This window comes from Hyla sarda, chromosome 3 (genome assembly GCF_029499605.1).
Source record: "Hyla sarda isolate aHylSar1 chromosome 3, aHylSar1.hap1, whole genome shotgun sequence".
Taxonomy (NCBI): domain Eukaryota; kingdom Metazoa; phylum Chordata; class Amphibia; order Anura; family Hylidae; genus Hyla; species Hyla sarda.
In genome coordinates this window covers 82,126,042-82,198,130 of record NC_079191.1, presented here as the reverse complement: position 1 = coordinate 82,198,130, position 72,089 = coordinate 82,126,042, and the positions used below count along the sequence as shown (strand labels likewise).

At 45.4% G+C, this 72,089-nt stretch overlaps 1 protein-coding gene across 1 annotated transcript; it reads left to right on the top strand.

The window, feature by feature from the left end:
• The first annotated feature begins 40,577 nt into the window (after positions 1–40,577).
• LOC130360579 (equistatin-like) lies at positions 40,578–60,488 on the top strand. Its single transcript, XM_056563103.1, has 6 exons — positions 40,578–40,615; positions 41,238–41,295; positions 43,369–43,513; positions 44,924–44,971; positions 53,631–53,834; positions 60,138–60,488. Exons 3-6 carry the CDS (start codon positions 43,471–43,473, stop codon positions 60,140–60,142), a joined length of 300 nt encoding a protein of 99 aa, XP_056419078.1. The 5' UTR covers positions 40,578–40,615; positions 41,238–41,295; positions 43,369–43,470; the 3' UTR covers positions 60,143–60,488.
• The last annotated feature ends 11,601 nt before the right edge of the window (positions 60,489–72,089 follow it).

Here is a 72,089-nt window from a genome sequence, read left to right as displayed (position 1 = left end):
CCTAATGTGGGGAGCTGTACTGCACCTAATGTGGGGAGCTATACTGCACCTAATGTGGGGGAGCTATTCTTCACCTAATGTGGGGGAACTATACTGCACCTGATGTGGGGGAACTATACTGCACCTAATGTGGGGAACTATACTGCACCTAATGTGGGGGAACAATACTGCACCTAATGTGTGGGAACCATACTGCACCTAATGTGGGGAGCTACTACGTTAGCATAGGCGGTATAACGTACCACCATCAGTGTCTGGATCACTATATAAGGATAGGAGTGATACATTTCATAAAAAGGCCAAGAAAAATTCTCAGCACCAGGCCCATGATGCTCTTAATTCGGTCCTTCTGTGAACAAGGGTGTCTCATAGGTTTGTGGATCTTCTATATGCAATAGATGGATGCTTTTGAATATATAGTTTTAAAGTGGGGTCCAATAATAGGAGATCCCAACATTTTGCTAGAACATCTCTAACTTCATTGGCTTGTGAGTGAAATGAGGTGATGAATCTCACCTGATCATCATTTCTTCTTTTTGGTCGTGGTTGAAGTAAAGAATTCTGCGTAGTGGCCTTGGCTCTGTTGTATGCTCTCTGAATCGTCTAGTCGTCATATCCAGGCTCCCTAAACCCCTGGCTTAGTTCTCCAGCCCTCAAATGAGTCATCTGTAGAACAAATACGACGTATACGTAAGTATTGGCCAATAGGTACACTTCGAATGAGTTTTTTTAGGATGAGAGGACCTTATTTTGTCATTATACCAGTACTACTTGCTATCTATCCAGCTATGTGCATTGTGCCTTTTCCATTTTGTTTTTTATGGTTTTATCATATGGATTTGTTAATAAAGTTTGTTTACTTTTGCATTACTTTTGTGTTGCTGTTACAATTTTTTGGTGGGATCTTATATTAAGTGTCAGCATCAACTCTTTCTTACCTTGTTTGGTATTTTGTGTTAACAAGTTATCCTGTGTTTACAGAGGTACTTTCATCCTTTTTATGGATTTCACAACAAGAGAAGCAACCTGGCGGTCCCAGGTTAATGATCTATTTGGCACAAGTGGCACTGCGCTGGCGGGAACGTACCAAGGTAACATACGTACGCACAAAGCAACATTACGAAACCGTTTTCATAGACGAGTTAAAATATGTTGGAACAGATTATCACTAGAACGATATGCGAGTGGAATTTTTTTTTTCCAAGGGGCCTTCAGATTCAAACCTTCCCCTCATACGACCGTAATGATGAGCAATTCAGCAAACAATGGGAGGAGGTATGCAACAAGTGCTCTATGATGGTTTTACAACTGATCATTGAATTAAATACACGAACTCTGGATCAGATCACAACTGACATTGATACAGCTACAAAACAGCTATATGATCTTTTAAAACATTCTGAAATTGATGCATTTCAAGGAGAGATGGATGATGCCCATAAAATATGGGAAAAACAAATACAAACACAAAAAACTCTTATCTGATAAGATCTTGACGCCAGCACAACTTGATGTTCTTAATTTAGGCTCAACATTTTCTCCTTCATCTAGCATTAATTCATTCGACATGATTAAGGACTTACATTTATTTGCACGAAAATTGGTTTTCAAGAAAATGTTCCATAATCAAACCTCAGCCTAATTCTGCACATCGAGAGATGAATACATTGCCCTTCAAGAATTGGAAGATCTAACTGATGAACAATCTGATACACTGCCGGAGTGGTTTCCGAAAACACTTACTCCCAAATCCTGTAAGTGCCCTCCGTTATCACTAGTATCCAATGTGGATTTATTTGTCCAATTAGTATATAAAGTCATAGAAAATATTAAGGGTGAACACCCTCACCACAATTGCAGTGCACTTGATTATATGCACTTGATGATACTTACCATGCTTGTGTTGCACTTTATGTAGCTTGCACTTTATACATGAATGATTTTCTATTGTACCTATGCACTTTTTCTAACCATTGCAGAGCCATTGTCCGTGCACTTTCTGCACTTTTTTATGAATCAATGTTCAGGCCTTGCTTCTTATGGGGATCACTATTGTGGTGAACCCTATTCTTATTCATATTCATTATTTATCCATTTTAACACAATAAAATTGTACACTTTAGTAATTCACATTTATTTGTTTTGTTCCACTACCTACACCTTGGTACACCTTCACATATTTCATATTCTCTAATTCTTCACCTTTCACACCTCACATTATATATATGTTTGTCACAATTCCTCACCATATCAGATACCATTCTTATCACATTTATTTCACTCACACGTGTTTATTCGACAACATACTCACATCACTTTCTTGTTATTTTATTTCATTATCTTTCATGTCATTTCCTCATATACTCACACCACCTGTACTACTATCAGTTTGTCATGTCATCATCTTGCCATGTCATTATCCTGCTGTCATTCATTCACCACTTTTCTATATACATATATTTTTCTTAATGTTCATTCATCTATTTAATGTTCATTTTTTCTTGATATATTTATGCACTATTAATTATCTACATATATATACATATACATTGAGTATGTGGTTAATAATACATGTTTACTTATTAATTAATACATATGTTCTGGATATACTGTGTTGTTTGCTATAATAAATCTCTTTCAGATCCTGTAGAACACTGAACGTGTGGGTTTGTATTTACTTCACATATTCATCACTTACTCACATCCTTGCACCATGCACTGGTTTGTCTCACGCTTTGAGCACTTGTGTTGTTGTTTTTTTATTACTTTCACGCATGCGCAAGTCCCCTCTGTCTATTTGTGTTGCTTGGTTACCATATGTTATCCCCGTCAGTATTATGCTACGTTGCCATGGTTATTCTCCCACTCTGCTGCCTTTGCGCACTGTGTCCCCACTCACATGACCCTGAGTGATCAGGTGTCCGGAGTCACTGCCGCAACATCCGTGAGTGTCCCAGACAACCACTTACCCAGCCAGTCCAGTCATGTGATCTAGTCCGATCACATGGCTGTGACTACTTTGGTCCTCGCACGCCAGATTATATGAGAGATTATCATCCCCAGTGCCTCCGATCATGTGACACATTGGCGTCACGTGACCGGCGTCACTTCCCCCTCCAAAGCGGACATGCTGGCGTCTTAAGTTCACATGGTACTTGCACCATATGTGGCACAGGTAGGATTAATTAGATCAGATGGCGCAATAAATGTCAGAATTTACCATTGGTCTAAGGAGGTGTCAATCCTCTCATAAAGCTTCATGATTGGTGGTCCTAAATATATAAATAGAGCACACCTATTGGGAATAGCCACGACCCCAGAGGAAGCGCACTAGCGTAAAACGTACGTTGGGGTAAGTGCAAGTGGTACATGGCTCTGCATTGGTAACAATTCCTTCTATTTTTTGTATCATCCACTATCTGGCATTAGCCTTTACACACCTGCATTCAGGTCTATTGTGATATTTTTACATGTGGATATTCTTTAACTTTATTTGTCATTATACCAGTACTACTTGCTATCTATCCAGCTATGTGCATTGTGCTGTTTCCATATTGTTTTTAATTAATGGTTTTATCATATGCGTTTGTTAATAAAGTTTGTTTACATTTGCACTACTTTTGTGTTGCTGTAACAATTTTTTGGTGGGACCTGTCAATCTGTCAAGGGCCTAGATACTGTGAAAGTCCAGGCAAAATAATCACTGGCTGTTGTTTTACCCCAGTGTTTTTTTAGGCATACTGTAGAGCATTTTTCTGTCCTCATAAGTGCATACCACATACCTACATCTAAGTAGTGTACTTTTCTGTAGCTGTTAATCTGTGAAGGGCCTTGATACTGTGAAAGGACAGCCAACAGAACACACCTGCTGCTGTTCTAGACAAATACTGTTTAAGTGTAGTGAAGCATATTGTACTCCCCTCATATACGCACTAAGTATGTCAGGCTGAGAAGTGCCAGGACGTGCACAGAGGGGTGGCAGAGGCCTAAATTCATCAAGCAGAGGTCGCAGCAGACTAGGGGCGAGTGGCAGCAGGAGTCGCAGCGAGACGCCTGAGCTCACGGTATCAGCTAGCGGTCGTGTCTCGACCAATAACCCATCTGCCGTCATCAATTGGTTAACACGGTCATCCACTTCATCACAAGTGACATCTGATACCCCCAGTCAACAGTCGGTGGGTTCCTCAGACACAACCCTCAGTTGGCATGGCCCGGGAGCAGTCCCTGTCCTCCCATTGCCTCTGTCCTATGCTGTTCCCTCCCCTAAAGAAGTATCTTATTCTGTGGGTTCAGCTCCACTATTCAGTGAGGACGATATAATAGAGAACAGTCAGCAGCTACTGCCCAATCAAGAAGTGGAGGAGACATCTGCTGCTTCCCCCACTAGGCGGCCAAATAGTGATGTGGGAGGCAGTGTTGGCAGCATTCAGGGTCCTGAAGCAGACACTGTTGAGGAACCTGAGGAGGACATCAGTGACATACAGATACTTGTTGATGATGATGAAATCGATCCCAATTTAGAGCCGGATGCAGAAGGGGCTTCATCATCATCAGGAGAAGAGAGTTGCAGGTTGCCTGTAAGGCAACAGCTGAGCCAGCAAGATGGTAGCATGGTTGGCACTCAGCATGGTGGCAGAAGTGGAAATTCTGGAGCCAAGCGCACTCAGGAGAGACCACCTGCACGGCAGCCTACCTTCCCGGGAGGTAGTGGAACAGGGGTTCCTGGGGACGGCGGCAGTAGCAGTCAATTAGCGCGGACTGTTGGTGGGAAAATCAGCTACTCGGCGGTGTGTCAGTTTTTCATCAAGCATCCGGAGGAGGTTAACATAGCCACATGCAAGATATGTCGGCAGAAGGTGAAGCGTGGCAGGGGTCCCAATGTTGGTACCACGGCCCTGCATCAACATATGCTGCGCCACCATAAAGCGGCCTGGGAGAACCGTGGCTCCGATGTAGTGGTCCAGCCTGCTGCATCACCCAGTGGCATGCCGCTCCCTCCTTCAGCCAGCCAAGGCTCCACCACCTCCTTCTGTCCCTCCAGATGCTCCTGCTCCTCCTACTTTTAGCCAGTCATTCCGCCAACAATCCATCCGCAAAGCCATGTTCAAGATACAACAGCATGCGCCAACTCATCCAACCTCGCAGAAGCTGAATATGCTCCTGTCTAAGTTGCTTATGCTGCAGTCCCTTCCTTTTCAAGTGGTGGACTCTGCACCTTTCAGAGAACTGATAGCTTGTGCCAATCCGAGGTGGAGAGTGCCAAGCCGTCATTTCTTTGCAAAGAAGGCAGTACCAGCCCTGCACAATTTTGTGGAAGAGAAGGTGGGCCAGTCCTTGAGCCTGTCGGTGTGTACCAAAGTGCACGGCAGCGCCGACATCTGGGGCTGTAACTATGATCAGGGACAATACAGGTCCTTTACGGCTCACTGGGTGAATGTGGTTCCTGCACAGCCACAACCCCAACTTGGACAGGTCCCGTCGCTTCCTCCTCCATGCTGTCAGCCGTTGGTCCTGTAATAGAGTGCGACTCTGCCTCCTCATCCTCCAATGTGTCCTTAGCCTCCACTGCCTGGACAAGTTCTACGGTCAGGGACAATACATGTAGTTTACAGCTCACTGGGTGAATGTGGTTCCTGCACAGCCACAACCCCAACTTGGAGAGGTCCCGCCGCTTCCTCCTCCACGCTGTCAGCCCGTTGGTCCTGTGACAGTGTGCGACTCTGCCATCACCGATTTCTTGATGATCCAAGTGGATAGGGGTGATCTCGTGTGTAACTTCAATGTGAACCAGTGGCAGCTCATACATGACACCTGCCATCTGCTCAGGCCCTTTGATGAAGCCACATTATACGTAAGTCGCCAGGATTACGGGATGAACAACGTCATTCCACTGTTTCATTTCCTACAACAAGTGTTGGAAACAATGGCTGGTCAGAGCAATGGAGACGTTGTGCCTACATCTCACATGATCACTGTGGGGGCTTAACTGGAGGAGGAGGAGGATGAGGGACACAGTGGACAACAGTTTAGGTTTGATGATATGGGCGGTGTTTCTAATCATCTTACAGGAGAAGAGGAGCATGATGAACGAGAGGAGCTAGAGGGTTATGAGGACAGCAAGACAGAGGACCCAGACACACCGTGGCAGTATGCCAAGGAGATGGAGGCAGGGAGTCCCTCCAAGTCACTTGCACAAATGGCACGATGCATGCTCAATTGCTTGCGTAGTGAAAGCCGAATTGTCACCATTTGGCAACGGGATGACTTCTGACTCTCCACCTTATTGGACCCTCGCTACCGCTACAAAATAGGTGCCCACTGAGAGAGAGGACAAACTGACCTACTACAGAGAGATCCTACGTAGTCAGTTGGCTGATGCCTATCGGCGCCATTGTCCATCCACTAGCAGGTCTTACTCAGGGGGCCCTCTGCACTCACCTTCCACTGCCATGGCTGCTGGGGAGGGGAGGGGTGGCAGCCATGGATGGACAATGGCGCCTATAGGCATCAGCCAACTGACTACGTAGGATCTCTCTGTAGTAGGTCAGTTTGTCCTCTCTCTCAGTGGGCACCTATTTTGTAGCGGTAGCGAGGGTCCAATAAGGTGGAGAACTAGAAGTCATCCCGTTGCCAAATGGTGACAATTCGGCTCCATCAGCAGCAGCCTGAATCTACAGTCGCTGATGAGTACCTTTCTTCACCCGCATAGTGAAGCAACTCATCAGCAGCAGGTAGACATGGAGCAGGACCTGAACCAGCATTTGGTGGCATGCCTTGACATGCCCATGCCAACACACCTTGAAGGTCTGCTGGACTTCTGGATAGCCAAACTTGATTTGTGGCCGCAACTTGCAGAGTTTGCCCTGATAAAGCTGTCCTGCCCAGCCAGTAGTGGGGCATCAGAGCAGGTGTTTAGTGCGGAGCGGGCCATAGTCACCCCAAGGAGAACTCGTCTGTCCGCAAAAAATGTGGAGAGACTGATCTTTGTGAAGATGAATCAGGCATGGATCAGCCAGGATTTCCACTGCACCACTCTGTCACCGGGTCACTTTCAGCACTCCTGATGCTGCTGCCACCTCCAGGCTGTTTCATTCAGCCACTATTTTGTCTCCTTATACTTCTGCCAATTCCAGGCTGTGTCATTCAGGCAATAAATTGTTATGATTCGGCTAGCTGGATGTGGATCCTCTGTGTCAGCGAGGGATTGGCGTGGACCGTGTCGGTGGACCGGTTCTAGGTTGCTACTGGTTTTCACCAGAGCCCGCCGCAAAGCGGGATGGTCTTGCTGCGGCGGTAGCAACCAGGTCGTATCCACCGGCAACGGCTCAACCTCGCTGACTGTTGAGAAGGCGTGGGACAGAAGGACTAGGCAGAGGCAAGGTCAGACGTAGCAGAACGTTGGGGCAGGCAGCAAGGTTCGTAGTCAATGACGATAGCAGGAGATCTGGAACACAGGCTATGGACAACACTAAACGCTTTCTCTGGCACAAGGCAACAGGATCCGGCAAGGAAGGAAAGGGAAAGTGAGGTTATATGGACAGTGAGCAGGTGGAAGTTAATTAGACTGATTGGGCCAGGCACCAATCACTGGTGCACTGGCCCTTTAAATCTTAGAGAGCTGGCACGCGCACGCCCTAGAGAGCGGAGCCGCGCGCGCCAGAACATGACAGCCGGGGACCGGGACGGGTAAGTGGCTTGGGATGCGATTCGCGAGCGGGCGCGTCTCGCTATGCGAATCGCATCCCCATCGTGAATGTCAGTGCAGCGCTGACTGACGGGGGCGCTGCAGAGAGGAGAACGCCGCGAGCGCTCCGGGGAGGAGCAAGGACCCAGAGCGCTCGCCTTAACATATATACTTTCCCAGCATTATTGCCATGTTGATACCAGACCAGTAATAATAAGGAATATTGCCAAGGACTAGCAGAAAAAGGTCACTGAGGATACTGACCATCGGCTGTTGGAATTCACTGACTATCACAGGTGATAGATTTATAATTTTGAAGTTCCTCAGTTCCAGAAGGCTTTAAGTCCTTCATTCTTTGTTGTGGTTCTTCAGTTGCAGAATTAAGTTGTATCATGTTTTCCTATTCCTCTGATGAGCTAATGTCCCTGGAACACACAATACTCATTGTCATCTAATGAAGGATCCTTTTCTTCAGAGAACTTATCTATCATTTTCCTATTTTGAATGTCAGGTGGTATTCTGACAATTTTTGTGAAGCCCTGGGTTCTCCTCATGCTTCAGCCAACTCCAGGCTGTGCCATTCAGACACTATATGGTCTCCTCCTACTGATGCCACCTCCAGGCTCTGTCATTGTGCTGACATGTGACATGGGACTCCTTGTTAGATTAGGTCCTTTGTACCCACACGCCGGGGCCCGGGCCACTAAAACTTGGGAGTTTAAAAGTTCCTTTTCAAAATCCTCAATTTCAATTTCAAAATCTTAGATTTCTATTTAAAATTCTTGTATTTCAATGGTCTCCTCATGCTTCAGCCACCTTCAGTCTGTACCATTCAGACATTGCATGGGCTCCTTATGCTTTCCCCACCTCCAGGCTGTGTCATTCAGCCAATATATCATTTTCTGATGCTACTGGGACTGGGATATTAACTCCAAATATGTTCTGGTAGCACTAGGTAACATAAATGTTTAATTGAGATTTCAAGATTGATCTTTCAATGTAAGGGGTTATGAACCCCTCTGGTGTACTGCTAATGCCTGCTCCTGACTGTGTGTTTCAGGAACTACTTGGCTTATTAATGCTTCTGGGCTTGGGCCTTACATTTTTGGATGTTTAGCACGAGCTAAATACATGCTTCATAGAAATTTCAACTTTTATCTTTCAATGTAAGGGGTGTAACGCCGAGCGCTCCGGGTCCCCGCTCCTCCCCGGAGCGCTCACAGCGTTCTCCTGTTCGCAGCGCCCCGGTCAGACCTGCTGACCGGGTGCGCTGCGATAATGTCCCCAGCCGGGATGCGATTTCGCTATGCGGGACGCACCCGCTCGCGATGCGCATCCCGACCTGCTTACCAGACTCGTTCCCCGTCTGTGCTGTCCCGGTGCGCGCGGCCCCGTTCCCTAGGGCACACGCGCGCCGGGTCTTTGCGATTTAAAGGGCTGGTGCGCCACTGATTGGCGCATGGGTTTTAATCAGTACCTTCACCTGTGCACTTCCCTATTAATACCTCACTTCCCCTGCACTTCCTTGCCGGATCTTGTTGCCATTGTGCCAGTGAAAGCGTTTCCTTGTGTGTTCCTAGCCTGTGTTCCAGACCTCCTGTCGTTGCCCCTGACTACGATCCTAGCTGCCTGCCCTGACCTTCTGCTACGTCCGACCCTGCTCTTGTCTACTCCCTTGTACCGCGCCTATCTCAGCAGTCAGAGAGGTTGAGCCGTTGCCGGTGGATACGACCTGGTTGCTACCGCCGCTGCAAGACCATCCCGTTTTGCAGCGGGCTCTGGTGAAAACCAGTAGCAACTTAGAACCGGTCCACCGACACGGTCCACGCCAATCCCTCTCTGGCACAGAGGATCCACCTCCAGCCTGCCGAATCGTGACAGTAGATCCGACCATGGATCCCGCTGAGGTCCCGCTGCCAGTTGTCACTGACCTCACCACGGTGGTCGCCCAGCAGTTGCAACAAATAGCGCAACAAGGCCACCAGCTGTCTCAACTGACCGTGATGCTTCAGCAGCTTCTACCACAGCTTCAGCAACCATCTCCTCCGCCAGCTCCTGCACCTCCTCCGCAGCGAGTGGCCGCATCCAGCCTCCGTTTATCTTTGCCGGACAAATTTGATGGGGACTCTAAATTTCACCGTGGTTTTCTCTCACAATGTTCCCTGCATATGGAGATGACGTCGGACCAATTTCCAACTGAAAGGTCAAAGGTGGCTTTCGTGGTCAGCCTTCTGTCTGGGAAAGCCCTGTCATGGGCCACACCGCTCTGGGACCGCAATGATCCTGTCAATGCCTCTGTACACTCTTTCTTCACGGAGATTCGAAGTGTCTTCGAGGAACCAGCCCGAGCCTCTTCTGCCGAGACTGCCCTGCTGAACCTGGTCCAGGGTAATTCTTCTGTTGGCGAGTACGCCATCCAATTCCGTACTCTCGCCTCCGAATTGTCCTGGAATAACGAGGCCCTCTGCACGACCTTCAAAAAAGGCCTATCCAGTAACATCAAAGATGTGCTGGCCGCACGAGAAATCCCTGCTAACCTGCATGAACTTATTCATCTGGCCACCCGCATTGACATGCGTTTTTCCGAAAGGCGTCAGGAGCTCCATCAGGATATGGACTTTGTTCGCACGAGGCGGTTTCTCTCCCTGGCACCTCTCTCCTCTGGTCCACTGCAATCCGTTCCTGTACCTTCCGCCGTGGAGGCTATGCAAGTTGACCGGTCTCGCTTGACACCTCAAGAGAGGACACGCCGCCGCATTGAGAACCTTTGCCTGTACTGTACCAGTACCGAACACTTCTTGAAGGATTGTCCTATCCGACCTCCACGTCAGGAAAGACGCACTTCGACTCCGCACAAAGGTGAGACAGCCCTGGGTGTGAACTCTGCTTCTCCACGTCTTACTGTGCCTGTGCGGATTTCTTCTTCTACCTTCTCCTTCTCAGCTGTGGCCTTCTTGGATTCCGGATCTGCAGGAAATTTTATTTTGGCCTCTTTTGTCAACAGGTTCAACATCCTGGTGACCAGTCTCGCCAGACCCCTCTACATTGCCTCTGTTAATAATGAAAGATTGGACTGTACTGTGTGTTACCGCACGGAACCCCTCTTAATGTGCATTGGACCCCATCACGAAAAGATTGAATTTCTGGTCCTCTCTAACTGCACTTCGGAAATTCTTCTTGGACTACCTTGGCTTCAACGCCATTCCCCAACCCTCGATTGGAACACCAGGGAGATCAAGAACTGGGGCACTACTTGCCACAAGAACTGTCTTATGTCTGCTCCCAGTACTGTCAGTCAAAACCCTATGGCTCCTCCGATATCAGGTCTCCCCAAGGCCTATCTGGACTATGCTGATGTTTTTTGCAAAAAACAAGCAGAGACTTTGCCTCCTCACAGGCCTTATGACTGCCCCATTGACCTCCTCCCTGGTACTACTCCACCCCGGGGCAGAATCTATCCTCTGTCCGCTCCGGAAACACAAGCCATGTCGGAGTACATCCAAGAGAATTTAAAAAGGGGGTTTATCCGCAAGTCTTCCTCCCCAGCCGGAGCTGGATTTTTCTTTGTCTCCAAAAAAGACGGCTCCTTACGACCTTGCATTGATTACCGCGGTCTTAATAAAATCACTATAAAAAAACGCTATCCCCTACCTCTTATCTCGGAACTCTTTGACCGCCTACGTGGCGCCAACATCTTTACCAAATTGGACTTAAGAGGTGCATATAATCTCATCCGCATCAGGGAAGGGGACGAGTGGAAGATCGCGTTTAACACCAGAGATGGACACTTTGAATATCTGGTTATGCCTTTTGGGCTTTGCAACGCCCCTGCCGTCTTCCAAGACTTTGTAAATGAAATTTTTCGTGATCTTCTATATACACCTGTGTTGTGGTCTACCTGGACGATATTTTGATTTTTTCTTCTAACCTAGAAGAACACCGCCGGCATGTCCGCATGGTTCTTCAGAGACTTCAGGACAATCAATTATATGCCAAAATGGAAAAATGTCTCTTTGAATGTCAATCTCTTCCCTTCCTAGGATACTTAGTCTCTTGCCAGGGACTCCAAATGGACCCGGACAAACTATCAGCCGTATTGGATTGGCCACGCCCCTCCGGACTCCGTGCTATCCAACGTTTCTTGGGGTTTGCCAATTATTACAGACAATTTATTCCACATTTTTCCACTATTGTGGCCCCAATCGTGGCCCTAACCAAAAAAAACGCCAACTCTAAGTCCTGGCCTCCTCAAGCGGAAGAGGCGTTCAAACATCTCAAAACTGCCTTTTCTTCTGCTCCCGTACTCTCCAGACCTGATCCATCTAAACCCTTCTCACTGGAGGTAGACGCCTCCTCGGTGGGAGCTGGAGCGGTACTCCTACAGAAAAATTCTTCCGGACGTGCTGTTACTTGTGGTTTCTTTTCTAAAACCTTCTCTCCGGCGGAGAAAAACTACTCCATTGGTGATCGAGAACTACTGGCCATAAAATTGGCGCTTGAGGAATGGAGGCATCTGCTGGAGGGATCCAAATACCCAGTAATTATATACACTGATCACAAGAATCTCTCTTATCTTCAGTCTGCTCAACGGCTGAACCCTCGCCAGGCTAGGTGGTTGTTGTTCTTTGTCCGGTTTAACTTTGAAATCCATTTTCGCCCCGCTGACAAGAACGTTAGGGCTGACGCTCTCTTTCGTTCATCGGATGCCTCTGAAATGGAAGCTTCCCCGCAACACATTATTCCTCCGGACTGTCTGATCTCCACTTCTCCAGCTTCCATCAGACAAACTCCTCCAGGGAAGACCTTCGTCTCTCCACGCCAGCGCCTCAGGATTCTCAGGTGGGGACACTCCTCACACCTCGCCGGCCATGCTGGCATCAAAAAATCCGTCCAGCTCATCTCTCGTTTTTATTGGTGGCCTACCCTGGAAGCTGATGTTGCTGATTTTGTTCGGGCTTGTACAGTCTGTGCCCAGGACAAGACCCCTCGCCAGAAGCCTGCTGGTCTCCTCCATCCTCTGCCTGTTCCTGAGCAACCATGGTCTCAGATTGGTATGGATTTTATTACTAACTTAACTTTATCCCATGGCAACACAGTTATTTGGGTGGTCGTTGATCGGTTCTCCAAGATGGCACATTTTATCCCTCTTCCAGGTCTTCCTTCTGCGCCTCAGTTGGCGAAACAATTTTTTGTGCACATTTTTCGCCTTCACGGGCTTCCCACGCATATCGTCTCAGATAGAGGCGTTCAATTTGTGTCGAAATTCAGGAGGGCCCTCTGTAATCAACTTAAAATCAAATTAAACTTCTCGTCTTCTTATCATCCCCAATCCAATAGGCAAGTGGAAAGAATTAATCAGGTTCTTGGTGACTATTTGCGACATTTTGTTTCCTCCCGCCAGGATGACTGGGCCGATCTTCTACCATGGGCCGAATTCTCGTACAATTTCAGAGTCTCTGAGTCTTCCGCTAAATCCCCATTCTTTGTGGTGTACGGCCGTCACCCTCTTCCCCCCCTTCCCACTCCCATGCCTTCTGGTTTGCCCACTGTCGATGAGGTGACTCGGGACTTCTCCATCATCTGGAAAGAGACTCAAAAATCTCTCCTACAAGACTCATGCCGACAAAAAAAGAAGAACTCCCCCTGTTTTTTCTCCCGGAGACAAAGTATGGCTCTCTGCCAAGTATGTCCGCTTTCGTGTCCCCAGTTATAAACTGGGACCACGTTATCTTGGTCCTTTTAAAGTCAAATGCCAAATCAACCCTGTCTCCTACAAACTCCTTCTTCCTCCTTCTCTCCGTATTCCCAATGCTTTTCATGTCTCTCTCCTTAAACCACTCATTCTTAACCGCTTCTCTCCCAAGGTTGTTGCTTCTACTCCTGTTTCCGGGTTCTCTGACATCTTCTCGGTTAAAGAAATTCTGGCATCCAAGATAGTCAGAGGTAAAAAAAAAATTCTTGTAGATTGGGAGAATTGCGGCCCAGAGGAGAGGTCATGGGAACATGAGGACAACGTCCTTGACAAGAACCTTATCCACAAATTTTCAGGTTCTAAAAAGAGGGGGAGACCCAAGGGGGGGGGTACTGTAACGCCGAGCGCTCCGGGTCCCCGCTCCTCCCCGGAGCGCTCACAACGTTCTCCTGTTCGCAGCGCCCCGGTCAGACCTGCTGACCGGGTGCGCTGCGATAATGTCCCCAGCCGGGATGCGATTCGCGATGCGGGACGCGCCCGCTCGCGATGCGCATCCCGACCCGCTTACCAGACTCGTTCCCCATCTGTGCTGTCCCGGCGCGCGCGGCCCCGCTCCCTAGGGTCTTTGCGATTTAAAGGGCCGGTGCGCCACTGATTGGCGCATGGGTTTTAATCAGTACCTTCATCTGTGCACTTCCCTATTAATACCTCACTTCCCCTGCACTTCCTTGCCGGATCTTGTTGCCATTGTGCCAGTGAAAGCGTTTCCTTGTGTGTTCCTAGCCTGTGTTCCAGACCTCCTGCCGTTGCCCCTGACTACGATCCTTGCTGCCTGCCCTGACCTTCTGCTACGTCCGACCCTGCTCTTGTCTACTCCCTTGTACCGCGCCTATCTCAGCAGTCAGAGAGGTTGAGCCGTTGCCGGTGGATACGACCTGGTTGCTACCGCCGCTGCAAGACCATCCTGCTTTGCGGTGGGCTCTGGTGAAAACCAGTAGCAACTTAGAACCGGTCCACCGACACGGTCCACGCCAATCCCTCTCTGGCACAGAGGATCCACCTCCAGCCTGCCGAATCGTGACAAGGGGTTATGAAACCCTCTGGTGTACTGCTGATGCCTGCTCCTGACTGTGTGTTTCAGGAACTACTTGGCTTACTGATGCTTCTGAGATTGGGCCTCACATTTTTGGATGTTTAGCATGAGCTACATACATGCTTAATAGAAATTTCAGCATTGATCTTTCAATGTAAGGGGTTATGAAACCCTCGTGGGTACTGCTGATGCCTGCTCCTGACTGCTCCTGTGTCTTTCAGGAACTACTTGGCTTACTGATGCTTCAGGGCTTGGGCTTTAAATTTTGGGATGTTTTGCACTAGCTTACATGCATGCTTAATTGAGATTTCAACATTGATCTTTCATTCGTACTTTCATAGTCAAGGGGGTGCTGAGAGGCAGGGGCTGGAACAGGTGGTATCTCGCATGACGGAGGACCGCCAGCTCGATGCTCAACAGAATGGGTACTCAAATTAAATAAAATAAAAATGACATGAAAAAATCTCTTTATCCTCTTCAATTTTGACACCATATGGTCTCCCTGCTGCCACCACGACGCTCTGCAGCAGTGCAGCAGTGATTCTAATAGCAATGCCTGTAATCTGCATGTCATACTGAATAACAGTATTCTTTCACTACCCCAGCACACTCCGTATGCATGTTAGAACAAAGCAAACTGTTCTACACCCCTATTGAGACTCTCTGTAGGTCAGAAATAGCTATTTTTAGTACAGATTCACTGCAAATAAATTTGAACCGAAACAAATTTTTTCGGAAAATTTGGTGAATTGGCCAAATTGAATTTTTCAAAAGTCTGCTCATCTCTATTGGAAATGTGTATCATCTCAAAAAGTAATTATGTAATGAATTAATTAGTTCAGGATCTGGTGGTGTTCAGCCAGTCTGCATGTGTGGAATGAGTAGAGTAAGTAGTTGAAGGTTTATTCAAAAAATTACAGGGTATTCCTTTACTTTTGGGCATCAATATTGTTACGGCAAGCGCCGTGCCGGAGCTCTGCGATTTAAAGGGCCAGTGTGCCCTTAATTAGTGTTTGCCCCTGTCCCTTCTCTTTAAGTATGTGCACCTTCCTCTACCTCTAGCCAGATCTTTGTGTGCCCTAGTGAAAGTCTTTGTTGTGTCTTGCCTTACCCTGTTCCTGTCCTACCTGCTCCGTGACCTGACCTTGCTCCTGTGCCGCCTGCCTACGTCCTTTTGCTACGTCCCTGTTCTCACTACCGTGCTGGCTGCCCTGACCTTCTGCTATCCTGACTACGAGTTGCCATATCCCTTCTGTACCACGTTTTCTCCTCAGCAGCATGAGTGGACGAGTCCTCTCAGGGGTAGCAACCTGGGTGCCGCCTGTCGCAGGAAGTCCTTCCCGCTTTGCGGCGGGCTCTGGAGAAAACCAGCAGCACCTTAGACTCCGCTCTCTGACACGGCCCAAGCCATCATTCACTGAGGCTCAGTGGATCTACTACCTCCTTGCCGTCTACCTCCTTACAGTAAGATCCTGCCATGGATCCCGCATGGGTGCCTCTTCCTGATGTTACAGATCTCTCCACCATCGTGGCTTAATAGTCGCAGCAGTTAGCCCGTCAGGTGCAACATCTCAATCAACTATCTGCCATTGATGCAACAGCTTCTAGCTGCCCAGCAGCAGCAACAGCAGCTGCAACCTCCTCCTGTGCCTGCAGCTCCTTCTGGATCCAAGCTTTGTTTACCCTTGCCTTCAAAGTATGAAGGAGAGCCTAAGTTGTGTAGAGGCTTCGTGACTCAATGCTCTATGCATTTGGAGCTCATGGCTGATCAGTTTCCGACGGAGCGAGCTAAAGTGGAGTTTGTGGTCAGTCTATTGTCCAGTAAAGCCCTGACCTGGGCTAATCCTCTCTGGGATTGTAATGATCCCGTGTCTTCTAACCTGCAGGTTTTTCTCTTTGAATTTCTCAATGTCTTTGATAACCTGCACGGGCCTCCTTGGCTGAGATGGCACGTCTGAATCTCAGTCAAGGGAACTCCTCAGTAGGCCTAGGTGGGGGTAACCGTCCTAAAAAGGACAGACCCGTTCTCAAACCTACTACTTGATCTAATTTAAACTACACTAGGCGGTTGAACTAACTGTAAACCTACTAAGGTCTCCACTTACTGCCTGCAAGCCACCGTAATGGGGAGTCACATCTAGGACAGCATCTAGACATGGGGGTGATGATGGAAGGAGAGACAACCTTCTAAAGGAAGTATGGAGGGGGGCGCATGCGCACGGCTCACTGAGGAAGATGCGTCTGCTGTGAGCTCCGTGCTGCCCATGTCCTTTTAGCCCTCTCTAGCGCCGTTATAGGCTCCATCAGCGCTACAGACCTACCTGGAGGTATCCTAATATGTCCTGGTCGCAGAGACGTGGCTCCAACCAGGCTTCGCAGGCTCTTTCCCAGTCTTTCCCGGAGTTGTTCTGGACGGGGACCAGATCCAAGATGGGAACGCCCCGCTCAACCTCGCCTGCAGGCCCCTCGGAAGATGACGAGGCACCAGAAGACGTGGACCTCTCTCCACCGGCCATGTTCCGTAACATAAAGGCCCTTTTCCACCCCGCCTGGCTAAGGCGGTCTCGGACTTTACATCCCAGATACAGGAGCTTGCTCAGCGTGTTGCAGACACCGAAGCTAAGATAGATGAACTTGCTGACGCGGCTGAGGAGGACAGACGGGACCTCGACGACCACGCCGCGCAGTTAACATCTTTGGAACTGAAGCTGGAGGATCTGGAGAACCGGTCCCGAAGAGCGAACTTGCGGGTTCGGGGCCCACCGGAGACAGTGACAGACCTCACTAAAGCGGTCACTGACCTTTTTTACGAACTGGTTCCACAGCTGAAACCGGATCTGCTGCGGTTCGACCGCATCCATCGGGCCCTGGTTGCACCCCGGAACCCAGACCTACCGCGGGACGTTATCTTGAAGTTGCAATACCCGGAGGTACGTGACACTTGTTGGCTGCCAGAAATCTCCCTTCCTTGCCTGGGGTGCTCCCCTCGGTCCACCTGCACTCAGACCTGGCCCCTACTACTTTGGCCCGTAGAAGGGACTTGCGACCGGTTACCCTAGCCCTCCAGACAGCCCAAGTCAAATATAGATGGGGATTTCCATTTTCCCTCTCATTCCGGATTAATGGTCGCTCCCACACTGTTCGCAACTTGCGAGATGTCAAGAAGGCCCTGCAGCAGGAGAACATTCCTATTGCCCCTGATCCACCTCAGCCTCAGCGGCCTCCGAGACCTACACATACCTGGACCCCATGTACACAGAAAGAAAATCGAGTTCAAACAACTCCTTAATTAAAATCATGATTTTATTAGTACAAATTTAAAAAAAAAACACAGTGTGAACAGACGCCAAAAATTGAAATTGGGATTAGGTTGAGTTCCAGTACAAAAAAAGTAGGGCTACTGCCAGCTGCAATGGGCTACCATATAATATGATGTAACAATCAATTAATATAGTGTCACAGTCTCTAAGAGAACTGCGCTGCATCTTTGGTTATTGCTACTAAAGTGCTATATATACGGTATTCAAAGTATACAATGACCACAATTGTGGGTATAATAGAGTATAAATTAGTACAAACGACTAAAAATAGATTTCAACTTGCATGTGCATACATATACAAAAATATAATATTGCGCAATAATAGTGTGATAGTATAATGATAGCACAGGCCCTTATCTATGGATCCATGCAGACTGCAAAGAGACACAAAGACTAGTAAGATAAAGTGCATATAGTAAGCTTACCCATGTTAGACTGCAGAGCCCAGACCCCTACGATCGTTTCGGTTTCCCTTTATCAAGAGGTACTACTGAACAACACCGCACCACACATTTTATAGTGCTCGCTATTACTTACAATTAATTACAGCTGTGGACGATTCTTCCGGCGCATGCGATAATAGTCTTCCGGATGTAAACAACCGCCCCACTTCCGGCGTCCACACCGCTATGCGCATGCCCGAAAGAAGTAAGCTTCCGGACATGCGCACTACGGCCACGGTCGCGTCGGAGGGCGGTATCTCGGATATCAACATATCGCGCATGCGCACTGAACCAACACAGCCGTGCGAACTACTCAAGGCAGACATCTGCATGAATCCATAGGACAGACTATACAACAATATACATGTAAGAACACATATGGAGTGTTCACTCCATATGTGTTCTTACATGTATATTGTTGTATAGTCTGTCCTATGGATTCATGCAGATGTCTGCCTTGAGTAGTTCGCACGGCTGTGTTGGTTCAGTGCGCATGCGCGATATGTTGATATCCGAGATACCGCCCTCCGACGCGACCGTGGCCGTAGTGCGCATGTCCGGAAGCTTACTTCTTTCGGGCATGCGCATAGCGGTGTGGACGCCGGAAGTGGGGCGGTTGTTTACATCCGGAAGACTATTATCGCATGCGCCGGAAGAATCGTCCACAGCTGTAATTAATTGTAAGTAATAGCGAGCACTATAAAATGTGTGGTGCGGTGTTGTTCAGTAGTACCTCTTGATAAAGGGAAACCGAAACGATCGTAGGGGTCTGGGCTCTGCAGTCTAACATGGGTAAGCTTACTATATGCACTTTATCTTACTAGTCTTTGTGTCTCTTTGCAGTCTGCATGGATCCATAGATAAGCGCCTGTGCTATCATTATACTATCACACTATTATTGCGCAATATTATATTTTTGTATATGTATGCACATGCAAGTTGAAATCTATTTTTAGTCGTTTGTACTAATTTATACTCTATTATACCCACAATTGTGGTCATTGTATACTTTGAATACCGTATATATAGCACTTTAGTAGCAATAACCAAAGATGCAGCGCAGTTCTCTTAGAGACTGAGACACTATATTAATTGATTGTTACATCATATTATATGGTAGCCCATTGCAGCTGGCAGTAGCCCTACTTTTTTTGTACTGGAACTCAACCTAATCCCAATTTCAATTTTTGGCGTCTGTTCACACTGTGTTTTTTTTTAAATTTGTACTAATAAAATCATGATTTTAATTAAGGAGTTGTTTGAACTCGATTTTCTTTCTGTGTACATGGTATTATGAGTTCTCCTGTGTCCATGCAGGAAATAGTGTGCCCCCGATTGTATGCCATAAAGGCAAGGGGTGATCATACACGTTTAATACTAGGACCTGTATTAAATACCTGGACCCCAGCAGCACGAGCTGCTCACTCAACTCGACCATCGAGGGCAGATGCTTTACCACCTTGAACTGTTCTTGCTTCAGTTTTAGTCCGGGACTCTTGCTATTTTGGCTAGCTTAACTATTTTAGCTGCTCACTACTGTTCTCCCATGTCTTAGTTTGCTCTATATTTCTTTCTCTCCTTGTATTCCCCCTTCCCCTTTCCCCTCTCCCATCAACCTCCTCTTTTTCTTTACTCTGGGCCCCCCATTCTCCCTCCTCATGCCGCCTCCTCCTCCTCCGTCTCCTTTCTCTCTCCCTTACTTCGGTCCCCTTTTCTCCCCCTCTCCCCCCGCACCTCCTTGGCCCGGTATTGCCTATTCTCTAGCGCTTCCTTCTTTTACCCTAGTGTAGCGGCACTGTCCGCTCCCCCTCTCCTTCTCTACTTTCCTCTCCTCTTTCAGCTTCATTTCCTTCTCTTTTTCCCCCTTTTCTTTTTCTCTTTCCCTTCTACTTTCTAATTCCCTTTTCCCTAGTCTCCTATTCTTCCCTCTTACTACCTCTCTTCTTTCTCCCTGCCCCGTCACTCCTCCCCTTTCCTCTGGCACTCTTATATTTGTTTCTAGTCTATAAGGTCGTGGCTGAACTGCCTTGTGCTGGACGCGAAGCAGACCATTGTGTCCTGATGCCCATGATTGGACGTTTGGAAGTACTGGAAGTTTGGAAGTGGCTAAGTGGGTCATCTTTCCTGGACTTTTGTGTTTTCTGTGTTTGTTTGTATTTTGTTCTGTTTTGTTTCATTGTTGTTCTAGTCACTTTGGTTTCTCATGTCAGTCCTGTTTTAGCATGGCTTGGCAGACTACAATATTTCCGGATGGCTATACTTTTATTTTTTTCTCCCCCATGTCGCTAATGCTTTCCCCCTTTTTGCCGTTATATACGCCATTTTCTCCTTTCTCCATGCCTCGGATAATCTCTCATAATGTACGGGGGTTTATCTCCCCAGGTAAACGGGGGAAAGCATTCCGTGATTATATACGTCAAAAGCCCGACGTATTATGTTTACAGAAGACCAATTTTACTCCAGAAAGTAAACCTAAGCATTTTCATAGAGCTTATTCTAGATTTTACTTCTCCTTACTTCTCCTCTTTTGTAGCCAAGAGTCGGGGTGTGGTTACTTTATTGCATAACTCATTCTTATACACCGTTACCTCCAATATTTCGGACCCTGAGGGCCGATTCTTGATTCTCTTAGGTACTTATTATGATAAATATTTGTGTATAGTGAATACTTATGCCCCCACGGAGTCTCCTATCTCCTATTTTGAATCTATCTGTTCCAGGTTGGGCTCCCTGTCCTACGATCAGTTGTTGTGGGCTGGGGACTTCAACTTTGTAGTTAATGGTAAACTGGATCGGTCCAATACTGTGTAATTTAAATAGGACAGGATCACAACACCATTTAATTTCCACATTGTTTGCATCTCATTGTGGATATACCTATCATTCTCCGGTTCATCGCCACTATACGAGAATTGATTGGATTTAGACGTGGTCACTATGTTCTCTGTTGTACTCTCGCCATGTCCCTGTATCTTGGTCGGACCATGATCTCGTTCTCTCCATGTTTGATTTCGGTCCCCGGACCTCAACTCTGTTTAAATGGCATTTAAATGAATCCCTCCTAACTATGCCCAGGGTTAGGCAGCAATTAGAGGGAGACCTAGCGGGTTACTTTACTCCTAATTGTAGCCCACAGCGGAGCCGCAGTGGGTATGGCTTGCCCACAAGGCCTTTATTCGAGGTCGAATTATTTCTTTGGCCACGAGTATTAAGCGGGACCGCACCGTGGTACAGAAGCCACTGGAGGCTAAGTTAGCCAGACTGACCTTAGCGCATTTGTTTAAGGCATTAAACGACACCAGGGCCCAGCTGGATGCACTTCTCTCAATACAGGTTGAAAAAGCTCTCCGTTGACGGGGGCGATGTATTACAAATTTGCGAATAAACCGGATCGTTTATTGGCCTCTATGCTTAAAAATGTCTAATCATTCAATAGAGTACACTGCGTCCAGCTGCGCCCTGGTCTCCGCACTTCCCACCCTGATCGTATTTCGGAAACTTTACATTCTTTTTATTCTGCTTTGTATACTCCTCCTCCCCACTCTCCCACTAGTTTGGAAATTTCACAAGATTTTCTCTCGCAGGTTTCCCCACCCTCTCCTCCTCAAATAACGATCTACTAAGTGCTCCGATTACAGAGGAAGAGGTCTCCGGAGCCATCGACCGCTTGAAGACAGGCAAGTCTCCTGGTCCAGATGGACTTGATGCTCCTTACTATAAACGATTTTCCTCTATTCTTCTACCCCACCTCACTAACTTTTCCAATTCTCTTTTCTCGGCTACTTCCCTCTCTCCTGATTTTCTGTATGCTCTTATAACAGTTCTTCCTAAGCCTAACAAAGATCTCTTTCTTCCCGCCAACTATAGTCCTATTTCTCTGCCTAATGTTGACTCTAAACTTCTGAACTGTATTCTGGCTGCACGTCTTAATCGTTTTCTTCCCAACCTGGTGCATCCCGACCAAGTGGGCTTTGTCCCTGGGCGCCAAGCTCCCGATAATGTCCGTACCATCCTGAATCTGATCCAATGGTCTAATACCTCCTCTACGCCTATGCTGGCTTTAGCACTCGATATAGAAAAGGTGTTTGATAGTGTGACGTGTCCGTTTCTATTCGCGGTCCTATCTAAATTTGGGATTTCTGGTCGTTTTGTTCACATCCTGCATCTCTTATATTCGCACCCGACTGCTTACCTGAAGCTACCCTCCACTGGCCCAAAGCCTATTTCTGTATGACGGGGCACACGGCAGGGCTGCCCCCTGTCGCCTGCACTCTTCGCCCTGGTGATGGTGCATTGATACGCCAACACCCTGATATAGGGGGTGTGTCGGTGGGCCCATCTGTATATAAAACTAGTCTTTTTGCGGACGACCAGTTACTAACTTTGACAAATCCTGTGGTCTCCCTCCCTAATTTATTTCAACTTTTGTCTACTTTTGGTGAGCAGTCGGGTCTTCGAGTCAATATCTCCAAATCAGAGGTTTTGTTCTATAATGTCCCCCCCCCCCCATGCAACATCTTTTTCTATTAAATTTTGGCTTTAAGGATTCTAGTAGAGGCCTACCATATCTGGGCATTAAACTTACTCCATCGCTGTCTCTTTTATATCAGGCTAATTACCCTTCTTTGTTTAAGGCCATCAGATCGGACCTTCGCAAATGGGATCTCTCTTATATCTCCTGGTTAGGTAGAGTAAATGTAGTCAAGATGGTTATTTTATAAAACTATATTTATTCCGCACCTTGCCCATCCCTGTTCCTCTGGGCGCTTTAAGCCTCCTACAGGGAGATGTCTTTGCATTTCTATGGAGGAGGAACCGCCCGAGGATTAATAGAACCCTTATGTTCTACGATAAACGGGTGGGTGGATTCTCCGTTCCTAATTTTAAACGGTATTATTATGCTGCTAGATTGGCCCAGTTGGCTCTGGCTCAGGTCCCTAGGGATGCACCTCATTGGGTTCGTCTTGAGTCTCACCTTTTCTCTCCTTACTCTTATTCAGCCTTACTTTGGTCTTCTTGCCCTATCTCTTCGTTACTCCCCTCCTCTGCCTGGATTGCCCTTCAATCGCTTTCTCTGTGGTGCGCAGTTCATTTCAAACTGTCTCTTCAATCTCCAGTGTCCCCTCTCCTTCCCTTTTTAGCTAACCCTATTTTTTTGCCTGGCCTCCAAACCTTTGCATTTCAATGGTGGATAGAGGCCAATCTGACTTGCCTGTCAAAGTTTTTAATCCAAAAGTGTCTCATGTCTCTGGAAGACCTCATTAATAAATATTCTCCATAGAAACTACATGGTCCCGACGAGACTAAATAGGATTTATCCTTCAGTGTCTCCCTACTGCTTTAAGGTGTGTGGTGCGAGGGGTAACATGTATCACACATGGTGGAGCTGCCCAGTTGCCCTTTTTGGCGCCGAATTATGTAAGTACTGACAGATGTTTTGCTGTGTTTTGTACCTTTTACTCCTATGTTTTGTCTTTTGAGTCATAGACCAAGGAGAATGCTGTTTCGAGTGTTCAAGTTAGCTCAACATGTGCTTCTGGCGGCCTGTATTTATATTGCCTCTCAATGAAAGCAGCCCACCCTAGCCCTTTCTCCAGATATAGCTAGAATTAATTCCATTATACTGAATGAAAAACTCTCTGCTATTAGAGAAGACACTGTGGAGAGATTTTATGTTGTTTGGGAACCGTGGATTTCTTCTACCTATTGCCCACCTATGTCTCACAGTTTCTCTCTTTACTAGAGAGTGTGGCGATGACGACTCCCTACCCCAGTTATTGTATCCTTACTGCCATCCGATTGTAAGGTTTTGTTTTATATTTCTAGTATACACTGTATAACGCCATACCTTGTAGCATTGAGCTCCTCATTTTATGACTGACTACCGACTCTTTTTTTTCCCTTCGGGGATCTTTACTTGTCTAATTTCGACTGTTATAATGTCACCTGCTATATTGTCTAATCTAATAAAGCGTCTTGGTTTGATTGTTAAGGAAGCATGAAAAATGTAATTGATTGTTCAGTCCTTTGGGGGACAAAGTACCCATTTCATGTATCCAACGGCATTCTTTCTGTAACAAAAGACGGTCAAAGTCCCCTCCTCCTTCTGAAGGATACAATCTTCCTATGCCAACAAACTTGATATCTCTCAAGTTCCCGGCATGTCTCTCGTTGATGTGCCTAGCCAGTGAAGTGTCATGATGTCCCCCAAATGTTCTAATATGCGTTTCTTGAACGCCCTAAAGCAGTGTTTCCCAACCTTTTTCGGGTCGGGGCACACCTCGAAAAAATAAAATTCCGCGGGGCACCGCCACTGAGGTTGACGAGCAAAAAAAAAAAAAGGGAAAATGGTAAAAAACGCAATGCACTATATCTATTTATCAGTGAGTATGTAGTTTAAAGTGCTGTTTTATACAGCAACTCACCAATGATGTCTTCTCTACTTTGCAATGTTGCCTTCTCTTCTCCATCTGGTCCGGGCCATCATCACGATTTCTTCCACACACAATTCTTCACCGTTAAACCTGCAAAACAAATCTATTAGGCGCCAAACTTTTTTTTACATGGGTGACAGAGGGGTGTAGAAGAGTGGACATGGGTGACAAAGGGGTTTAGAGGGGTGTAGAGGAGTGTACAGAGTGGTGTAGAGGAGTGTACATGGGTGACAGGGGTGTAGAGGAGCGTACAGAGGGGTGTAGAGGAGCGTACATGGGTGACAGGGGTGTAGAGGAGTGGACAGAGGTGACAGGGGTGTAGAGGAGTGGACAGAGGGGTGTAGAGGAGCGTACATGGGTGACAGGGGTGTAGAGGAGCGGACAGAGGGGTGTAGAGGAGCGTACATGGGTGACAGGGGTGTAGAGGAGTGGACAGAGGTTACAGGGGTGTAGAGGAGTGGACAGAGGGGTGTAGAGGAGCGGACAGAGGGGTGTAGAGGAGCGGACATGGGTGACAGGGGTGTAGAGGAGCGGACAGAGGGGTGTAGAGGAGCGGACATGAGTGACAGGGGTGAAGAGGAGCGGACAGAGGGGTGTAGAGGAGCGGACATGAGTGACGGGTGTAGAGGAGTGTACAGAGGGGTGTAGAGGAGCGTACATGGGTGACAGGGGTGTAGAGGAGTGGACAGAGGGGTGTAGAGGAGTGGACAGATGGGTAAAGAGGAGCGTACATGGGTGACAGGGGTGTAGAGGAGTGGACAGAGGGGTGTAGAGGAGTGGACAGAGGGGTATAGAGGAGCATACATGGGTGACAGGGGTTTAGAGGAGCGGACAGAGGGGTGTAGAGGAGCGTACATGGGTGACAGGGGTGTAGAGGAGTGGACAGAGGGGTGTAGAGGAGTGGACAGAGGGGTATAGAGGAGCGTACATGGGTGACAGGGTTGTAGAGGAGGGGACATGGGTGACAGAGGGGGTGAATATGGGTGACGGGGGGTGAACATGGGTGACAGGAGGGTGAACATAGGTGACAGGAGGGTGAACATGGGTGACAGGAGGGGTGAACATGGGTGACAGGGGGAGTGGATGGGAGTGAAAAGGATGACAGGAGGGTGAACATGGGTGACAGGAGGGTGGACATGGGTGACAGGAGGGTGGACAGGGGTGTACAGGAGTGGACATGGGTGACAGAGGGGTGTAGAGGAGTGGACATGGGTGACAGAAGGGTGTAGAGGAGTGTACATGGGTGACAAAGGGGTGTAGAAGAGTGTACAGAGGGGTGTAGAGTAGTGTACAGAGGGGTGTAGAGGAGTGTACATGAGTGACAGAGGGGTGTAGAGGAGTGGACATGGGTGACAGAGGGGTGTAGAGGAGTGGACAGAGGGGTGTAAAGGAGTGGACAGAGGGGTGTAGAAGAGTGGACAGAGGGGTGTAAAGGAGTGTACATGGGTCGACAGGAGGGTGAACATGGGTGACAGAGGGATGACAGGAGGGTGAACGGGGGTGACAGGGATGACAGGAGGGTGGACTGGGGTGACAGGGGGGGGGTGAACATGGGTTACCGGGGGGATGAACATGGGTGACGGGGGGGGGGGGGGGGTGAACATGGGTGACGGGGGGGGGGGGGTGAACAGGAGTGAAAGGGATGACAGGAGGGTGAACATGGGTGACAGGAGGGGTGAACATGGGTGACAGGGGGAGTGGACGGGAGTGAAAAGGATGACAGGAGGGTGAACATGGGTGACAGGAGGGTGGACATGGGTGACAGGAGGGTGGACAGGGGTGTACAGGAGTGGACATGTTTGACAGAGGGGTGTAGAGGAGTGGACATGGGTGACAGAGGGGTGTAGAGGAGTGTACATGGGTGACAAAGGGGTGTAGAAGAGTGTACAGAGGGGTGTAGAGTAGTGTACAGAGGGGTGTAGAGGAGTGTACATGAGTGACAGAGGGGTGTAGAGGAGTGGACATGGGTGACAGAGGGGTGTGGAGGAGTGGACAGAGGGGTGTAGAGGAGTGGACAGAGGGGTGTAGAAGAGTGGACAGAGGGGTGTAAAGGAGTGTACATGGGTCGACAGGAGGGTGAACATGGGTGACAGAGGGATGACAGGAGGGTGAACGGGGGTGACAGGGATGACAGGAGGGTGGACTGGGGTGACAGGGGGGGGGGGGAACATGGGTTACCGGGGGGATGAACATGGGTGACGGGGGGGGGGGGGGTGAACATGGGTGACGGGGGGGGGGGTGAACAGGAGTGAAAGGGATGACAGGAGGGTGAACATGGGTGACAGGAGGGGTGAACATGGGTGACAGGGGGAGTGGACGGGAGTGAAAAGGATGACAGGAGGGTGAACATGGGTGACAGGAGGGTGGACATGGGTGACAGGAGGGTGGACAGGGGTGTACAGGAGTGGACATGTTTGACAGGGGGGGGTAGAGGAGTGGACATGGGTGACAGAGGGGTGTAGAGGAGTGTACATGGGTGACAAAGGGGTGTAGAAGAGTGTACAGAGGGGTGTAGAGTAGTGTACAGAGGGGTGTAGAGGAGTGTACATGAGTGACAGAGGGGTGTAGAGGAGTGGACATGGGTGACAGAGGGGTGTAGAGGAGTGGACAGAGGGGTGTAGAGGAGTGGACAGAGGGGTGTAGAAGAGTGGACAGAGGGGTGTAAAGGAGTGTACATGGGTCGACAGGAGGGTGAACATGGGTGACAGAGGGATGACAGGAGGGTGAACGGGGGTGACAGGGATGACAGGAGGGTGGACTGGGGTGACAGGAGGGTGGACGGGGGTGACGGGGGTGGTGAACATGGGTTACCGGGGGGATGAACATGGGTGACGGGGGGGGGGGGTGAACATGGGTGACGGGGGGGGTGAACAGGAGTGAAAGGGATGACAGGAGGGTGAACATGGGTGACAGGAGGGGTGAACATGGGTGACAGGAGGGGTGGACGGGAGTGATAGGGATGACAAGAGGGTGAACATGGGTGACAGGAGGGTGAACATGGGTGACAGGAGGGGGGTGGACATGGGTTACTGGGGGGTGAACATGAGTGACCGGGGGGGTGAACGGGAGTGAAAGGGATGACAGGAGGGTGAACATGGGTGACAGGAGGGGTGAACATGGGTGACAGGAGGGGTGGACAGGAGAGAAAGGGATGACAGGAGGGTGAACATGGGTGACAGGAGGGTGAACATGGGTGACAGGAGGGTGGACAGGGGTGTGAACATGGGTGACAGGAGGGTGGACAGGGGGGTGGACAGGGGTGACAGGGGGGTGGACGGGAGTGAAAGGGATGACAGGAGGGTGTGAACATGGGTGACAGGAGGGGGTGAACATGGGTGACAGGAGGGGGTGAACATGGGTGACAGGAGGGGGTGAACATGGGTGACAGGGGGGGTGGACGGGAGTGAAAGGGATGACAGGAGGGTGAACATGGGTGTGAACAGGAGTGACAGGAGGGTGGACAGGGGTTACAGAAGGGTGGACAGGGGTGATGGGGGTGGTGAACATGGGTGACAGGAAGGTGAATATGGGTGACAGGAGGGTGGATGAGGGTGAACATGGGTGACATGGGTGACAGGAGGGTGGACAGGGGGGGGGTGGACAGGGGTGACAGAGGGGTGGACAGGGGTGACAGAGGGGTGGACAGGGGTGACAGGAGGGTGGACGGGAGTGAAAGGGATGACTGGAGGGGGTTAACATGGGTGACAAGAGGGGGTGAACATGGGTGACAGGAGGGGGTGAACATGGGTGACAGGAGGGGGTGAACATGGGTGACAGGAGGGGGTGAACATGGGTGACAGGGGGGGTGGACGGGAGTGAAAGGGATGACAGGAGGGTGAACATGGGTGTGAACAGGGGTGACAGGAGGGTGGACAGGGGTGACAGGAGGGTGGACAGGGGTGACAGGGGTGGTGAATATGGGTGACAGGAAGGTGAACATGGGTGACAGGAGGGTGGATGAGGGTGAACATGGGTGTAATGGGTGACAGGAGGGTGAACATGGGTGACAGGAGGGTGGATGAGGGTGAACATGGGTGACATGGGTGACAGGAGGGTGGACAGGGGGGGGTGGACAGGGGTGACAGAGGGGTGGACAGGGGTGACAGAGGGGTGGACAGGGGTGACAGAGGGGTGGACAGGGGTGACAGGAGGGTGGACGGGAGTGAAAGGGATGACAGGAGGGGGTTAACATGGGTGACAGGAGGGGGTGAACATGGGTGACAGGAGGGGTGAACATGGGTGACAGGGGGGGTGGACGGGAGTGAAAGGGATGACAGGAGGGTGAACATGGGTGTGAACAGGGGTGAAAGGAGGGTGGACAGGGGGGACAGGAGGGTGGACAGGGGTGACAGGAGGGGTGGACATGGATGACGGGGGTGGTGAACATGGGTGACAGGAGGGTGAACATGGGTGACATGAGGGTGGACGAGGGTGTCAGGAGGGTGGACAGGGGTGACAGGGGGGTGGACGGGAGTGAAAGGGATGACAGGAGGGTGAACATGGGTGACAGGAGGGTGGATGAGGGAGACAGGAGGGTGGAGAGGGGTGACAAGAGGGTGAACATGGGTGACAGGAGTGTGAACAGGGGTGACAGGAGGGTGGACAGGGGGGCTGGACAGGGGTGACGGGGGTGGTGAACATGGGTCACAGGAGGGTGGACGGGAATGAAAGGGATGACAGGAGGGTGAACATGGGCGACAGGAGGGTGGGTGAGGGTGAACATGGGTGACAGGAGGATGGACAGGGGGGGTGGACAGGGGTGACAGGAGGGTGGACAGGGGGGGTGGACATGGGTGACAGGAGGGTGGACGGGAGTGAAAGGGATAACAGGAGGGTGAACATGGGTGACAGGAGGGGGTAAACATTGGTGACAGGAGGGGGTGAACATGGGTGACAGAAGGGGGTGAACATGAGTGACAGGAGGGGGAACATGGGTGACAACAGGAGGGTGGACAGGGGTGACAGGAGGGTGGACAGGGGGGGTGGACAGGGGTGGTGGACATGGGTGACAGGGGGGGTGGATATGGGTGATGGGGGGGGGCAGGGGTGATAGGAGGGTGGACAGGGGGGGCTGGACAGGGGTGACGGGGGTGGTGAACATGGGTGACAGGAGGGTGGACGGGAATGAAAGGGATGACAGGAGGGTGAACATGGGCGACAGGAGGGTGGGTGAGGGTGAACATGGGTGACAGGAGGGTGGACAGGGGGGGTGGACAGGGGTGACAGGAGGGTGGACAGGGGGGGTGGACATGGGTGACAGGAGGGTGGACGGGAGTGAAAGGGATGACAGGAGGGTGAACATGGGTCACAGGAGGGGGTAAACATTGGTGACAGGAGGGGGTGAACATGGGTGACAGGAGGGGGTGAACATGAGTGACAGGAGGGTGAACATGGGTGACAACAGGAGGGTGGACGGGGTGACAGGAGTGTGGACAGGGGGGGTGGACAGGGGTGGTGGACATGGGTGACAGGGGGGGGTGGATATGGGTGACAGGGGGGGTGGACATGGGTGATGGGGGGGTGGACATGGGTGACGGGGGGTGGACATGGGTGACAAGGGGGGGTGGACTGGGTGACAGGGGGGGCGGACTGGGTGACGGGGGGGCGGACTGGGTGACGGGGGGGCGGACTGGGTGACAGGGGGGGGCGGACTGGGTGACAGGGGGGGCGGACTGGGTGACAGGGGGGGCGGACATGGTGACGGGGGGGTGGACATGGGTGACAACGGGGGGTGGACATGAGTGACAGGGGGCATAGGGTAGACCCAGGTGATGGGGGGGTTGGACAGGGTTGAGAAGGGGTAACAGTGGGGTGGAAAGGGTACAGTACCTTAAGCAAGCCGGTCCGCGCAGCTTGCAGGTCCACGGCAGGCACGGGAGTCCGGTGCAGGTGAAGATCGTTCCGCCCCAGGATCCCATTTTCGGCTCACTGTGTCGCAAGGTAGAAGGGGGACGCAGGGGACGCAGTGGGGAGGGGGAGGGGGACGCTGTGTGCGTTGTGCGCACGAAGGCTTCCCTTCCCCCCTGCGCCGCCAGTCATAAGCGCGCAGGCCGGGGCGGGATATTTAAAAAATTAAATAAATCACAGCAAAATCCCGCGGCACCGCGGTTGGGAATCACTGCCCTAAAGATTCTGCCAAGATATCTCATATGACAGGAACATTTGGCCGTATAGATGACAGATGAGGTACTGCAGTAGTGGAGCTTGATCAAGTTCTGCCTGCGGTTTTATCAGATGATAAATGGCTGTGGGTAAGAATATCTCCGATGTTGCGCCCCTCCTAAATGTAATCTGCAGGAAATCAGAGACAATATCACTAATGTCTCGATCCATTTGCAAGATACTCCAATGTTTATGGAGTAGCTCCCTCATGGCCGCAGATCCCTGATAATATGTTGCTATAATTTGCACCACATTAGTACTCATATCCCGTGGCTTAGGTACAGGAAAAGACTCCCTAGGTGGACTCAAGGCTTGCCTGTATGCCGATGACAACACATGCTCCGGCTAAAACCGAAGCTTAAGATCTTTTGCCTCTCGGTTGAAATCCTGACGTTCAGAACAATTTCTCCTGAGGCAGAGGTACAGCCCCCACAGGATACCCCTCTTCAGGGGTCCAGGGTGGCAGCCCTCCCACCTAAGGAGACTGTTAGTAGCGGTGGCTTTCCCATGTATTTGTGTTTTCACGCTACCAACATTGTGCCAAGCTACCAACATTATGCCAACTAAATTTAAAAACCAAAAAGACATCGTTATTCTCATATCTTTTCACACAGACAAAAGCACCCCTGTTACTGTAAGAGGAAATATAACACTATAGCCCTGAAGCCTGTGCATACAGGAATACAGCCAACACATGTGAGGTATAGATCTGGCTTATCAATTGTTACAAATATACAATATATCTTTGTGCAATTCTTATATAATCTAAATTTAATAATCTAATAATTATATGGAAATGTATAACATCTCAAAAAGTAATTATGTAATGAATTAATTAGTTCAGGATCTGGTGGTGTTCTGCCAGTCTGTATGTGTAGAATGAGTAGAATAAGTGGTTGAAAGTATATTCTAAAATTTACGGGGTATTTCTTTACTTTTGGGCACCAATATTGTTATGGCGAGCACTCCGGACTGTCACACTGGCCGTGAGCGCTCTCTCCCTCTGTCCATCGGCGGGCCCTGGACGCGCCTGCATGCAAATCTTGGGCCGTCACTCACCTCTCACACCACCGATGCGCGCATCCCCACCACATAGGGTGCACATGCACAGGAGCTCTGCTATTTATAGGGCCAGTGTGCCCTTAATTAGTGTTTGCACCTGTCCCTTCTCTTTAAGTATGTGCATCTCCCTCTACCTCTTGCCAGATCTTTGTGGGCCCAGTGCCCTAGTGAAAGCGTTTGTTGTGTTTTGCCTTACCATGTTCCTGTCCTACATGCTCCGTGACCTGTCCTTGCTCCTGTGCCGCCTGCCTATTGATCTCTTGCTACGTCCATGTTCTTGCTACCGTGCTGTCTGCCCTGACCTTCTGCTATCCCGACTACGAGTTGCCATATCCCTTCTGTACCACGTTTTCTCCTCAGTAGCCTGAGTGAACAAGTCGTGTCAGGGGTAGCGACCTGGGTGCCGCCTGCCGCAGCAAGTCCTTCCCGCTTTGCGGCGGGCTCTGGTGAAAACCAATGGCACCTTAGACTCTGCTCCCTGATATGGCCCAAGCCATCATTCACTCAGGCTCAGTGGATCTACTACCTCCTTGCTGATTACAATAAGATCCGGCCATTGATCCCACTGGGGTGCCTCTGCCTGAAGTTTCAGATCTCTACACCGTCGTGGCTCAACAATCGCAGCAGTTAGCCCGTCAGGCGCAACAACTCAATCAGTTATCTGCCATAAAGCAACAGTTTCTAGCCACCGGGCAGCAGCAACAGGAACAGCAGCCGCAACCTACTCCTGTGTCTCCTCCTTTGCCTGCAGCTCCTACCGGATCCAAGCTTTGTTTACCTTTGCCTTCGAAATATGAAGGAGAGCTTAAGTTGTGTAGAGGCTTTGTGACTCAATGCTTTATGCATTTGGAGCTCATGGCTGATCAGTTTCCGATGGAGCGAGCTAAAGTGGCGTTTCTGGTCAGTCTATTGTCTGGTAAAGCCCTGACCTGGGTCACTCCTCTCTGGGATCGTAATGATCCGGTGTCTTCTAACATAAAGGTATTTCTCTTTGAATTTCTCAATGTCTTTGAAGAACCTGCATTGGCCTCCTCGGCCGAGATGGCACTTCTGAATCTCAGTCAAGGGAACTCCTCAGTAGGCGAATACACAGTTCAATTCCGCACTCTTGCTTCTGAACTGGCTTGGAACGATGAGGCCTTGTGTGTTACTTTCAAAAAAGGACAGTCTAGTAGAATCAAGGATGCTCTTGCAGCACGAGATCCTACATTTACCCTGAGTGAGCTTATCCATTTTGCCACTCGAATTGATGTTCACTTTGCTGAGAGGCAGGAAGAACTTCATCTGGGAAGAGAAACTGTCCGTATTCTGCGATTTCCTTGTCTGGCACCCGTGTTCCAGCGTTCACCTTTACCCTCTCCTATGTCTCCTGCCGAAGAGTCAATGCAGGTGGATTGGTCTCGCCTAACACAGCAGATAAGATCCCGTCGACGCAGTGAAAATTTGTGTCTATATTTTGCCAGTCTGGAGCATTTTCTCAAAGACTGTTCTATATGTCCTCAGTGTCCAGGAAATGCTTGCACCTAGGATTCGTGGGAGAGGCGTCCCTAGGTGTGAATACTACCTCTCCTCGTTTGACCATGCCGGTTCAAGTTTGTACTCCAGCCAATACTTCTTTCTCTGCTTCTGCCTTTTTGGACTCCGGTTCCACTGGAGATGTCATTGATGTCTACCTGGTCCATAAACATCAGCTTCCAATGACTCGGCTTGCTAGGCCTATGTACATTTCCTCTGTCAATGGAGAAAACCTGAACTGTACTGTGCTTTTCCCCACTGAACCTCTCATTATGGGTGTGTTACAGTAGGAAAAAATATAGTTCTACGTGCTTCCACATTGTAATTTGGAGCTTCTTCTCGGTTTTATTTGGCTTCCACATCACACTCCACTCCTCGACTGGAGGTCTGTTGAGGTCATGCGCTGGGGACTCCTGCCAAAAACACTGTCTTAAGCCCACCCAGCCTAAGTCTGTCAATACGCCTTCTTCTATGCTGGGATTGCCTCTTCCTTATCAAGACTACTCAAATGTATTCAGTGAAAAGCAGGCTGAAATTCTTCCACCACATCGTCCCTATGACTGTCCTATTGACTTACAGCCAGAGACTTCACCTCCTTTGTCTGTTCTAGAGATGCAAGCCATGGTTAAATCTATCCAAGAGAACCTCCAAAAAGGTTTCATCCGTAAATCATGCACGGCAGGTCCCGGCAGATATCAGCAGCCTGGGACCTGCCGGTAATGGCGGACATCCATAATCGTGCGGATGTCCGTTATTAAACCCTCAGATGCCGGGATCAATACAGATCACGCATCTGCAGCAGTGAGGTACTTTCAATGGATGATCGGATCGCCCGCAGCACTGCCGCAGCGATCCGATCATCCAGCATGGCGGCCGGAGGTCCCCTCACCTTGCTTCGGCCATCTCCCGGGGTCTTCTGCTCTGGTCTGAGATCGAGCAGACATGAGCAGAAGATCACCGATAATTCTGATTAGTGCTGTTCCCATAGCACTGAATAGTATTAGCAATCAAACGATTGCTATAGATAGTCCCCTTTGGGGACTATTAAAGTGTAAAAAAAGTTAAAAAAAAAAAAAAAAAAATTTGAAAAATCCCCTTCCCCAATAAAAATGTAAAATGTTGTTTTTTCCCATTTTACCTACATAAAGTGTAAAAAAAAATAATTAATACACAAATTTGGTATCGCTGCATGTGTAAATGTCCAAACTATTAAAATATAATGTTATTGATCCTGTACGATGAACGTCATGAATGGAATGTAAAAATAAAAAAAATCGCAAAATTGCTACTTTTTTGTCACATTTTATTCAAAAAAATAATAATTAAAAAATGAATAAAAGATTTATAACCACAAATGTGGTATTAAGAAAAAGTACAGATCATGGTGCAAAGAATGAGCCCTCATACAGACGCTTATACGTAAAAATTAAAAAGTTATAGGCTGTCAAAACAGAAGGATTTTAAACATACTAATTTGGTTAAAAAGTTTGTGATTTTTTTAACAATAATAGAAAAGTATTAAATCATGGGTATCATTTTAATAGTATTGACCCACAGAATAAGAACACATGTAATTTTTACCGTAAATTGTATGGCGTGAAAACGAAACCTTCCAAAATTTGCAAAATTGCGGTTTTCTTTTTAATTTCCCCACACAAATAGCATTTTTGGTTGCGCCATACATTTTATGGTAAAAAAAAGTGATTTGATTATGCAGGACAACTGGTCATGCAAAAAACAAACCCTCATACTAGTATGTGGATGAAAATATAAAAGAGTTACGATTTTTAGAAGATGAGTAGGAAAAAAACGAAAATGCAAAAATAAAATTGGCCTGGTCCTTAAGGTCAAAATGGGCTTTGTCCTTAAGGGGTTAAAGATAACCTGTCATCACAAACAAATTTTATATGTTGTTAATTAATGTATTAGAAACAACTTTCTTATACTATGTCATTAAAAAAAATAATATTTATATATTTATTTTGACTTGTGAAAACTGACCACTAGGGGTCTCCCTACATGTCCCGGTGGTAAGTCTCTCTTAGAATTCAGACTCATGCAGTCCTAACTCTCATAGTGTAGCCTGGTAACTGACGAGCACAGGGCAGCTACCTGCCTGTCAAACAGACAACGGGGAGCGAGCGCTGTGAGCACTGCATGGTGAACCTCAGCTACATTGAACACTGCCTGCAGTGAGCAAGCTTTGAAAGAGGATTATGAAGGAAATACTGGACGAAAATGAAAAAGAAAAACTGCAGGGGGCAGGTAATTAAGAGGGCAACATATCAGCAACAATAAAAAAAAAAAAAAAAAAAAAAAGGAGATGGTGGCAGGTATTCTTTAAGAAATAATATGGGTGTAAGTGTAGAGGAGGAGGAAAAGGCCAATCTACTAAATGAATTCTTCTCTCCTGTATTTACAAAGGAAAATCTAATGTTAGATAACAGGGTAAAGTAAATTCTACTGCAAATCTAACCTTTTTAAACCAAGAAAAAGTGTGGTGCCACCTTATAAATATAAAAACATACAAATCATTGGGCCCAGATGGCATTCATCTCAGAGTTTTGCAAGAATTAAGTACCATGCTAGACAGACCCTTATTACTTTTATTTAAAAGTTCTATAATGACAGGGATTGTCCCACAGGACTGACTCTTAGCAAATGTGGTACCAATATTCAAAAAGGGGTCAAAAATGGATCCTGGGAACTACAGGCCTGTAAGTTTAACATCTGTTGTGAGTAAGATTTTTGAGGGTTTTCTGAGAGGTGCTCTTCTGTAATATCTTAATGAAAATAACCTTCCGACACAGCACCAACATGAGTTTATGCGGGATTGGTCCTGTCAGACTAATCTCATCAGCTTCTATGAGGAGGTCAGTTATAGATTGAACCGGAGTGAAGCTGTGGATGTTATATATCTAGACTTTTCTAAGGTGTTTGATACTGTGCCACACAAAAGGTAAGTACATAAAATGAGGATGCTTGGACTGGGGGAGGACATATGTAAATGGTTTAGCAACTGGCTAAGTGACAGGAAGCAGAGGGTGGGTGTCAATAGCATTTACTCTGGTTGGGTGACAATTACTAGGGGGTACCACAGGGGTCAGTACTGTGTCCACTTCTTTTCAATGGGGGGCATTTATCATTGCATATACACTCTCTTAATTGTCCATACTGCGAAAAAAAATGTGCGCAATTGCATGTTTTTTGTACATTTTGATAGAACTTCACATCTGGAATTCTAAGTCAAGGTATAATTTAGAGCAAAAAACGCTGTGTACTTCAATTTATCAATTGCGCACTTTTTGTTTACACCCTCAAACTCTGTGCAAGTACTACAATTATTGCGCAAAAATACAACAGCACGGAGGTCGTGTAAAAGATTGTAAGACATCACCCTATTTTCAATCCTTTTGCCCTTCAGCCTACCAAATTCAAAGAAATGTCCTCACAACTAATGCCTTTCTTACCCTAATATGTGGCTAATATCCAAGTTAAATAAGTTACCTACTAAATATATTTAGTTTTATTAAATTATTCCCCACCTAACTATTTCTCTTTTAAGTCGTCACTATCCTATTTAAAATTGCTAATTTAATGCCAGAGACGCAACCCCCCCCCACCCCCCATTGTGCCCTTATGCGGGCTGAGGCGCTGACCCCACGTAATAGTGAGTCTGTCTCGTTACTCTGGAGAGGCCGGGACCCGTGTATAATACCTGACATCACCGATCGCGAGTGGTTTCGGTTTTATTCCCTTAAACGCAGCATTCAAATTTGATTACTGTGTCTAAAAGGGACACAAATACTTGCCGGCAGTTCAGCGGACCTGATCGGGACCACCACGAGAAAAACGCGGTGTCACGATCAGCTGAGAGAAAGCGAGGATAGCCCCTACCTTCCTCATTGACGTTCTATCTGTTCCTTCAAGATCTGTGTTGTGTATATGGAGTGCACGATAGAGCGAGGGGGCGGTTCTATATTTGTGCAATATTTATCAAATGACATGTGCAATTTTAGTAAATCTTGCGCAGCAGTGTACGTTAGAATGGCTGTGTAAAATGGTAGATCAGTGTCTATAATAGACAAATAATGATAAATGCCCATTAAAGGGGTACGCCGGTGCTTACACATCTTATCCCCTATCCAAAGGATAGGGGATAAGATGCCTGATCGTGGGAGTCCTGCAGCTGGGGACGCCCGGGATCATGCACGCGGCACCCCGTTTGTAATCAGTGCCCAGAGGGTGTTCGCTCCGGGTCTGATTACCGGCGACCGCAGGGCTGGCGGCGTGTGATGTCACGCCTCCGCCCCCGTGTGACGTCACGCTCTGCCCCTCAATGCAAGCCTACGGAGGGGGCATGATAGCTATCACGCCCCCTCCCGTAAGCTGGCATTGAGGGGCGGAGCATGACGTCACACGGGGGCGGAGGCGTGACGTCACACGCCGCCGGCCCTGCGGTTGACCGTAATCAGACCCGGAGCGAACACGCTCCAGGGACTAATTACAAACGGGGTACCCCGTGCATGATCCCGGGCGTCCCCAGCTGCGGGACTCCCGCGATCAGGCATCTTATTCCCTATCCTTTGGATAGGGGATAAGATGTGTAAGCACCGGAGTACCCCTTTAATATATTTATTAATGACCTTGTAGAGGGATTACATAGAAAAATGTCTATATTTGCAGATGACACAAAACTGGGTAGGGTGATTACCACAGAGGATCATAACATAATATTACAGAGGGATCTGGGGAAGCTGGAGGCTTGGGCACAGATATGGCAAATTAAGTTTAATGTGGATAAATGTAAGGTGATGCATTTGGGCCGTAAAAACAAAATGTACAATTATGTGCTAAATAATAAAACATTAGGTCAAACTTCTACCGAAAAAGACTTGGGGTACTGGTAGATAGTAAACTCTACTTTAGCAATCAGTGCCAGGCAGCGGCTGCCAAGGCTACCAAAGTAATGGAATGTATCAGGAGAGGCACAGAGGCTTGGGACAAGGATATAGTTTTGCCTCTGTATAAATCACTAGTCAGACCACATATGGAGTATTGTGTCCAATTTTGGGCAACTGTATATAAGAAGGACATTGTTGAACTGGAGAGGGTGCAGAGGAGGGTGACAAAGATAATTAATGGTATAGGAGAATAACAGGACCAAGACAGGTTATCAAGCTTGGGGTTATTTAATTTAGAGAAAAGACGTCTTGGGGGCGATCTGATCAAAAGGTACAAATATATGAAGGTACAGTACAGAGATCTTTCTAGTGATCTTTTTATATCTAGGCCAGTAACCATGACAAGGGGGCATCCTCTATGTCTAGAAAGAAGGCTTCACCATCATCACAGGCAGAGATTCTTTACTGAAAGAGCAGTGTGACTATGGAACTCTGCCGCATGATGTTGTGATGTCTGACTCAATAAACAAATTCAAGGGGGGCTGGATGTTTTTCTGGAGAGTAATAACATTAGAGGTTATGGATAGTAGATTTACTGGGATAGAACATTTATCCAGGGATTTATTCTGATTGCCATATTGGGGTCGGGAAGGAATTTTTCCTCTCACTGGGCAATTGGCATCAGCCTCAATGTTTTTTTTGCCTTCCTCTGCATCAGCACGGTAGGGTTTTGGGTTGAACTCGATGGTCGCTTGTCTTTTTCAACCTTGCAAACTATGTTACTATGTTGCCCACACACGTCAAACGTTGCGATCCCTGCAATCGCTAGTCAGCCGTCCATCCAGCAGATTCAACCTTTTCTCTGCATAGACTTATACTGAGAAGTGGTTGGATTTGACTGACAGCCAGGGAGTGAGCAGTATGTTACCATGAACTTACCAGCTTATAATTAGTGATCCCATTAGGTCTCAGGAGTGCAGTCAAAACTTTTGACATTTGTGGACTACATGTGAATGTTTTTTTTCTAATAACAGTAACCCTTTAAAGGGGTTGTTCTAGCTCATCCTCTTCCTTTTTCTGGCCATCAGTCTGTTTGCGGCACAGAGATAGTCAGAAAAGCAGGTAGCAGCCTAAGTAGGAAAGTAGAGCAATTTATGTAACTCCCATTTACTTTGATGGGAGTTGTGTAAATGGCGTAGTTCTGCAAGCTACACTATGTAGGTTTTACAGTTACGTAAATAGAGTAGCCAGCTGATCTATGCCATTCCTGTAACTCCCAGTAAAGTCAATGACTCTGATAAGAGTGTTGTGTAGGTTTCCTTGTGGGTTTTAATTCCCTACAATTTATTTTCCAAGGTGTATTTACTAAGGTTTTCCTACATTTTGCACTTTTCTCTACATTTTGCTTTTTTTTTTTACACATGCTCTGATCTGTAGGGTTTTCCTCAGCTCAAATCTGTGGAAATCTTAGTAAATATGTTGGGTTTTTGGGAAAATGTCAGGAACATGCCCTGTTGCGGTGGCCCCTCCCCCTTTCCCTAATGGCCACGCCCTTTTTTCGGGTGGGTAAATCGGGATTTTTCAAAATTTTGGCGCAAATTCTGGCGCAGACAGAATTTCTTTTGCAATGCGCCAGAATCTGGCACACAACCAAACAAAACATGTTGGGTTTGCAATAGTAAATGCAGGCCAATGGGTGTAATGTGGATTGCCTATCTTTCCTACTTCTGCTGCTTCCAGCTTTTTTGGCTTTTCCGACCACCTCCGTCAGCCGCAAACAGGCAGGAGATGGACAGAAAAAGCAAAAGGACAAGCTGGAACAACTCTTTAAGGATTTTGTTTTTAAAATAGGTTGCCCTCTTTGGTGTTTCCAATATACTGTTTTTTCAGGGTCTCTGTATAGTTGACATGGTTCTCAAAAACCATCTGTTCAAAAGGCTAAACCAAAATGGTGGTCTTTCCCTTCCTTCACTGAAAATCATTGTGAACATTTTTCATTTGCATTAAATGATCACTACATGCCTAGTTAAATTTGTTGAGGGTTATAGTCACATTTTGGGGATTTTCTTTGTACTGGACCTTTTGGGACTCAATGAATGCATCATGGTGTCTTAAACTATTCCAGCAAAATCTATCTTTCAAAGCCAGATGATGGCCCTTCTCTTTTGAGCCCGGCCATGTGTCAAGAAAGCAGAAAATAGCTCCATGTGGGTATTTCTCTACTCAGAAAAACCTGCACAACAATTTATGGTGGGAGTGCCTGCCATAATAAGAGCTAGGTACAACATATTGGACACTAGAATAATGTAATTATGAAACAATTTTGCAGCAATCTTATCAGAGTGCTTTATGTTTTTTTTTTTTTTTTTGTTTTGTATGCAATGTTTTTTTATTCAGTGTCATTACAGTGACACATATTTGCATAGTTTTTCTTTTTACTTCTTTAAAAAAAATGAAAGCACAAATTGCTTTGCTTGCTGTGCTCTGACCCTATAATCTTTGTCAATTCTATGCCAACAGAGGTGTGTGATGCCTTTTATTTATAGCTTTTATTGTTACCATTTTGGGGTAAATGGTTGTTTTTGCTTGCATTTATTTATTTATTTATTTTTTTGGGGATGGGAGGTGACCAAAGGTGTCAGATGTATCACAGGGCATTCAAAGTGCTGGATAAATAATTATATATTTTAAAAGCGATACCAGATAGGTAAAATGTTTTATAATTAAGATTTTTTTATTTGAAATATGGATAAAGGGGAGATTTGAATATTTATCATTTAGGATTTTATGCTTTATTGCCCTTTATCATTCTTATAACCTTTTTAGTCCCCATAGGATATTTGGGGATTTCTATGCCTGATTATTTGAACAATACACTGCTGTACTTACTGATATTAGTGTACTGTCATTTTACTATTTTATTTATAGAATTCCTATTGTGGCAGCCTGCAAGGCCTATCAGGCAACCAATTGGCACCTGGCGAAGGTATGGGATGGGGGGGGGGGGGGGCAATCAGAGTCCAGAAGGCATGTGTATTTCAATGAATGATCTGATCGCCCGCAGCGCTGCTGCGGGGATCCGATCATTCAGAACACCGCATGGAGGTCCCCTCACCTGCCTCTGTCCGGCTCTCGGCGTCTTCTGCTCTGGTCTGTGATCGAGCAGACCAGTGCAGAAGATCACCGATAACACTGATCTGTTCTATGTCCTATACATAGAACAGATCAGTATTAGCAATCATGGTATTGCTATGAATAGTCCCCTATGGGGACTATTCAAGTGTAAAAAAAATGTAAAAAAAATTTAAAATGAAAAGTAAAAAAAAAGGGAAAAATCCCCTCTTCCAATAAAAAAGTAAAACGTCCGTTTTTCCTATTTTACCCCCAAAAAACGTAAAAAATAAATTTAATAGACATATTTGGTATCGCCGCGTGCGTAAATGTCCAAACTAATTAAAATAAAATGTTAATGATCCCGTACAGTGAACGGCGTGAACGTTAAAAAAAATAATAAAAGTCCAAAATTGCTGCTTTTTTAATACATTTTATTTAAAAAAATTGTAAAAAATGTATTAAAAGTTTTTTATATGCAAATGTGGTATAAAAAAAAGTACAGATCATGGCGCAAAAAATGAGTCCTCATACCGCCGCTTATACGGAAAAATGAAAAAGTTATAGGTCATCAAAATAAGGGGATTATAAACGTACTAATTTGGTTAAAAAGTTTGTGATTTTTTTTAAGCACAACAATAATATAAAAGTATGTAATAAGGGGTATCATTTTAATCGTATTGACCCTCAGAATAAAGAACACATGTCATTTTTACCATAAATTGTACGGCGTGAAAACGAAACCTTCCAAAATCAGCAAAATTGCGTTTTTCTTTTTAATTTCCCCACAAAAATAGTGTTTTTTGGTTGCATCATACATTTTATGATATAATGAGGGATGTCATTACAAAGAACAACTGGTCGCACAAAAAACAAGCCCTCATACTAGTCTGGCGATGAAAATATAAAAGAGTTATGATTTTTAGAAGGCGAGGAGGAAAAAACGAAAACGTAAAAATGAAATTGTCTGAGTCCTTAAGGCCAAAATGGGCTGAGTCCTTAAGGGGTTAAAGGGGTACTCTGGTGAAAAACATTATTTATTTATTTATTTTTAAATCAACTGGTGCCAGAAAGTTAAACAGATTTGTAATTTACTTCTATTTAAAAAGCTTAACCCTTCCTGTACTTATCAGCTGCTTTATACTCCACAGGAAGTTATTTTCTTTTTAAATGTATTTTTTATCTGACCACAATGCTCTCTGCTGACATCTCTGTCTGTCTCAGGAACTGTCTATAGCAGGATTGTTTTGCTATGGGTATTTGCTCCTGCTCTTGACAGATCCTGAGACATACAGAGGTGTCAACTTCCTGTAGAGCATACAGCAGCTGATAAGTACTGGAAGTATTAATATTTTTTAATAGAAGTAATTTACAAATCTGTTTAACCTTCCGGCATCAGTTGATTAAAAAAAATATATTGTTTTTCACCTAAAGTACCCTTTAAAATATGTAGGGTAGGATGTCCTGTGTTAGATTCTGTCCACTGTATTGCATGCCCTGGAGATTTAATAGCTTTCTATATTGTAGAAGGTGGGGACATTGCCTACAACCTTATTTTTGTCTCATTCGTAGGACTGATGAAGCAGACTAATGATATGTCTCATCCACCAGACTGAGGATCAGATATACAGTAAATAAGGTTGTAGGCAATATTCCCATGTCCACTCTGTCCACCCTGTCTAGAACGCGGTGATTTCCATCTTGACACGAAAGAATGGGCATCAGAGTAAAGAGAACCCCCCACTCTCTGAATTCTTCATACTGTATGTGATAAGTCTCTCCTGATAAGGAGAATGTTCCTGTATTAGGAAATGAACAATGTATACGGATAATAGCTGGATGTAGCTGGATGTAGCTAACTGGCCAAACATTAGAAGAATCTTATAACGTAAAAGGAAAAAACATGTCTCTGCGCCAAAACCAATAAAAGTGAGAAACATTTATCTAGATCATACAAGAACAAAGGATCTACTCTTTCAGCCACTCCCGTTTTCCTATAAATAACAGACAAGCTGTAGCATTGTATAGGACGCTTCTGTAAGAACTGAAGATGACTCCTGCTTTCCAAGTGCTACTATGTCTCTGCATGTTGGGTAAGCACAGATATGCATTACTATGTGATCGTACAATACAACACTTAATTCATGATGAAACATGTAAAACACATTTTAAATGTTTATGTCTCTAAATAGGTTTTATAGATTTAAGTAAACTTTTGTTTAAAGGAGAACTCCACATAGACATCTTATCCCCTATCCAAAGTATAGGGGATAAGATGTCTGATCCCTGAGGGTCCGTGACTCCCCATGATCTCCGGGCTGGCAACCCGACATTCTGAACATTTATGTTCAGAACACCGGCTTTAAGCGGTCTTATTCATGGCATCATGCCACTCCCCCTCCATTCATGTATATGGGAGGGGGCATGATGGCTGTGTACTTCTGCTCCGTACATAAATGATCAGAACGCCCGGGGATCCCAGCGGCCGGACCCCCCCATGCCTTTTGATAGGGGATAAGATGTCTGGAAGTAGAGTACCCCTTTAAGGCCAGAGGCCTGTGATATCACGGTCACACCCCGCTCATGACGTCACCACCATGCCCCCTTACTGCAAGTCTATGGGAGGGGGTGCGTGACAGGTGCAGCAGGGTGCAGCAGGGAGATCGCAGGGAACCCCCGAAATCAGATGTCTTATCCAGTATCCTTTGGATAGGGGATAAGATGTCTAGGGGCGGAGTGACCCTTTAATGTCTATGAAGCGAGTGCAGGAGCAGTGCTTGCAACTGATAACAGTTGTTCTCAGCTATCAATTAGGAATATAATCCTGCCAATTTAATAACTCCCTAAGTCATGTGATCAATAGTGATCAATGCACTTAAGGACATCAATGATGTCCATGCACCGGATGTCTGGGGTGCCGCAGCCGAGATTGCGGCTATCAGACATCTTATCCCCTATCCTTATACACTCTGGTGTATTTTGGATGTACAGGTTTGCCCTAAATCGCCTACGGGTTAAAATGTTAAATTTAAAAATACATTTCAGGGCCCCAAACATTGACATGTGCAGGGCTCACTGTACATGTCTTATGAGTGCTGGGCCCTTGCTGAGTAGCTTCTTCGCCTGACAGGTCCACTTTCTAGTCTGACTCCTGATAGCAGTAACTCCTGTACTGCGCTAATGGTAACTATAGACTTTGGCAACTTAAAGTGTCCTTGTCACTTTCAAAAACTTTGTATCACATGGACATGTTAAAAGTTTTGATCAGTTGGGGTCTGGGTTAGAATGGTGGACTCAGAACACAGTTATTTAACTCTAAGACAAGCACGGGTCCTTTGTCCTAAAATCACCTTTAACATAAACACATATACATTTTAACATTTACGTTTTTATGTTTTTGTACAAATCTGAACCTTTGACACTTTTACACAGGCTTGGATTTGGATTTTCTGAAATAATAATGTGTTATTTTAATGATTAATCCTTATTGTGAAATTTTCTAGGGCTGAGCTTGGCAGCACCGAAACCGGCTCCAAACCGTGAAGCCCGTGGTAAGTGTTTTTTATTTTAAAATTATGTCTGGGTTCAAACACTTATAACTGAAATAGGACCATTATATTACTGGAGGGTCCACTTCCTGAAAAAGTCTAAGAGGTTAAACCAAAATTATAAATCACCAACTCACAACTTTTGATCAGTATCAATACTCGGGAGATAAAAACGTAACTTTTATCCTTCTTGACAGATAAGCCAAAGACAAATCAACCACAAAAATTATATATACCCTAAAATCTGTGTACATGGAATAGGTCTCTGTTATATAGTCGTCCTCTACCCAAAATTATTGGTGATAATTATAAGACTGAATATGACAGGGAGAAGGGGGAGAAAAGTGCAATATATATCTCAAGTCACACACCCCTATGTCCCTGCCTTTTGAGGGACCCACCTCCTTAACAGGGTGGCCTCAACCTTGGTAATGGTCCCTTACCTGTGGTTAAGTAAAGGATAACAAAAAAAACAAAACTCACAGGATAGAGAGAAAAAGCTTTTTCTTATACATCTGGCTTGGGAAGGATCTACTATCCCAGGGACAGTGCAAACCCAACAGCCGATAAATATCATAAAATTTATATATATAATATATATATATATATATATATATATATATATATATATATAAAGACCCAGACATCTAAATGTACATGTCTAAAATGCATATGTGCTTAGACAATGCTTCTGCAATTTGTGCAATTTGATTGGTTGCTCTGGGCAACTGTACCACTCTTCTACAAAGGTTTTGATAAATTTCCCCCATAGTTTAAAAGAAAAAAGCTGTAACTCCATTAGACAGCCCCAAAGACTTATCATTGGGCTATCAAGAGGAGCTGGATGGAGATCACTGGAAGCTGGGGAGTGAAGTACGCTATCGAACAAAATCTACCTGCATGTCTAATGATCGATAGGGGTCTCAGTGCTGGTACAGGTAAAGACTTTTGAAATGTCAAAAAAAATTTTTTAACAACGGGGACATTTTAAACTAAACTGAGGGTTCCAACAACAAGACCCCTTGTTATCAGCATGTCATCAGGGATCCTTCAAGCAAAACGCAGAAGGTGCAAATAAAGAGTAATGGGCAATGGAAAATGTGCAAAATCCAGCTTCCTAAAACTGTAATGTTTATTTCGGTCATTAAAAATCAAAAATCAACAAAAAAGTGCATATTAAAAGCCAAGAGAAACACTGACGCATTTCGGTTTGTAAAAAACCTTAATCATAGCGGTATCTCTCAAGGAGAGAGAATGGTTTATATATCTGTTCAAAAGTCAAACCAACAGTGTTGGTTTGACTTTTGAACAGATATATAAACCATTCTCTCTCCTTGAGAGATACCGCTATGATTAAGGTTTTTTTACAAACCGAAACGCGTCAGCGTTTCTCTTGGCTTTTAATATGCACTATTTTGTTGATTTTTAATGACCGAAATAAAGCATTGAAATTTTAGGAAGCTGGATTTTGCACATTTTTCATTGCTAATTACCTGGGAACCGGCCCTCTACCTCTCCGTGCTTCCTTGCTAGGCTTACAGATTCTCCAGGATTGAGATGTGATTATACCAGATGGTGAGCTGACTCTACTCTTTTTTCTCTTTGTATTGCAAATAAAGAGTAATAGCTTTATTCTTTAACCTGTGTGCCTGCTAGTTTCAAAAAAAAAATTTCCATTAATAATTTTAGTCTCAAATATAATGCACTTAAATCACTAGACCATTTTGTTTTTTTTTCACATTGTGTTATTATGTGTTTTAACCCCTTAAGGACTCGTCCCATTTTGACCTTAAAGGGGTATTCCTGGAAAAAACTTTTTTTTTTTTTTTATAACAACTGGCTCCAGAAAGTTAAACAGATTTGTAAATTACTTCTATTAAAAAATCTTAATCCTTTCAATAATTATCAGCTGCTGAAGTTGAGATGTTGTTTTCTGTCTGGCAACAGTGCTCTCCGCTGACATCTCTGCTTGTCTCGGGAACTGCACAGAGTAAAAGAGGTTTGCTATGGGGATTTGCTTCTAAACTGGCCGGATCCCAAGACCCCTTTAAGGACCAGCCCAATTTTCAATTTGCACTTTAATGTTTTCCTCCTCCCCTTCTAAAAATCATAACGCTTTCAATTTTGCACCTACAGACCCATGTTATGAGTTAACAGTTCTTTGCCTGTTAACTCATTGTGTCCTTACCTGCTTCCCTGATTTGTGCTGTGTTTTGTGTATTTTGCTCTTCTCCTGGTTCTGATCCTTTGGTTTGTCTTGTTTACCCTTTCCTTGCTGTCTTGGTACCTTTTTTCCTGACTGTTGCTGACTAGGACTGATTGACTCTTCTGACGCCCCTGTACTTAGTCCAGCACAGGGACTGTCATCAAGTTATGGACAGCTGTTTAGGGTAGATCGTCCAAGTTTAGCTTGGTACAGTTAGTGGGGAAAGTTCTAGAACTGGACTGTTCCCTACTCCAGAAGTGACAGAAACATTTTAAATTAACAGAATACTCTGCTTAAAAAGCAGCTTGCCTGTCCAGTATCTTCTGTGGTAAACTATCAGGGTACAAAAATCCGTATATATGGAAGATTCCTCTAAAACTTAACTTTTAATGCAATTCAACCAGTGATTGAACATAATGTTAAAACCCATGTCCCTTTGCCAGAATGTTTCCAATATATTGTCCCCTCTGTAAGGAGCTTACAGTGAGGACAATACAAAGACAGGGGATTGCCCCAAACAGCCAATAAAATATTTGTTTAGCATGGATAAACATTTTAATTCAGACCCCAGAATCAGACCCCAGTATAAAACAACCCAAGAATCAGACTCCAGTATCACCACCCTACATAATATAGACCCCAGAATCAAACCCCACTATAATACAGACCCCAGAGTCAGACCCCAGTATCACCGCCCTGCAAAATACAGGCCCCAGAATCAGACCCCACTATAATACAGACCCAAGAATCAGACCCCCCCCCAATATCCCCACCCTGCATAATACAGACCCCAAAATCAAACTCCACCATAATACAGATCCCAAAATTAGACCCAAGTATCACCGCCCTGCAAAATACAGGCCCCAGAATCAGACCCCACCATAATACAAACCCCAGAATCATACAGACCCCAGAATCACCACCCACCATAATACAGACCACAGAATCACCACCCATCATAATGCAGATGCCAGAATCACCACCCACCATAATACAGACCCCAGAATAAGATCCCACCATAATACAGACCACAGAATCACCATCACCATAATACAGACACCAGAATCAGTCCTCACCATAATACAGACTCCAGAATCACCACCCACCATAATACAGACTCCAGAATCAGACCGACCATAATACAGACCCCAGAATCAGACTACACCATAAAACAAACCCCAGAAAAAGATCCAGAGCTGTAGCTGGCTTCTTTTGCGCCCGAGGCAAGACCAAAAAATTACGCCCCTTCCCCCCCCCCCCCAATTTTGACACTTATCCCCTATTAGTTAGATAGGGGATACATTTTTTTTTAAACCGGAGTACCTTTTTAAAGATATAGTAATTAAGTAGGAAGGTGGGTGGGATGGTGGTTAGGTGGGTTGGTTGGTTAGGTATGTGAGGGGTAGGCAGATGGGGGTAGGTAGGTGGGGGGGGGGGTAGGTAGGGAGGTGGGTTGGTTAGGTATGTGGAGGGGTAAGCAGATGGGGAGTAGACAGGTGGAGGGTGGTAGGTAGGTTGGTTTTTCTGTGGAGATCCTAAGTTTCCTACTTTTTGCTGTTTAATTACCCATATAGTGGCATTGGTACCCCCCTTACCTCCCAAGACTCCACCCCCCCCCCCCCATATTGTGCATCCCCGCGGCCTGTGAATGGGGATAAATATAGTGTGTGCATTGCTGCTCTCCAGGGGCACACGCAGGATTATCACATAAAATAATACCTCCACACCAGGATGACATATTTCTACAGCAGTGACTAATACCATCATACTGTTATTAAATTAAAAAAACACTTTACAGAGTCCAATATCACCACCACCATGTAAGAGACAAATAATTGCACCATACCATGACCACTACCATTACCACCATATAGTGACGGGATAATGTTACCATACTGATAGAGACCATTATCACCAATATACAAGGGACAAATAATTGCACCACACCATCACCACTATCATTACCACAATATAATGACGAGATAATACTGCCATACTTATACTAAATATAACCACGGTACACAGACCGGAATCACCAATAAAACAACAAAACACAGACCGGTATCGCCAATAAGATCACTATACAAGGTATAAATAATACCGCCACAATATGACCACTACCATTACCACAATATAATGACGGTATAATATTACCATATTGATACTGAATAAAACCACTGTACACAGACTAATATCCCCCCATACAATGCCCACATAGTACTGACCTAGGCTCTACACAGCCTCTACAGACCGTATAAGTGATGATATACAATTACACTAGGTGACATTGTCTGTGGTAACAGTCGTTCACTTTTTCTTTTTCTTCTCCATCTGGCCCAGACCATCATGTTGATTCTTCCATCCACAATTCGTCTCCACAGAACCTACCAGACAAACATTTTAAAATCCACTTTTTATAAGCACCTATAGCGCTTCATACATTAATAATAACTCCTTGGTGTCTCACACAGTAGAGTGGGTAGATAAGCAGATTGGGAAAAGAGTAGGTAGGAACCCCCATTAAGTAGATCCCTTCACATGGTTACCCCCATTACCCTGGTGCCCCACGTAGGTAAGTGCCTGTAGGTAGGTTCCCATGTAGATATCTGTTGGTATTTACTCACTGTAGGCAGTAGCAGCCTCCAATATGTAGGGGTTACTGTAGATGGTAGTCCCCTTTTATTGAGTTGAATTACCCAGTATATAGTTGCAGCCCCCCTTATATAGTAGTAGAAGCCCCCACTTAAAGTATTAACAGCCCCAATTTAGGTAGTAGTAGCAGCAGCTCCCCTAGGTAGTAGTCTTAGTAGAAGCAGCCTTTAGGTAGTAGTAGTAGCAGCTCCCTTTAGTTATAAGCAGCCCACTTTAGGTAGACAGTAGTAGTATACACATCTATCATACATACACATCATACATACAAACATCACACATATATACACACACATACATACATCCGTCTAGCTTACACACATCTATCATACATCTATCATATATACATCATACATATACCACACATACACTCATCATACATACATACATACAAACACCACATATACATACACACATCATACAATCTTACATCTAGCTTACACACATCTATCACATACACACATCTATTATACATGCATTACATACATAAACACATCTATCATACATTACATACATACACACATCATACATACACACATCCTACAAACACACAGCATACATACACACATCCTACAAACACACAGCATACATACATGCACACATGAATACTACACACACATCATGCATACATGTCATACATACACCCACCAATACCCCCCCCACATCATACATTACATAAATACACACACATCATACATACAGACACCATACATACACACAGATCACACATATACAACCCCCCCAGCCACTCACCCCAACCCATTCCCCCCAGCCATTATCCCCCCCCCCCCAAGCCATTATCATTTACAAGCATCCATCACATACACACATCCCCCCACAGCCATTATCCCTCCCTCAACTACAGTCATTATCCCCCCCCCATGGGGCATCTTAAGATGATACACTTATGTGGGACATGTAAATGATACACTGTTATGAGGATTCCTTAGATAACACACTTATGGGGGATCTGTGAATGACACTCTTATGGGGGAACTGTGAATGACACACTTATGGGGATCTGTGAATGACACCCTTATAGGGGGTATGTGAATGACACATTTATGGGGGAATCTGTAGATAACACAGTGATGGGGATCTATAGACTGACAGAGACCAGAGCCTGTCTCTGGGGCAGGAAAGCTGCTGTTAGGCGACTTACTGGTCTGTAACATTGACCCCTGACCTCCTCCAGAAACCTCACTGCCGGCGGTACAGAGTGACCCCCCCCCCCCCACCCCACCCCCATGCTGCCAGTCAATTTTCTTCACTACATTGGCAGAGAGAAGAGCACAGCAGAAGATTAAGGTGACAGCAAAAGAGAGAGAACCTCTGTAGAAGTTCCCAGCAGGTAGGGAGAGGGAGGGGGAGGGACACTTCCTCCCATGTCCTTGGCCAGATATTTTTGCAGCCATGGCTGTTTTAAAGTGATAGTGTCCTGGGACTGCCCCCACGTCGTCACCCGTTCGCGTGTCACTCAAAAGCACCCTGCTTGCCAGGGGTTGCCGACCCCTGTCCTAGAAAGTAATCTGCTAAGGAGTTGCTGTCCTTACTTCAAGTTACAGTCCAGCAAGGATACCATCTACAGTCTTGAGTATTACAAGCCCCCCAGGAGGGATTTCTCAAAAACTGTAAAGTTGTGCAAGGGCTGTTCTGCCTTTTACTTCATATTTATTTGGCCTCTGGTCAGACCAGTGCTAGCCTCTCTGCCAAGTCAGGGAGAAATTCTAAGGCGTACTCTACGGGTGCTGTTTTAGGCTGGGTTCACACTGCGGAATCTCCGGGCAGAAAATTTCAGCCCGGAGATTCTGATTGCGGCCAGCACTGACTGAATCATTTGGCGCTAGGACCGTGTGGACACTGCAGAATAGACTGCAATGTGTTCCGTGAGTATTTCCGCCTGAAGAATAAGCAACGCCATTCTTCAGGCGGAAATTTCCAAGAGGATTTTCCGTTCACAAATTCTGCTTCACAAATTTGTGAACGGAAACACATTCACTATACTATACATTTTAGCAAGCGGAATTTCTGCCTGCAATTTCAAAGCGTAATTGCAGGCGGAAATTCCGTAGTGTGAACCTAGCCTTACAGATCACTGCCAAAAGAGTATACCAGAGTCTTTACATTGCATTACACCACAGTTTATTACCCGTGAAGATCTTAGTACAGCTCTGCTTTCGGATATTAGACATTACAATTTTCAAGTTGGAGGGCCTCATTTACTAAGCTGAAACCGACCAGTTTTTGTCTGGTTATTTTGGTGCAGAGTGTCTGAGACATGTCTGCGCAAGTCTGTGCCAGTATGCGACAGTGTGCTCCTGGAAAATCCAACGAATCCGACATTGCACTGTGAAAAGCCAAAAAGGGTGCGTGGTCTGTCGCAAAGTGGGCGTGGTCAGCCCGAAAAGGGGCGTAGTTTCACAACCTGACCATTTTACTATTGATTTCACAGAAAATCCTGTGGATAAATGGCTGGAAATATCCACCTGGAAAAAACTGGTCAGAAAATGTTCCTGACTTTTCCCAATAGTAATTAGAGAGGAATCCTGCAAGTCTGAAACAACTTTTCCCACTAGTAAAAACCTGACACTCTTACTAAATGAGGCCCAGAGAGTCTTTAACCCCTTAAGGACACATGACGTACTGGAACGTCATGTGTCCACTCCCGATCTATAACGCAGGGCCATGGCTAATAGCGCGCGGCATTGATCGCTGTGCCGTGCGCTATTAACCCTTTAGACGCAGCGGTCAAAGTTGAACGCCGCGTCTAAAGTGAAACCGAAAGCATGCCGGTTAGCTCAGTGGGCTGTTCGGGATAGCCGCGGCGAAATCGCGGCATCCCGAACAGCTTACAGGACAGCGGGAGGGCTCCTACCTGCTTCTTCGCTGTCCGATCGCCGAATGACTGCTCAGTGCCTGAGATCCAGGCATGAGCAGTCAAGCGGCAGAATCATCGATCACTGGTTTCTTATGAGAAACCAGTGATCAATGATAAAGATCAGTGTGTGCAGTGTTATAGGTCCCTATGGGAGCTATAACACTGCAAAAAAAAAGTGGGAAAAAAAAGTGAATAAACATCAATTAACACCTCCCCTATTAAAAGTTTGAATCACCCCCCTTTTCCCATTAAAAAAAAACACAGTATAAATAAAAATTAAAATAAACATATATGGTATCGCCGCGTGCGGAAATGTCTGAATTATATAAATATATTGTTAATTAAACCGCACAGTCAATGGCGTGCGCGCAAAAAAATTCCAAAGTCCAAAATAGTGCATTTTTGGTCACTTTTTATATCATGAAAATCAATAAATCCTATCAATGCAAAAATGGTACCGTTAAAAACTTCAGATCACGGCGCAAAAAATGAGCCCTCATACCGCCCCATACACTGAAAAATAAAAAAGTTATAGGGGTCAGAAATGACAATTTTAAACGTATAAATTTTCCTGCATGAAGTTATGATTTTTTCCAGAAGTACGACAAAATCAAACCTATATAAGTAGGGTATCATTTTAATTGTATGGACCTACAGAATAAATATCAGGTGTCATTTTTACTGAAAATTGTACTACGTAGAAACGGAAGCCCCCAAAAGTTACAAAATGGCGTTTTTTTTCCAATTTTGTCTCACAATGATTTTTTTTTCCGTTTCACTCTAGATTTTTGGGCACAATGACGAAAATGCAAAAACGGAAAAACCCCCGGTCCTTAGGGGGTTAAAGCATCACTATCATTTGTAAAAAAAAAAATGTTTCAATCTGTAATATAAAGCAAACCTTTTTATATAAACTGTATGTCTTTTAGCAGCTGATACCCCCTGCTTAACGGAACACAGAGAAAGTCTTAAATTTGGTAGACCAATTGGACGGTATGTGCCTCAGTGTGATGCACAGGGTAACTACACCCCAAAGCAGTGTTGGTCTTCAACTGGTCGCTGTTGGTGTGTTGATGCTAATGGTGGAAGGACAACTGTGCCAACAATTGGATCACTAAACTGTCCAGCCCATGGTAAGTTTTTTCTATAAAAAAAATAACCCTGTGTTCAAACATTGTAAAATTTTAAGACAAAAACATCCGTAAAATTGGCATAAAAAAATATATTTTTTTCTTAAAGTGTAATGATGTGTTATGCAAAAATCTATGGAAAAGTAGTTTAAAAATATTAAATTCCAATGTACAGTAATTCTTCCTTTCCTCAGTAGTAGTGTTGTAAGGGATCTGAACACTTTCTGCAGGGTTCCACAATATTGTGTCTCATTTTGATCCTCATTTTTGTTATGATTTGGTGACTTTTGGTTAGCATTTCTTTTTCCAAAACCAGGAGTTAGACTGAAACACAGAAAAAAATTGCACATCTTTCCATTATAGTTTTTCTCTGTGTTAATTTCCCTCCTGATTTTGTTAAAACTACTGACCAAAATAAGGCCTATAGTAAGTCTCAAAATAATGTATATAAACCTAGCCTTAAAGGGGTACTCCAGCTCTAAACATCTTATCCCCTATCCAAAGGGGTCTGATCGCGGGGGTCCCGCCACTGGGGGACCCGGCATTCATTTAGAGCGTTGGGTGTAGCACCGGAGGCTCGTGACGTCACGGTCACGCACAGCTTATGATGTCACGGCCACGCTCCCTCAATGCAAGTCTATGGGAAGTGGCGTGACGGCCTCATTTACTAAGGCTTTCCCGAATAGATTTTTTTAGGGTTTTTTGTGTTGCATGTGTCGTGTGCGAGAATTTCCTACAAAAAATCCAAAAAGCCCTACAAACTCTCCACTTTGCTCAAAACCACTTTACTCAGAAAATGGCCATCAGGGAAAAGGAGTGTGTCTGCAAAAATTTACTAATTACTTTTTTGGAGTTATATTGGCCTTGATTTACTAAGAGTGGAGTGTAGTTTTCTTTGGGAGTTTTAATTCCCTACAAGTTTTTTCCACAGTACTTACTAAGGTTTCCCTACATTTTCCACTTCCCCTACACTTTGCTTTTTTTTACACATCCTCTGATCTGTCGGGTTTTCCTCAGCTCAAATCCACCACATTTTCTGTGGAAACCTTAGTAAATATGTCGGGTTTCTGTAAAAATGTCGGAGACACGCCTCCTTTTCAGCAGCCACGCCCACTTTCCCCAGGTTCTCTCAGTAAAATGGAGAGTTAGTCGTTTTTTTTTTTCAATTCTGGCGCAAATTCTGACGCAGACAGGATTTCTTGCACAATGCGCCAGAATCTGGCATACAACCCGACAAAACATGTCAAGTTTACAGTAGTAAATCAGGGCCATTGTTTCAGTGTGAACTTTGTTTGATTTGCATAGTTCCCTTTTTTTAGGTGGTAGGATCTTTTTACATTCTGTGGCAATAAATCTCTCTTCAATCTGCGGCCTTTGTCCTCTACACAAATTTTTTTTTCGCCTTATACATTTTAAATGCCTATTCAGTAACTTTTTGAATTAGTAGTTTAAACATAGTTCCAATTATTTATTACACCCCCTAAGATTTTATTTAGCCACATACAGTAGGTTTTCTCTTGTTTTTAACATGTTTATTCCCATAGGGTATATATTGTTCCTAGGACCTACCTAAGATGATCTTAAAAGTGTTGTATTTACAGCAGGTGAAATAAGTATTGAACATGTCAATATTTTTCTCACTAAATATATTTCCAAAGGTGCTATAGACATGGATTGTTACGCCAGATGTTGGAAACAAATCAAATAATCCATACATACAAAGAAACCACAGCAAATAAGCTCAAAAATGTATGTGTGAAATGACACAGGGAAAAAGTATTGAACAAATAAAGAAAGGGAGGTGCAAAGAGGCATGGAGAGCCAAGACAACAGCTGAAATCTATCCGTAGTTAAAAAGCAATCCAGCCCCTTGTCTGTGCACATTATAATAAGCTGGTTCAGTCTCAACTGATGGCTACAAAAAGTCTCATGGTATTTTTTGTAGGCAGGCTGGGGACAATAGTAAATTAAAGGGGTATTCCAGGCAAAATCTTTTTTTATATCTATCAACTGGCTCCGGAAAGTTAAACAGATTTGTAAATTACTTCTATTAAAAAATCTTAATCCTTCCAATAGTTATTAGCTTCTGAAGTTTTCTGTCTAACTGCTCAATGATGATGTCACGTCCCGGGAGCTGTGCATGATGGGAGAATATCCCCATAGGAACTGCACAGCTCCCGGGACGTGAGTCATCAGAGAGCAGTTAGACAGAAAACAACAACTCAACTTCAGAAGCTAATAACTATTGGAAGGATTAAGATTTTTTAATAGAAGTAATTTACAAATCTGTTTAACTTTCCAGAGCCAGTTGATATTTAAAAAAAAGTTTTGGCCTGGAATACCCCTTTAACTCGTTCCACTGGATAACCCCTTTAATATACACTTTTCTCCCTGAATTAGTTCTGAAATTCTGATATAACAAATTCCACTGGTTAACCCCTAACATAAAATAATGTGGCGCTGAGTGGCGTCCACCACCGCCGTGACGCCAGTGCTCATAGGAACGACCCAGTGGCCGAACAACCGACCTAGCCTCAGGCTCTGGGCCGCATCACCCCATAGACTTATTTATACTGAGAAGCACAGGATCTTTGTGCAAGATGTAGATGTGAGACCATGGCTGTTTTTCTCCAATTGATGACTTTTTGTGTTTTAATTCCTGCCACCATAGGCGTGTGCACGGGGTGTGCCGGGTGTGCCCAGGCACACCCTAATCCAGTGGCGTTGCGACCCGGGTGCGGCCCGCACCGGGTGACACCAAGACGCTACGCAGCCCCCCCCCATCTGTGCCCGACCGTCCTTCACCAGCCCAGATCCCCGCTCCCCCGCTGTGCGGTGCGCCTGTCCGTACAGCGCACAGCGCTGCCTCCTACTCCTGTTTGTGCCCCGCTCCGCTCTAGCTCACCTTCAGTTGGTCCGGTCATGTGACGGCGCGTTACTGCCGTCACATGACCTTCAGCAGGACGTCACGCTGTATTCAAGGAGACCGGCCCCAGAGCATGACGTGACGGTACGCGGCTCGCAGGATTACCTGCCTACTGGGTCTGGGGGGAGGGGGTTAATCTGGGGGGTACTGCATTCCTACAGGGGGGGAGAGGGGGTTAAACTGGGGGGTACTACCATCCTACTGGGGGGGAGGGGGTCATCAGGGGGGTACTACCTTCTAACAGGGTGGGGGGGATAGGGTTAATCTGGGGGGTGCTGCATTCCTTCAGGGGGGGAGAGGGGGTTAAACTGGGGGGTACTACCATCCTACTGGGGGGAAGGGGGTCATCAGGGGGGTACTACCTTCTAACAGGGTGGGGGGATAGGGTTAATCTGGGGGGTACTGCATTCCTACAGGGGGGGAGAGGGGGTTAAACTGGGGGGTACTACCATCCTACTGGGGGGGGGAGGGGGTCATCAGGGGGGTACTACCTTCTAACAGGGTGGGGGGATAGGGTTAATCTGGGGGGTGCTGCATTCCTTCAGGGGGGGAGAGGGGGTTAAACTGGGGGGGGTACTACCATCCTACTGGGGGGGGGAGGGGGTCATCAGGGGGGTACTACCTTCTAACAGGGTGGGGGGATAGGGTTAATCTGGGGGGGAGGGGGTTAATCTGGGGCCCCGAGTAGGCAGGTAGTACCCCCAGATTAATACTGCACCTAATGTGGGGGAACTATACTGCACCTAATGTGGGGGAACTATACTGCACCTAATGTGGGGGAATTATACTGCACCTAATGTGGTGGAGCTATACTGCACCTAATGTGGGGGAACTATACTGCACCTAATGTGGGGAACTATACTGCACCTAATGTGGGGGAACTATACTGCACCTAATGTGGGGAACTATACTGCACCTAATGTGGGGGAACTATACTGCCAGCCTAATGTGGGGGAACTGTACTGCATCTAATGTGGGGGAACTGTACTGCACCTAATGTGGGGGAACTGTACTGCACCTAATGTGGGGGAACTGTACTTCACCTAATGTGGGGGAACTGTACTGCACCTAATGTGGGGGTAACTATACTGCATCTAATGTGGGGGGAACTATACTGCACCTAATGTGGGGAACTATACTGCCAACCTAATTTGGAGAACTATACTGCCAACCTAATGTGGGGAAACTGTACTGCACCTAATGTGGGGGAACTGTACTGCCAACCTAATGTGGGGAACTATACTGCCAACCTAATGTGGGGGAACTATACTGCACCTAATGTGGGGGAACTATACTGTACCTAATGTGGGGAACTATACTGCACCTAATGTGGGGAACTATACTGCACCTAATGTGGGGGAACTATACTGCACCTAATGTATGGTAACTGTTCTGCACATAATGTAGGGGAACTGTACTGCACATAATGTGGGGGAACTGTATTGCACTTAATGTAGGGGAACTGTACTGGTGCAGTACAGTTCCCCCACATTAGGTGCAGTACAGTTCCCCCACATTAGGTGCAGTACAGTTCCCCCACATTAGGTGCAGTACAGTTCCCCCTCATTAGATGCAGTACAGTTCCCCCACATTAGGTGCAGTACAGTTCCCCCTCATTAGATGCAGTACAGTTCCCCTTCATTAGGTTGGCAGTACAGTTACCCCACATTAGGTGCAGTACAGTTCCCCCACATTAGGTGGCACCTAATGTGGGGGAACTGAACTGCACCTAATGTGGGGGAACTGTACTGCCAACCTAATGTGGGGGAACTGTATTGCAAACCTAATGTGGGGGAACTGTACTGCCAACCTAATGTGCGTGGACTTATACTGCACCTAATGTGGGGGAACTATACTGCACCTAATGTGAGGAACTATACTGCCAACCTAATGTGGGGAACTATACTGCCAACCTAATGTGGGGGAACTATACTGCACCTAATGTGGGGGAACTATACTGTACCTAATGTGGGGAACTATACTGCACCTAATGTGGGGAACTATACTGCACCTAATGTGGGGGAACTATACTGCACCTAATGTAGGGGAACTGTTCTGCACATAATGTAGGGGAACTGTACTGCACATAATGTGGGGGAACTGTACTGCACTTAATGTAGGGGAACTGTACTGGTGCAGTACAGTTCCCCCACATTAGGTGCAGTACAGTTCCCCCACATTAGGTGCAGTACAGTTCCCCCACATTAGGTGCAGTACAGTTCCCCCTCATTAGGAGCAGTACAGTTCCCCTTCATTAGGTTGGCAGTACAGTTACCCCACATTAGGTGCAGTACAGTTCCCCCACATTAGGTGGCACCTAATGTGGGGGAACTGAACTGCACCTAATGTGGGGGAACTGTACTGCCAACCTAATGTGGGGGAACTGTATTGCAAACCTAATGTGGGGGAACTGTACTGCCAACCTAATGTGCGGGGACTTATTCTGCCAACCTAATGTGGTGGGACTTATACTGCACCTAATGTGGGGGAACTATACTGCACCTAATGTGGCGGGACTTATGCTGCACCTAATGTGGGGGAACTATACTGCACCTAATGTGGGGGAACTATACTAACTGTGTGCGTATATATATACATATATATATGCACGCGCGCAGCGTGAGTTTGTGCTTTAGGGTGCACACCCTAATGCAATAGGCTGCGCACGCCTATGCCTGCCACTGTGTGTTATGGTTCCTGTCAGGAAGCACAGTTTGTGTTATAATTCATGTCAGGGAACACAGTGTGTATTATAGTTTATGTCAGGAAGCACAGTATGTGTTATAACTCATATCAGGGAACGCAGTATGTGCTATGGTTATTGTCAGGAAGCACAGTATGTGTTATAATTCATATCAGGGAGCACAGTGTGTGTTATACTGTATATCATTTCAGGGAGCACAGTATGTATTATAGTTCATGTCAGGAAGCACAGTGTGTGTCGCAGTGCCAGCCCGGAGATCGCAGAGGGTCCCAACGGCCGGACCATCTGCTATGAGACATGTTATTCCCCGTCCTTTGGATAGGGCACAACATGTCTAGGGGTGGAGAACCCCTTTAAAGGAAATGTGTTATGAGAAAATGCATGCCTAGAAAACTCTCAAATGTGAATATTGTCTTCTCCAGACTATTGTGCCTATGTCCATGGGAATGTTGTAAACCATGTCTCTATATGCTGTTAAAACAGCTCAGGCAAGATGGCTGCCCCATAATAATGTACAAAAAATGAAATAATGTAAAAGATTAGCATCAGAAACTAGAACTGGAGTAGAAAAGGATATTTTTAAGCAGCTGGTTAAATTACAATTTAGGCAAAATATTTACTTTAGGTGAGGTGTTACATAATGTAATAATTTGTTTTCTTCTTTTCATATCTACAGGATAGTCTTTGCACCTTCCATCACTGCAGCGAAGACTTAGTAATGGAGATACTGAGCTGCCACCATTCCTCCACCATTCTTTCATTCCTTCATCCTACACAATTTATGTCCAATAAATATTCTGATAAATATTTATATATATACTGTTAATTCATTTGTTAAACATAAGACTATCTTGCTAAATATTGGTCTGTTGTATTCAAATGGGTTAATTTGCTTGCAAAAAGTAGAAAACATACTGTAGATTGTAAAGCCATTGGGGCAGGGTTCTTTCTACATCTGTCTTTTATTCAATTCTTGTTTATTGTACTTGCTTCTGTCTCATGTTATGTGCTTAACCCTTTATCTTATGTTCAGTACTATGGAATGGAATGGAAATAGTAATAAAAGATACAATGCTTATGCAACCTCTCTCCACCAGACTCTCTCCCTAACAGTCTTTCTACCTGATTAGCACTTAGTAATGCAGCAAATATTTTTGGGCCTTGGGTATAAAGGGTCAGAGCAGTATCTATCTGTTCAGCCAATCACTGAATGGCTGAGATGGGAAACCATTGCAGCTAAAGATTGGCTGAGAAGGCAGATCCTGTTTTAACATCTCGTCTCAAAAGCAGGGAGAGGATACAAGCAGTGGAGGGAGACCTCAACGGGGGATCAGAAGTAGGCGAGTATAGTTTTTTTTTTTTTTTTTTTTTTAACCAGTTGTATATATATATATATATATATATATTCATATTTCTATATATGTGGTAGTTTTGAACAAACAGGATGTTGACAACATTGTGGAGTTAAGTGGGTTTTCCAATTTTTTTCACAATTTTTTTAATGATTAGAAGCAGATACTGAAACATGTTCTTTTTTTTCTAACTAATTCTATTTTCTGATTGTAACTTTTTAATTACATTTTTAGTACATTATTATGGGTGCAAAGGGTGCAGCCTTCTTGCTCAAGCAGTTTTTTTTTTCAATTAAAGCCCCAGAAACATATACACAATAGTCTGGCCCAGATCCTATTCACTAAAATGAAAGTGTTTTTTTGGCTCTTGACCTGTGCAGAGGTTACTAAACTACTACCTTGCGGCCCAATGACACATGTAAAGGTAATACAATATACAAAAAAATAACCCCAAAAGGGGTTAAAGAAAACCTCTATGTTACATGTGTCACACTATTAGTAAAACTTTACTTTTATTATGAACAAAATAATATGTAGGTGAGGAATACAAGTATTAAAAACACAGCTCCACTGTACTCATAAATGTTTGTGTGATAAGCCATAAGATAAGATCGGTTGTGGGTGGGACGACCCAGTCTGAAGGATCTCTACAATTGGGCTGAATGTGCCTCAAATTGTTGTATATTCCTGAAGCTCCGGAGTCACTCTTGGGTGCTCCCTGATACAGAGATCGCAATAATCTCTATTCTTAGGCCACTTATAAATGTGGCAATTATTCGATCTTTTGGCCCATAGGAGGTAGGAGGTATTTGGGAGGTCCCAACCCTAAGCACCTGCCACCTGCTATGCACCGCAGGTGTGGGCTATTAAACTAGACCTCATTGGTGATTTTAGTTAAACATAAGATACAGTGGAGTTGCTGGTTAAAATACAAAACTGTCACACCCCGACATGTTTCACCACTTGTGTGGCTTTATCAAGGAGACAACTGACAGCAATGAGTGTCAGGGCCAAATGAGCCTTTTGTAAATGGTGTCTTATCTGTACACCAATGTCACCTCTTACTGTACACCTGTTAAAAGTGGTCTTGCATTCCAAATTTATTATAACAGCAAAAGATCCTTTCAAATTTCAGTATGTTAGGGTCTTTTATCCATACTTAGGTCAATAAAAATAGTATTCTGGGTTTAGCATGGAAGAACTTGATTTAACCCCTTGGGGACTCAGGGTTTTCCCGTTTTTGCACTTTCATTTTTTTCCTCCTCACCTTTTAAAAATCATAACCCTTTATATTTTGCACCTACAGACCCATATGATTTTTTTTTTTTTGCGCCACCAATTCAACTTTGTAATGACATCAGTCATTTTATCCATAAATATACGGCGAAACAAAAACAAATCGTTGTGAGACAAAATTGAAAAAGAAACAAAACACAATTTTGTAATTTTTGAGGGCTTCCGTTTCTATGCAGTGCATTTTTTGATAAACATGACACCTTATATTTAGGTCCATATGAATAAAATGATACCCTACTTATATAGGTTTGATTTTGTCTTACTTCTGGAAAAAATCATAACTACATGCACGAAAATTATAATGTTAAAAAATTTCCTATTCTGACTATTTTTCTGCATGTGGGGATGTATGAGAGCTAATTTTTTGCGCCATGATCTGAAGATTTTATTTGTTCCATTTTTGTTTTGATTTGACTTTTTGATCGCTTTTTATTCATTTTACATGGTATAAAAAGTGACAAAAATATGCTATTTTGAACTTTGGGATTTTTTTAATGTGTACGCCATTGACCGTCAAGGATATATTTTTATATTCCGGACATTTATGCAGGCGACGATACCAGATATGTGTATAATTATTTTTATTTACATTTTTTATGGGAAAAGGGGGGGGGGGGTTCAAACTTTTATTAGGGAAGGAGTTAAATCACATTTATTAATAATTTTTTTACACTTTTTTTTATGCAATGTTATAGCCCCTATAGAGGACTATAACATGCAGTACATAGAATGCCAGCACTGATCAATGCTATGCCATAGCATTGCACTGGTCAGTGTTATTGGCAGTCGATTGCTCAAGCCTGGATCTCAGGCTTGGAGCAATCAATTGCCGATCAGACGGGCAGGAGGCAGGTAAGGGACCTGCCTCATGCGTCCTAGCTGACTTGGACACCGCGGTTTCACTGCACTGGTCCCTATCAGCCTGACTGAGCTGCAGGGAATTCTTTTTTCACATTTTTACATTTTAGACGCGGCGAACAACTTTGATTGTCAAGTCTAAAGGGTTAATACCAGACAACACCGCTAGAGATGAGCGATCTTTTCAAAAATTAGATTTGGCCGATCTGCTCAATTTTTTTGAAAAAGTTAATTTCAGGTTGAATAAATTTGCGGTGAACCTATATTAAAAACAGCTATTTCTGGCCTACTGAGAGCCCCAATAGGGGTGTAGAACACTTTGCCTTGCTGTAAGACGCATAAGGAGTGAGCTAGATTAGTGAAATCATACTGTTATTCACAATGGCATGCAGATTACAGGCATTGCCATTAGAACCGCTGCTGCAGAGCATCTTTGTGACAGCCGGGAGACCATAAGGTGTGAAAATTGAAGAGCCTAAAGAGATCTTTTATGTCATATTTCATGTAATGTCATGTGAAAATCAAATTTTTTCCTTACTCATTCTGGTGAGCATCGAGCTGGCGGTCCTCCGCCAGGCGAGATACCACATGTTCCAACACCTGCCTCTCAGTGCCCCCCTGACTATGAAAGTACGAATGTTTCATTTAATCAGTTATGGTTCATTGCTATTGCTCCAACATGTTTCATTGGATTCTTGTGATAATTCCACAGATAATATGGCATCGACGGCCAAAGGGCCTCAGTCTTGAAAAAATTACTACCTATAAGATTAAAAGATGACTGTTGAAATCTCTATTGAAGAGGTATATTAGCTAGTGCTAACATCAAAAAAAAATTGGGCCAGGCCCAGCCTCAACAGTAAGCCAAGGAGTTCCTGAAACACACAGGAGCAGTCAGGAGCAAGCATCTGCAGGACCCAAGAGGGTTTAATAACCCCATACATTGCAAGATCAAATTTGAAATTTCAATTAAGCATGTATTTAGCCAGTGCTAAACATCCATAAATCTAAGGCCCAAGCCCAGAAGCACCAGTAAGGCAAGTAGTGAAATTTCTATTAAGCACTTACGTTAGGTAGTGCTAACATCCATACATATTAGGCACAGGCCCAGCTGCATCCCAAAACAATCTAGTTGCTGAAAGACACAGCCTGGATCTGGCAGGAGGATGCGTACATAAGAGGGCTTTAAAGGGGTACTCCGCTGCCCTGTCGGAAGCTCCGCTCCCCAGCGTCCGGAAGTTTATTGTTCCGGATGCTGTGTGCGTGCTTCCGTGTTCAGGACTGCCCCTCGTGATGTCATGGCCATCGCACCCCCTTCCCATAGACTTTCGCTGAGGGCGCAAGTGTGACGTCACTAGGGGCAGCCCTGAACACGGAAGCCCGCACACAGCGTCCAGAACAATAAACTTCCGGATGCTGGGGAGCGGAGCTTCCGACACAGGGCAGCGGAGTACCCCTTTAATTAAAAAATTTCAAGTTTAAGTGTGCCTGGACCCAGCGTGTGGCTACGAAGGACCAAATCGAACAAGGAGCCACATGTCACATGGTGGCACAATGACAGAGCATGGAGGTGGCATCAGTATGAGGAGACTATATGGTGTCTGAAAGGCACAGCCTGAAGGTGGCAGAAGCAATGTGAAGCCAATATGGATCACACAAATAGGAAATTGGTCCATCCAAAGAAGCAACATGTAATTCATTTGAGGATTTGAATTATTCAACTCAAGATCACTTGATAGCAGATTCGAGACTATATGGAGTCTGAATGCCACAACCTTGAGGTGGCCGAAGCAATGGGAAGCCACTATGGATCACACAAATAGGAAATTGGTCCATCCAAAGAAGCAACATGTAATTCATTTGAGGATTTGAATTATTTAAAGGACAAGTCTCACAGTAAACAATTGTTCAGCTTTTAGTGCAGAAGGTAAAGTTATACAGGTTTGTAAATCACTTCCATTACCAATGCTGCTTAGAAACCAGCTTTTTCTGCATTCTTCTGTCTGACAGGAAATTCAGCTGTTCCAGGTTTTCATGACTTTCGACCCCCTATTCAGGGTGTTATCAGCAGCATCCAGGGGCCGTGACGTGACAATTACCCAGAAAACCCCTGTGCTGCAGAGAGTTGCCTGAGCTCGGCCTTAGCCCCTCCCATCTGATGAATATTCACACTGTCCTCCCTCTGTTCTGCAGTGATTGGCTGAGCAGCACTGCCTATATGCCGGCTGATTCAGATCATAGTTCTCTCCCCTCTCCTTGCTAATGTTTTTACACTGATAACGGAGGAGAGGGGGGAGGGGAGGGAGCTGCCAGCGTAGGGCTGTCACACTGAGAATGGAGGGGAGGGAGAGTAGAATTGTCACACTGAGCACTGGGGAGAGAGGAGTGCAGGGCAGAGAAGGGGGGAGGTGATTGTGCCACTGTAAAGCTGTTTCATTGAGAGGAGGAGGGGGAGAGAGTGATTTTACAGTGTAAAAACTGCAGCTTCAACTCCAGGGTCCCTCTCTCTGAGCACTGAGATTACATTTTGTTTCCTCGTGGTCACCCTGCTGTATAGGGCTATGATTGGAGCTCAGTGTTATGTGGGAGTGGCTAACATAAGTTAGGGGAGGTAACAAGCTCTCTGCTCAGGCAGCTGAGAGCAGGAAATGTGAGCAGTGCATGCAGGGAAATGTAGTCTTTGAGATCACAGGCATAGCCACCATAACCAGGAAGTAACTGGAATTTATGAGCTGAATAGCTGGTGAATGGGGGGCGGAAAAAAAATCACAAACATGTCAGAGAGGTGGTAGGTGAATATACTATGGAATGGCTAGGTATTTTTTTTTTCTTTGCTGCATGGGATATCTTCTTTAACTCAAGATCACATGATAGCATATTCTAGACTATATGGTGTCTGAATGCCACATCCTTGAGGTGGCTGAAGCAATGGGAAGCCAATATTGATCACAGAAATAGGAAATTGGTCCATCCCAACAAGCAACATGTAACTCATTCGAGGATTTGAATTCTTTAACTCAAGATCACCTGATAGCAGATTCTATCTCAGAAATTCAGACAGACACTCCAATTTTAATAGAAAGTAAAAATGACAACCTTGAGACACTCTCATTAAAAGTGGATAACAGTGTTGAGTCACATGACACAGCAGTCACCTGTAGCCCAGTTCCATCAAATAAAGCCTTGAACACAATTGATATTCCCACAATAAAGAATAGACTGAATAAAAAAAGGGTAACTTCAGTGCTTATTTAAAGGTGTACTAGAAGATTTCAAAAGTTCTCTCAGTCAGAAGAAAATATTAAAGTTGTCTTAGGTATGTTGTCTAACGAAATACCTTTTTGTAAGAACAAGCGCATATCCAAAAGATAAGACCGAGCTATACTGCACTTAAGAAAGGCACATAAGACAGTTAAGAAATCTCTGCAGCTTGTGGCCAAATCTGGAAAGAGCAAAAATATGGCCAAATCCTGCAGTGTACAGGAACACCTTACTGTTAATGGCAAAGAGGTAAATCCTAAACAGGTTGAAAGTATAAGCAGTCAGATTTAACAGACAGAAGATTTCTTAAAAATTTTGAAATTTGCCGAGGTACAGAAGTGCCCAACCACAGACAGAAAATGTCTAACAGAATCAACTCAATTGATGGTTAATGGAGCGTTTGTGCAAGGTTCCCAGCAGGCCAAAGTAAATGGCAATTCAGCTACAAAAATTTCACTTTTGACTCCTTACAAACTTACTATGTCTTACCCAGTTACTCCTGAAGACAGTTCTAGCATTACCAGTATTACTATATCAGATAAAGAAAATGCTATGCCTGTAGTCCCTTCTGTGAAATCACCTTATGATGGCAAAGGAAAGCATATAGCAAGTTTCAAAACAACTTATGAAGACTCTATAATGCAGGACGGTGGACTAAAAAAAGGCATTCTTCTCTAAAGTAATGTTTTCTGAAATAAAGTTCATGCCTCACTGTATTATTTTTGAAAATTGTAATTAAAAAAACACACACAACAAGAGTTACATGGTATAATGTTTAGTACTCTGGAAATTTCAAGTTTATTTGAGAAAATTTTAAGAAATTTAAAAAAAAAACTGTACCCAAGAGGGTTTAATAACCCCATACATCGCACCATAAATGTTGAAATGTAAATTAAGCATGAATGTATCTTCCAAAAATCCAAAAATGTAAGGCCCAAGCCCAGAAACATCATGTAGGCAAGTAGTTCCTTAAAGACACAGGAGCAGTCAGGAGCAGGCATCAGCAGTACCCAAGAGGCTTTTATAACCCCTTACATTGCATGATCAATTTTGAAATTTCAATTAAGTATGTATGTAGCTAGTGCAAACATCCACAAATTAAAGGCCCAAGGCCAGAAGTATCAGTGAGGCAAGTAGTTCCTGAAAGACACAGGATCAGTCAGGAGCAGGCATTCACAGTACCCAAGAGGGTTTCATAACCCCTTACATTTAAAGATCAATGTGGAAATTTGCATTAAGCACGTATTTAGCTACTGCTAAACATTCAAAAATTAAAGGCCCAATGCCAGAGGCATCAATGAGGAAAGTAGTTCCTGAAAGACACAGGATCCGTCAGGAGCAGGCATTTGCAGTACCCAAGAGGGTTTCATAACCCCTTACATTTAAAGATCAATTTTGAAATTTGCATTAAGCATGTATTTAGCTACTGCTAAACATCCAAAAATTAAAGGCCCAAGGAGAGAAGCATCAGTGAGGCAAGAAGTTCCTGAAAGACACAGGATCAGTCAGGAGCAGGCATTCGCAGTACCCAAGAGGGTTTCATAACCCCTTACATTTAAAGATCAATGTTGAAATTTGCATTAAGCATGTATTTAGCTACTGCTAAACATCCAAAAATTAAAGGCCCAAGGCCAGAAGCATCACTGAGGCAAGTAGTTCCTGAAAGACACAGGATCAGTCAGGAGCAGGCATTTGCAGTACCCAAGAGGGTTTCATAACCCTAATTGAAAACCCAAGAGGGTTTCATAACCATAATTGTGAAGTGTTGGTGTAGCAATATGGTCAATCTACTCTGAGGCATGTGGCATTGGTGGCTGGAAATCCTGGCTGATCCATCCCTGATTCATCTTCACAAAGGTCAGTCTCTCCACATTTTTAGTGGACAGACGAGTTCGCCTTGGGGTGACTATGGCCCCGGCCACACTAAACACCCGCTCTGATGGCACACTACTGGCCGGGCAGGACAGCTACTCCAGGGCATAAATCAAGTTTGGCTGCCCAGAAGTCCAGCGGATCTTCAAGGTATGCCACCACCTGCTGGTTCAGGTCCTGCTCCATGTCTACCTGCTGCTGATGAGTTGCTTCACTATGAAGTGAAGAAAGCTACTCATCAGCGACTGTAGACTTAGGCTGTTGATAATGGAGCTGGTACTGCTCCTGCCACCCCTCCCCAGCAGCCATGGCAGTGGAAGGTGAGCGCAGAGGGCCCCCCGAGTCAGACCTGCGAGTGGATGGACCATGTCACCGATCGGCCTCGGCCTACTGACTATTCAGGATCTCTTTGTAGTAGGTCAGTTTGTCCTCCCTCTCAGTGGGTGTAAAAAAGGCCCCCATTCTGTGATGGAAGCGGGGGTCCAATAAGGTGGAGAGCAAGAGGTCATCCCGCTGACGAATTCTGACAATTCGGGGGTCACTACGCAAGCAGCTGAGCATGCATCGTGCCATTTGCGCCAGTGACTCAGAGGGACTCCCTGCCTCCATATCCACTGCATACTGCCACGGTGTGTCTGGGTCCTCTGTCTCGCCTTCCTTACAATAACCCTCTAGCTCCTCTAGCTGATCCTGCTCCTCACCTCCTGTCCGATGACTAGGAACACAGCCCATCTCATCAAACCTAGCCTGTGCTCCAATCTGCCCCTCATCCTTCTCCCCCAGTTCTGCCCTCACAGGGCCCATGTAGCCGCGAGATGTAGGCGCAACTTCTCCATTGCCTTGACCAGCCCTCGTTTCAATCATTTGTTGTAGGCAATGTAGGAGTGGAATTACGTTGTTCATCCCGTAATCCCGGTGACTTACAAATAATGTGTAAAGTAAAGGGTCAGAAATAAAAGAAAACCAATGTGGATGAACAAAAATGTTAATGAATGCTAGCAATATGTCTTCACTTTCTAAGATTTCTAAGATAACCCAGTTAAGATGCCACTAAAGGTGTTATCTGTGTTTTAAAAAGTTTTATTTTCTTAAAAAGCCCCGAAATGCCTAAAATAACAAAGCGCTACTTACCTTCCCCTCCAATCTTGCGTTGGTGCCCTGTTCTGCCTCCGTTGGGCACTCCGGTGTTAATACAGGAGTGGACATCACTTGACTGATGCTAAGAACAGAGGCTAAACATGGGATCAGCATGTTCATTCTGTTGGATGAATCTTTTCTGAAATGCTTTGCCATCTATTGAGATGGTACATTTCTAAGCCGGTCCTATTGCCTGCTTGTGTTTCCAGCATCCTCTCCAGATGGAATTTCCATACGGAATATATCTTGAACGGAGATTCCATAATGTGGATGAGCCCTTATAATATGAAATGTTATATTTGTCTTTAAATCCTAAGTCTATTCAGCCTTTTAGTTCTTGTAAATTTACCGTATATGCCGGCGTATAAGACAACCCCCAACTTTTACAGTTAAAATATAGAGTTTGGGATATACTCGCCATATAAGACTACCCCTCCTACCGCGATGTACGGTACCTTGTAGTTCCCCCCACATTAGGTAGGCATCATGTTCCCCCACATTAGGTAGGCAGTATAGTTCCCCCACAATAGTAGGCAGCTTCCCCACAATAGGTCGGGAGTTACCCCACATTAGGTCAGCAGTTACCCCACATTAATAGGCAGCTCCCCCACATTAGTAGCAGTTCCCCCACATTAGTAGGCAGCTCCCCCACATTTGTAGGCAGCTCCCCCCACATTTGTAGGCAGCTCCCCCCACATTAGGTCAGCAGTTCCCCCACAATAGTAGGCAGCTCCCCCACATTTGTAGGCAGCTCCCCCCACATTTGTAAGCAGCTCCCCCCACAATTGTAGGCAGCTCCCCCCACATTTGTAGGCAGCTCCCCCCACATTTGTAGGCAGCTCCCCCCACATTAGATTGGCAGCTCCCCCCAACAGACATACGTCTTCCAGCCATATACAGTGTATGGCTGCAGGCTGTATGTCTGTACTGGTCTGCCCCCAGAGTGTTCCGATCACCGCTCCTCCGGCCCGGGTCACCATCTACTGCTATGGCCTATGGACAAAAGCAGTAGGTGCCGGGACCGGGGAGCGGTGACCGGATCACTTAAGATAGCAAAGCCGGTCACTCACCAAGCCCAGGTCGGCACTTGTCCTCCTGTGGTCCTCCTGGTCCTGCGCTCCTCTGCCTCTATGGTTGTAGTCACTGACGTCCCGTGCATACAACCATAGAGACGGAGGACCGGACAGCAGGAAGACCGAAGGAGGATCGCAGGAGAACGCCGGGGAATGGTAAATGACCGGCGGACATCCTTATGTCCCGAAAAGATTTTTCGGGACACAGGGATGTCCGGCATAGGAATACCTATGATTATCTGCCCGGGCCGGCTCCCGTATGTGGCTGCAGGCGGGGGCCGGCCAGAGCAGCTAAAAACCAATACTGTATACTAAAAACCAGGGGGCCTCCAGCTGTTGTAAAACTACAACTCACAGCATGCCCGGACAGCCTTTGCCGTGCTGGGAGTTGTAGTTTCACAACAGCTGGAGGCACCCTGGTTTTTAGTATACAGTATTAGTTTTTACTTGCTCTGGCTAGCCCCCGCCTGCAGCCACACACGGAAGCCGGCCTGGGCAGATAATCAGAAGTTTTCCTATCCCGGACCTCAATACCCGCAGGACCGCCGACTTTTCAGAAGAAAATTCGGGGTTAAAAAGTCATCTTATACGCCGGGATATACGGTACTATCATTTTCCTGCAGCAATAAACATGACTTTATGTGTAGATCAGCATGCTCCATATATACTCACATATACTGAGGAAAATGAGACCATTTAGGATTTAGGTCCCATTTCTAGTATGAACTGTTGTTATAATATTCATAAAATAGTCATTAGATCATAAGTCTATTTTACTTCTTAGTCCTTATGAAATACTGAAATTTCGCTCCTGAAGCAACAGTTAAAATAAATGCATGTGTAGAGAAACTGAAGACATCAATAGAGACGTATGAGGTTTTACCCACACAGAGCTCCTGTATACTTTCTCTACTCCCAAATTACTCTAATGTTTCTTTTGGCCAATACTAGTAAAACGTTAAAACTTCTTCAATTGCATAACTTGTCCGAATGTTATAATTCACATAATAAATTCTGTAATGGAGGGTGTGCCTTTCCCCAAGAAACACTTAATTCAGAGCCTATTTACTTTCCTGAACACACCCAGAGTTATTGATGGGAACAGCTGTGGCAGCATTTTGGCAGATGTACAGTTAGTGGTAAGCTGTTTTGGGGCCCTGGTCACTTACTTCCTATCAGGTATATATTTGCAAGCATATGAGGAAAGTGAACCAAGTGTGTGCGTGTGTGTGTGTGTGTGTATATATATGTATATATATATATATATATATATATATATATATACTGTATATATATATATATATATATATATATATATATATATACACTTGCATACTCAGCATACTGTATTATATGCACTGTCTATTGGAGCCCCGGAGAAACATGAGCACTGTACTCAGGCACCCACACAGACAAGGGCGTAATTATAGGGTGTCCAGAGGTAGCCGTAGCATCAGGGCCCAGGCATAGATGTTATAGGCAAATATTTTCAAATATTTTGCAAATGATTTTCAAATATTTTGCAAATGATTTTTCATCAATATCAATAATCAATATAATGAAATAGAACACCTCTATTATAAAGCTGAAGGCAGGTATGTAAAAAGACAAGAAGACAAAAAGATTTCCAGTAAACCAATAGATCATTAATGTTGGATAATGCACCATAAATCCACCATAAATGTTAGCTTACTCGCTGGGTTACCAAAAATAAATGGCAATGAAAAAATAGGAAGCAACTAAATCACCTGAAATGGTCATTATGGACCAGAAATTATT

What these genes read in the sequence shown, in the direction of transcription:
- LOC130360579 (XM_056563103.1), top strand. Translation starts at nt 43,471, where the DNA reads ATGACTCCTGCTTTCCAAGTGCTACTATGTCTCTGCATGTTGG. An exon ending in ACTATGTCTCTGCATGTTGG is followed by an intron (nt 43,514 to 44,923) that starts GTAAGCACAGAT and finishes GAAATTTTCTAG; the next exon opens with GGCTGAGCTTGGCAGCACCG. An exon ending in TCCAAACCGTGAAGCCCGTG is followed by an intron (nt 44,972 to 53,630) that starts GTAAGTGTTTTT and finishes TATGTCTTTTAG; the next exon opens with CAGCTGATACCCCCTGCTTA.